General features: G+C 42.8%; 1 protein-coding gene across 7 annotated transcripts; it reads left to right on the top strand.

The window, feature by feature from the left end:
- The first annotated feature begins 47738 nt into the window (after positions 1 to 47738).
- DMRT2 (doublesex and mab-3 related transcription factor 2) lies at positions 47739 to 54813 on the top strand. 7 transcript variants are annotated; one of them, XM_065530634.2, is made up of 6 exons: positions 47739 to 47874; positions 48007 to 48162; positions 48959 to 49527; positions 51099 to 51201; positions 53011 to 53091; positions 53490 to 54813. In XM_065530634.2, the coding sequence occupies exons 3-5, from the start codon at positions 49003 to 49005 to the stop codon at positions 53064 to 53066; spliced, it is 684 nt and encodes a 227-aa protein (XP_065386706.1). In that variant the 5' UTR covers positions 47739 to 47874; positions 48007 to 48162; positions 48959 to 49002; the 3' UTR covers positions 53067 to 53091; positions 53490 to 54813. The 7 variants fall into 7 exon arrangements, with proteins under 7 accessions (XP_065386706.1, XP_065386707.1, XP_045229108.2 ...); XM_065530635.2 differs by lacking the exon at positions 48007 to 48162; XM_045373173.3 differs by lacking the exon at positions 53011 to 53091.
- The last annotated feature ends 17072 nt before the right edge of the window (positions 54814 to 71885 follow it).

Genomic DNA, 71885 nt, shown 5'->3' with positions numbered 1-71885 from the left:
GAATCGCTAAGCTACTGCTTCAGGGTTATGCAGACGCTGGTGCCCAGCTGGATTTTCCTCTCAGAGTCACATCCCAGAGCCCGTCATGGGCTGAAACGCAGGGGCTCTGACATGCCCATCCTCCAGAGTCTGCTCCTCAGGATTTCAGAGACCAGCTCATCAGGAGAGTGAAGCCTGAGTGTAAGATGAAACTGGCATTAAGTTGACCAGCTACTGTAAGTTGGCTTTAACTGGCTGTGAAATATTTTGCCCCTACAGGGAGCTTTAACTGTGTTTTGTTCTTTTTGCCGTTTAGTGGCCCACGTTCCAGTGGGTACAATTTCCAGCTCCCAGTCCCAGACTAGCACCTAATTAAAATACGATGTTTTCCCTTCAAGCTTGGTTTGAAAGTCAACTGACAATTTTTTTTGTTTTCTGTGTTAGGAAATTGTTTTTATTTTTTGAAAAGGTCAGGGATTTAAGAGCTCTAAAGTAAAAAGACATAAAAAGATTTATAGTGAAAATTCTCCCTCCTCCCAGCTACCTGAGTGCAACCAATGTTTTTTTTTTTTTTTTTGAGACGGGGTCTCGCTCTGTCACCCAGGCTGGAGTGCAGTGGCCGGATCTCAGCTCACTGCAAGCTCCGCCTCCCGGGTTCACGCCATTCTCCTGCCTCAGCCTCCCGAGTAGCTGGGACTACAGGTGCCCGCCACCTCGCCCGGCTAGTTTTTTGTATTTTTTAGTAGAGACGGGGTTTCACCGGGTTAGCCAGGATGGTCTCGATCTCCTGACCTTGTGATCCACCCGTCTCGGCCTCCCAAAGTGCTGGGATTACAGGCTTGAGCCACTGCGCCCGGCCACAACCAATGTTATTAGTGTCTTGGGCATCCTTCCAAAAATATTTTATTTTTAATTTTCTTTTTAGAAACAGGGCATTGCTCTATCACCCGAGCCAGAGTGCAGTGGTATGATCACAGCTCACTGCAGCCTCGACCTCCCCAGGCTCAAGTGATCCTCCTAATCTCAGCATCATGAGTTGCTGGGACTGTAGCCACACACCGCCATGCCCAGCTAATTTTTGTTACATATTTTATTTTATTTTTTTGTAGAGACAGCATCCTACCATGTTGTCCAGGCTGGTCTTAAACTCCTGGACTTAAGTGATCCTCCTGCTTCAACCTCCCAAAGTGTTGGGATTACAGGCATAAGCCACTGTGCCCAGCCCTTCCAGAAATGTTTTCTGCACATGCAAGCATAAGTATTCTTTTTTCATTTTCTTTAAAAATTAACTATATACACAGTTGTTTTACCTTGCCTTTTTTTCTGTCCACTTACTGTGTTTTGGAGATAGTTACATATAATTATAAAGATAGTTTCTTCATTTAAAAAATTACGTAGTATTTGGCTGTTCCATAGTGTATTTAGCAGTCCCCTTCTGATAAATATGTTAAGTGTTCAAGTCATGTACTATTAAACGATTTAGTAATAAATAACTTTAGACAAATGTGATTTGAAGTGGGAGCAAGTGTAAGATGCATAAATTCGGGGAAGAGGCGTTTCTGCAGCAAAGTGTACATGCGCCGGTAATTTTACTAGACATTGCCGATTTGTCCCCTCATAGGCCCTGCTCCAGTTTATACTCCCGCCAGTAAAGTACGAGAATGTCAGTTTTCTCACATCCCCAGTGAGTGTGTTTTCAATTGTAATTTCCCACAACTTGAAAATCTCAGTATGCTTTCATTTGCATTCTCGTCTTATGAATGGAGGTGAGCTTCTTTTCATATGTTTCAGAGCCATCTGCATCAACGAGCATCTCTTTCTTGGAGTGCTGGAAGAACACTTGCCCTCGAACAGGTCTGTGACCCAAGCTCAAAGCTGGCAGAACCCATCGCAGCTTAACCACCAGGGTTTGTAGCTAAATGCCTCACACGAGGCAGTGGTTGGTTTCTGCAGCGTGTTCTCATTAGAAATGCTTGGTCGCTGAAACCAGTCCTAACCAGGCTGATGGCGCCATCTATCTTTCTGAGATGGGTAAATGGAATGCAATGCAGTTTGACAAGGGGGACATTTGGGACCTGACACGGATGATTTCAGGGACCTGACGCTGATGATGAACTCTGCCAGGGGCTGTGGATGTGTTCCATCAAAGCTGAAAATATCATCAACTTACTGAATTGTCTTTCATCCTACCTGATGTCACTGAAGTGAGCATATCTTTTTGATTTTTAAAAAATGTTTGGCCAGGTGCAGTGGCTCATGCCTGTAATCCTAGCACTTAGGAAGGTTGAGGCAGATGGATCGCTTGCGCCTAGGAGTTCAAGACTAGTCTGGGCAACATGGAGAAAGCCTGCCTCTGCTAAACAGTAGACACAAAAAATTCGCCGGGTGTGGTGGTGAGCACCTGTAGTCTCAGCTACTTGGGAGTCTGAGGTGGGAGGATCACCTGAGCCCAGGGAGGTTGAGACTGCAGTGAGCCGTGACTACACCACTGCACTCTGGCCTGGGTGACACAGTGAGACCCTGATTCAAAAAACAAACAAAACAAAATTTTATTTTTTAAAAATAAAAGGCCCACATATATAGAGAATAGTGAAATGAACCCTAATCTACACATCACCAACATTAAGCAGTTATAAAGACTACACAACACGTGATCCGTCCATCCCATTTCCTGTTTCTTCCTTTTGGTTGAGGTAGGTAGTCTTTAAAGCAAATAATGTCATTTCACCCTTATGTACTTCAGTAAACATCTCTAAAAATGGACATATTCATATATAATTACAATGCCATGATCAGATCTGACAAAATTAAAAGTAATTCGTTGGTATCATAAGACCGAGTTCATAAAAATCTCCGAGTTGTCTCCAGCCTCGCTCCCCCTTTACTGTGGGTTTGTCTGATGGGGGTCCACATGCTGTATTTGGTTCTATGTTTCTTACGTCTCTTCATTTGCACAGTGGACTCCTGCTTTGTGAGGAAACGGAGTCCATTGCTCAGCAGAATGCTCTCCATTCTGAAACTGTGTGTTCGCTTCCTCGTGGAGTCACTTAATTTCTTCCCGTATCCCCCATGCTTCCTGTAGAGTGGAAGCAGATCTAGAGGCTTCTTTGATATGGGTGCAAATGTTTGAGGGAGGTGCACTTCCCAGGAGATGCTGGTCCACTGCCTACTGCGTCACTTCCGAAGGGACACAGAGGGTCTTTAGTCCATCAGGCAAGATCAGTGGGGGTCAGTAATGTCAGCCAGACCCCTCCATTTCAAACTCCACCTTCCATCTTTTCTCTGCAACTTTTCATTTGCTCACTATGTTGCTGGAAGCAGTTATTTCAATTAGGGATTGAAAGATGGGGATTTTCCTTTTTTTAAAAAACATTTTTTTTGAGAGGAAGTCTCCCTCTGTCACCCAGGCTGGAGTGCAGTGGCATGATCTTGGCTCACTGCAACCTCCCCTCTCCTGGTTCAAGTGATTCTCCTGCCTCAGCCTCCCGAGCGGGATTATAGATGTGCGTCACCATGCCCAGCTCATTTGTGTATTTTTAGTAGAGACGGAGTTTTGCCATGTTGACCAGGCTGGTCTCGAACTCCTGACCTCAGGTGATCCGCCCACCTTGGCCTCCCAAAGTGCTGGGATTACAGGCGTGAGCCCCTGCACCCGGTGGGAATTTTCTAATTCTACCATTCCTTCCACATTTATTAGCTGGAGTTTTTTCTTTATATAAAGAAAACTAGAGTTATTTTGTCACCTTGGAATAGTTTATCTCATTGTTAAAGTGGCCAATGACTTCCTCAGCTTTCTTGTTTTTGTAAGTAGTCTATCCTTCTCCAGTTGAGGAAAAAAAAAGAGCGTATTATGTTCAGACCATGGAATTAGCCTAGGAAAGAAATAGCCTTCTTTTTAGCTTTACTTATTATCATAGAATGTTTAGCACCAGATGTGTGTGAAATTTCATAATTACTAATGGATCCTTTTTAGTTGCAGGCCTTACCCTTTCTCCCTGACTATAGTCTTTTCCTCAGGGTCTGTCTCCCCGAATCAGCAAAAGCATTGAGCTATAAAAAATATATAGGCTGAAATATCATCACTGAAATCACATTCCTTTTGCTCCAAAGCCAAACACCGCTTATTTGGATGATATTTGGATAATATGTTGCAATGACTCTCAGTTGTGTACACTTTGCTAAGAATTAATGCAACTGGCTTGCTTTCCATTTCACAGATTAATTTACTGAGGAAAAACAAATGTGTTTGCGAGGTGATGCGGGAGAGACAGGCCTGGAAAGGAAGTTGCAAAAGGAGGGAGTTGAATCACCAGGTGCAGGGCCCTTCCTAGATGGTTGTGGAGGCAGCTGTTGTTTTTTCAGCTAGTAGAAGCAGCTGATAGCATTTCATGCTAAGAAGAGATACTAGGAAGAAGGAAGAAGAGAAATAAAGATGTCCTGGGAACTTTTAACTGCTAAGGAATGGGTTAGGTCCCCGCTTATGGGCACCTGAAATACCCATTCTTCCCCTGCCACACCGTGTCTCTGTAAGATGTTTTTGCTGCAAGTCACAGAAGACTGGACTGAGAAAGGCCGCCGTGTAGACATGCGCATTTCTGAATAAATACCGACTGGGTGGTGGTATAGCACAGTGGTTCCGTTCACAGGCTTTGGAGACACATCTAACTGGGTTCAAGTCCTGGTTTCATCTTCTGGGTAAGTGGCTTTAATCTCTTCAGCCCTCAGTTTCCCCACCTGTAAAATGAGGTAATAACAAGGCCACAGGGCTACTGTGAAGATTAAGTGGACTTGAGGCCTTTAACACATTTCCTTTCATATAAGCCTTCAATATATAATAACTTTGAAAAGGTGAAAATAAAAAATGGAAAAGATTTTTTACTTCAAAAGAGGATTCTACCAGTTGGTAGAAAAAGATTTTATTTTCACTAATCCAGTGGGTAGAAAGACTCCTCCAGGTATCCTTCTGTCATGCAAACAAGAGTGACCTGGTCAGCCACCAACAGCTGGATGCCCCTTAGACATTGCTGGGTTGTTCTGAATGTCAAAGCTTTCTGGCTTGATGCGGAGGAAAGGGAACTCTTACATACTTTGGTGGGAATGTAAATTATTAGTGCAGCCATTATGTAAAACAGTATGGAGATTTCTCAAGAAACTAAAAATAGAACTAACATATGATTCACCAATTCCACTACTGGGTATTCATCCAAAGCTTAGGAAATCAGTGCATTAAAGGGATATGTATACCCTCTTGTTTATTGCAGCGTTGTTCATAATAGCAGACATGGACTCAACCTAAATACCCATCAATGGATGAATACATAAGGAAAATATGGTACATATACACAATGTAATACTATTTGGCCATAAAAAAAAAGAGTGAAATCATGTTATTGGCAGCAACATGGGTGGAACCGAAGGTCATCATGTTAAGTGAAATAAACCAAGCACAGAAAGACAAACGTCAAATGTTCCCACTCATATGTGGGAGCTAGAAACACTGATCTCATGGAGATAGAGAGTAGAATGACAGACACTAGAAGCTGGGAAGGGTGTGTAGTGGGAGATGGGGGTAAAGAGGCTCGGTTAATGGATACAAACACACAATTAGAAGAAATAAGTTCTAATGTTTGACAGCAGAGTAGGATAACCAGAGTTGACAACAAGGTATTGTATATTTCAAAAAAGCTAGAAGAGAGGGCTTGAAGTGTTTGAAATACATATAAATGATACTTGCGGTGACAGATATGATAAAAAACCCGACTTGATCATTGCGCAGTCTATGCATGTAACAAAAGATACACGTACCTCATAAATATGTACAAATATTTGTGTGTCAGTAAAAAATAAATGTTTTAAAATGGTAAAAAAGAAAGGCTTCTGACCTGATGAAAAGCAGCTTCTAGCAGCCCTGATTTTTCACTTCCATCATTTTCATTCTACAGATCTAAGCCTTGTTCCCTAAAGCAGGGCTGAAACAAAATCCTCACCAGCACTGGGCCGACACTCTGTGTTCCTCGAGCCAATGGCGCCATCTTGTGGTGCTATTGCACTAACACAGGCTGGCCCTGGGCCCAGGTTTTGTGGCCACTCTCAGAGTTACCCTGAGTGTTCCCAAGAATAAGTTTCAGTGACGTCTTCTTGTTTTTCACACTTACTAAAGTGCAGTCAGCTGCCTGGCCTCCCATCAGCTCCTCAGAAGATGGGAACATTGCTCACTGTTCCTTTCTTTCTGGCTGTGCCTCACTCCTGTGCCTCTCACTGTGGCATGCCGGTGACATGCTGGTGATGGCATTTCTCTGTGTGGCCCCATTTATCCTTGGGAGAACTGATGACAAATGATAGGTACCTATGCAAAAATCATATGTCTGTTCTGAAGTAGGATTTAAGGGGATGTTTCTATCTTTTCTATGGCCTTCCTGGAACCCTAAGAATTTGTGAATGTCCAGTTGCTATAATTACAAGTGGCTAACTTCAGGGTCCAATGTGTGATTGGCTCTTACTCTGTGATGATCTGACCTCACTCCACACAAATGCCAAGCAATTTCCAAAAAGCGTAGTCTCTGTACATCACCTTCCATGCTTTAGACAGGACATCTGCCACGCTGAGTCTGAGGACACGGGGCACTAAGCGTACCCGAGGCCAAAGCATTAGCTGAGTTAGCTCTAAAAGTTCACTACCAAGTGTGGTCTAAGGAGTAGCAGCAGTACCATCACTGGGAGCTGGATAGAAGGCAGACTCTGGAGCCACGCCCTAGACCTACTGATTCAGAATCTAGACCCTAGATATTCAGAATCTAGACCCTAGAGATTCAGAAGCTAGACCCTAGAGATTGGCACACTCACTAACATTTGAAAAGCACTGAACTGGGGCAGTGACTCTCAACTTTGGCGTAACAGTAGAATGACCCAGAGGGCTTCTAAAGATCCTGATACCTGGCCCTCGCCCCAGACTGATTCTAGTCTCTGGGGGTGGGAAGTGGTGTGGGGGTAGGACAAACATTGAGAAAGAGGTTGATCATTTAGAACAGGGTCATTCAGTTACCCAGAGTTGGATTTTATCACAATGAGGGTACAGGAAGTTGGCCTATAGCTCCTTCCTGAAGATCTCACGAAAGGAACAAAAAGTGCCAAAACACAGCAAAAACTCTCCAGTAGTAAACAAATTAAGTTAAGGGGCACAAATTCTTGTTAGAAACTTTAAACCATGGCGGTCAAGAAAATAAACGAAGCTTCTCGTGTAGACCACACAGGTATCTACCAATCCCACCCTGCCTGCCTGGAGTGTTTCAAGAAAAGGAGGCTGGTGATGAAATTCTGAGAATTCTTACTAATATCCACCAATGTAAAGAAAAGAAAACCTGTGGAGTAAATAGGCAGCCTGTGGGAAAGGTTAAGAGTATTGTGATTTTTTTTTTTTCTGAGGCAGAGGTCTCACTCTGTCTCCCAGTCTGGAGTGCAGTGGCGTGATCATAGTTCACTGCAGCCCTGAACTCCTGGGCTCAAGTGATCCTCCCATCTCAGCTGCCCAAGTAGCTGGGACTACAGGGCAGGCTACCACACCTGGCTAATTTTTAAAACAATTTATCGTAGAGATGGGATGTTGCTATGTTGCCCAGGCTGGTTTCAAGCTCCTGGCCTCAAGTGATGCTTCTGCTTCAGTGCCCCCAAAGTGTTGTGGTCACAGGCTTGAGTCACCACACCCAACCTGAAAATGTGTGTTCTAACAAGCCCTCCTGGCAGTCCTGATGCTCACTAACGTTTGAAAACTGCCGACGTTAAACAGTCTCCAAATTGTGTTCATAGCCACTTCCGTGCTGCCACCTCTAGCTTGCTGAGCTCCAGCTGAGGAAGGTGGGTAGGGAAGGAAGTTTCTATACTGTGGTTCCTACCACGCTGACTGCCCACAAATCAACTGGGGGTAAAGCACCCAGGAAAGAGCTGGTTACAAATGCTGCTCACAAGAGTGGGCCCCATGTTGGAGGGCTAAAGAAACCTCATCGTTACAGGCCTAGCACTGTGCCACTCTATGAAATTAGATGGTGTCCGAAGTCCACTGAACTTACAGCTCAAAACTTCTTTTGCAGCGCCTGGTGAGAGAAATTGCACAGGACATCAAAACAGATCTGTGCTTCTAGAGTACAGCTATTGGTGTTTTGCAGGAGGCAAGGAGGCCTACCTGGTTGGCCCTTTTTTGTTTTTTTGAGATAGAGTCTCACTTTGTTGCCCAGGCTGCCTTATCTCAGCTCCTTGCAACCTCTGCCCCAACTTCCCCCGGGTTCCAGCGATTCTCCCACCTCAGTCTCCTGAGTAGCTGGGATTATAGGCGTGCACCATCACACCAGGCTAATTTTTTTTTTTGTATTTTTAGTAGAGACGGGGTTTCACCATATTGGCCAGGCTAGTCTTAAACTCCTGACTTCAAGTAATCTGCTCGCCTTGGCCTCCCAAAGTACTGGGATTACAGGTGTGAGCCACCACAGCTGGCCTGGTTGACCTTTTTGAAGATATCAACCTGTGTGCCATCCATGCCGGACATGTAACAGTTATGCCAAAAGGCATCCAGCTAGCACGTGGAGAACGGCTTAATAATCTACCATGATGAGAAACACGTTTCATTCTCAAGAAAATAAAAACCCTCTTCTTCCTGTTATTGGTAGTTGTGAACATTAGACATTTTTTTTTCCCCCATGGGGCCAAAGGGTACCTAAGTATATGATTGTGAGTGGAAAAATAGGAGACAGAAATCAGGTATGGGCAGTATTTCCATTTTCATCTGTGTGTGAATTGTTAATATAAATGAGATGTAAAGCATTCATGCAAGTCAAAAGTTTTGTCGAACAAGTTTCAGCAGTTCAACTTTATAGCAATTACAGATACACCTGTTAAATGTTTCTGAATGATGCCAGTATTTGAATTTTTTAAAACAAGCAAATTTCTTATTGACCACAACTAACTGGTGTTTGTAGCACTTTTATCACACAGCAGATTCCATCTGCAGACTTTTCTGAGTTGTCCTACATGCAAGTACATGTTTTTAATGTTGGCTGTCTTCTGTGCCGTTCCTGTATCAAAATACATGAAGCTATAAAAATTAAGACTCCAGGTGATTGTTGCTCTCTGAGAATGTAAATCCAGTATTGTCATGTCTTTTGATTTTGTTTTCCAAAGAGAAGCTAAAATTCTGAAATTTTATGTCTCACCTCCCAGCTTTTAAATGTTGGCAACAAATTTGCCTTTTTGAAAAAAAAAAAAGAAAAAAGAAAAAAGAAAAAAATCAGACAGACCAAAGAAAATAAAAGTTTGTTTCATGGGGTGCTAATTTTGTGCCACTGATTGTAGAGCATCTGGATGGCATTGCCCACATTAAGCATGAAAAAGATGAAAAAAAAAATGACATTGGTGGGCGTGGTGGCTCAAGTCTGTAATCCCAGCACTTTGGGTGGATGAGGCAGATCACCTGAGGTCAGGAGTTCGAGACCAGCGTGGCCAACATGGTGAAACCCCGTCTCTACTAAAAATACAAAAATTAGCCGGGCATGGTGGCAGGTGCCTGTAATCCCAGCTATTCGGGAGGCTGAGGCAGGAGAATCACTTGAACCTGGGAGGTGGCAGTTACAGTGAGTCGAGATCATGCCACTGCACTCCAGCCTGGGCGACGGAGCAAGATTCCGTCTCAAAAAAGAAAGACATGAAAATGTACAGAATATTAGAGAAGAAAAGATACCAGAGGGACAGAACACACAAAGATAGATGAACAAGCTAGTGTAGAAGAGAAAAACACCCACAGGAAAAGAGAGCTAAAAAACTGAGATGATACAACGGCAAGAAAATGGAACTATTGTACATTAGGAGACTTTGGACATATCCCTGTTTTTCACCTGCCAATAGATCAACAACGCGGCAACTAGTGAACACGCTTTTCAAACCCAACCAATCGGTGTCAGGTCTCCCTTCTGAAAGTCAGCCAGTCAGGGAGGGACTCACTTCAATTAAACAGGCCTCCAAGTGCCAACCAATCAACAATAGTGTCATCAATGACGTTTGCCCACCTACACCCCTGGAAATCCTGTCTCTAACTTCTACCTCCCCCTAAACCCTGTATGAGATTCATAGTCAGTTCTGCTGACCAGCACAGTTCTCTCTTATAAAGCAGTAACTTCAGTTTTGTCTTTTTATCTTATATGTTGAATAGTGGTCTCATCTGACAAATTCAGGAATGAAAATGTTGAAGTAAAAGAAAGAGGTGGGTGGTGAGAAGTGAATAATGTAAATTAGAATTAAGAATAAATGACCACGAGGTTTGTGATCACTGAATAGGACATAAATATGTTATAAAAGACAAGATAACAAAACTAACAGCGACAAAACAGAAATTTGGGAGAGGGAAGTGGGAAGAACTTTAAAAAGTTTAATTTTCTGATTTTTATATCTGGCATCACTCATCAATATCTAAAATTCAGACAAGGAGTTTAAAAATGATTCTGACATCTTAATGTCTTCTTTTTTTTTTTTTTTTTTTTTGAGACGGAGTCTTGCTGTGCCCCAGGCTGGAGTGCAGTGGCGCGCTCTCGGCTCACTGCAAGCTCCGCCCCGCCGGTTTCACGCCATTCTCCTGTCTCAGCCTCCCAAGTAGCTGGGACTACAGGCGCCCGCCACCTCACCCGGCTAATTTTCTTGTATTTTTAGTAGAGACGGGGTTTCACCGGATTAGCCAGGATGGTCTCGATCTCCTGACCTCGTGATCCGCCCATCTCGGCCTCCCAAAGTGCTGGGATTACAGGCTTGAGCCACCGCGCCCGGCCCTTAATGTCTTCTTAAGTTATTTTTGTTACAATAAAATGTAAATATGCATGAACATAACTAGTTATAATCTTGATAGCCTCATAGTTCTTATACAAAGTAAATACAAACAAAGCCAATAAAATTCAGATGATCAATTATTTAAAAATAGATTTTGAGTACAGCATTTATACAGAAAAGAGCGCAAGTCACTGGCTAGTCAAATGTATTTTCACAAGGTGAACACAGCCATGCAATCAGCACCTGGGCCAAAGCCTCCTCTCTTTCCTACTGCCAGCTCCTCCAGCAGAGGCAACTCTCAAGGTGGTTTCTGACACCATAGATTCATTTTGCCTTTTTTGAACTTTATAACAGTGGAATCAAAAGGTTTGTCCTCTTTCGTGACTGGCTGCTTTCATTCAGCATTATGTCTGCGGCCCATTCATCTGTATTGTTGCGTGCAGTTGCTTATTTTCATTTTTGTACAGTATTCTATTATGTGACTATACCACATTGTATCCATTCTACTGATAGTGGGCATTTGAACTATTTCTGGGTCTGGTTACTACAAAGAATGCTTCTGTGAACATTCTTACACATGTCTTTTGGTGAACATATGTACATATATCTGTTATGTATATTCGTAGAAATAGAATTACTCAGGCAGAGTATACATATGTTCAGTTTAACTACATGCTGCCAAACAGTTATCCAAAAGTTTGTAGCAATTTATACTTCCACCAGCAGTGCATGAAAGTGTCAGATGTTCTACATCCTTGCCAACAGTTGGTACTGTCAGTCTTTTACGTTTTAGCCATTTTGGTGGGTGTTTCGTGATTATCTCAGTGTAATTTTATGTGCATTTCCCTGAAAACTAGTGATGTTGAGCACTTTTTCATATGCTTATTAACCATTAGGATATTCTCTTTTATGTAGTGTAGATTCACATTTTCCCATTAAAATTGGTTTATCTGTCTTTTTCTTATTGATTTGTAGAAGTTTTTAAATATTGTGAATTCAAGTCTATTGTTGGATGTATTAATAACAGAAATTCTTAATTTTAATCAAGTCCAAGTTTATGAAGGTATTACATGTTTCCATCTAGAACTTTACTGTTTTACATTTCATATTTAGATTTGCAATCCATCTGGAAAGGATTTTTGTGTGTCGGGTGAGGTAGGGGTCAAGATTCATTTTTCTCTATATAGATTTCCAATTGGCCCAGCACCACTTATTGTGAAAACTCTTTTTCCTCCACTGCATTGCATTTCTGCCATAAATTAAGTGACTATAGGAAGGTTTGTTTTTGGACTATTTCCTTTGGTTAATTTGTCTGTCCCTCTGCCAATATCGCATTGTCTTATTGTAACTTCATAATCAGTTTTGGTATCTTGCCATATAAGCTGTTCAATTTTGTTCTTAAAGATTTTATGGACTTTTCATGGTGATTTGCATTTCCACATGTATTTTCGATTTGGACAGAAAGACCTGCTGGGGTTTTGATAGGGACTAAATCAGATCTATAGATCAATCTGGGAGGAACTGATATCTTTACACTATTGAGTCTTCTGACTCAGACTGTATCTCTCCATTTATTTAAGTCCTCCCTAATTATGGTCAATAATATTGTGTAGTTTTATGTAGCGAGATCTCACATATATTTGTTAGATTTATTCCTAGATATTTGATTTTTGATGCTATTATAAATAGTACAGGTTTTAAAGTTTCATCTTAAAATATTTTCTGGGACTGGGCATGGTGGCTCATGCCTGTAATCCCAACATTTTGAGAGGCTGAGGCAGGAAGATCACTTGAGACCAGGAGTTTGAGACCAGCCTGGGCAATGTAGTGAGACCCTGTCTCCACAAAAAATACAAAAATTAGCAGGGCATGGTGGCGCATGCCTGTAGTCCCAGCTACTCAGGAGGCTGAGGTGGGAGGGTTGCTTGAGTCCTGGAGGTCGAGACTGCAGTGAGCCGTGACTGTACCACTGCACTCCAGCCTGGGAGACAGAGTGAGCCACTGTCTCTCAAAAAAAAAAAAAAAAAAAAAAAATCCTTACTGATATATAGAAATGAAATGGACTTTTTAACCTTGCCCTTGTATCTAGTGACTTTGCTAAATTCACTGATTAATTCTAATAGTTTATCTGTTGTTGTTTTCTGAGTTTTTAACTTCCATAATCATATAATCTGATTCTTCCAGGCAGTTGAGCTGAGGGTGAATTACTTTATCCAATCTTGGATTGAGCTGGATTTCTGTATTTGTGAATGCTATTCATTATCTTTAATCCCAGAGTAGAGGCTTTCAGGGGTCTTAACACAAAACCTGAGGTGTTTCACAGGACCTTTCCTCCAAAACCCCAATTTTGTCTCCCCAGCTCCAAAAGCTCTGCTTAGTTTCTCTGCCTCTTTGTCACCAACTATATAGTGGAAAAAGCTTGAAGGGAAAAGGAGCCAAATGTCAGGTCACCTCTCTGTGCCTCTTTTCTTTCTGGGATCTTGACTGCAGATATCTCTGCTTCCTTTCATTTTTTAAAAATTTATTTTATTTTTTATTAAATTATTATTTTTGTTTTTTGAGACGGAGTCTCGCTCTGTCGCCCAGGCTGGAGTGCAGTGGCGTGATCTCAGCTCACTGCAACCTCCATCTCCTGGGTTGGAGTGATTCTTCTGCCTCAGCCTCCTGAGTAGCTGGGATTACAGGTGTGCACCACCACACCTGGCAAATTTTTGTATTTTTCGTAGAGATGGGGTTTCACCATGTTGGCCAGGCTGGTCTCGAAATCCTGACCTCAGGTGATCCTTCCACCCAAAGTGCTGGGATTACGGGTTTGAGCCACTGCGCCAGACCAATTAATTATTTTCGAGACAGAGTCTTGCTCTGTCACCCAGGCTGGAGTGCAGTGGTGCGATCTTGGCTCACTATGACCTCTGCCTCCCTGATTTAAGCAATTCTCTTGCCTCAGACTCCCAAGTAGCTGGGACTACAGGTGTGTGCCACCACGCCTGGCTAATTTTTGTATTTTTAGTAGAGACGGGGTTTCACCATAGTGGCCAGGCTGGTCTCAAACTCCTGACCTCAAGTGATCTGCCTGCCTCGGCCTCCCAAAGTGCTGGGATTATAGGCATGAGCCACTGGGCCTGGCCTATTTTTTATTTATTTAATAATTATCTTAGTGGGTATGAAGTGGCATCTCATTGTGACTGATTTTCATTTATTTAATGGTTAATGATGTTGAGCATATTTTCGTGTGTTTATTGGCCATTTGTATATATTCTCTGGAGAAATGTCTATTCAGATCCTTTGTCTATTTTTAAATTGTGTTATTGTCTTTTTATTATTGAGTTGTAAGAGTTCTTTATATAGTGTTCTATCTAGACTGGATTTTGTTACAACTCAATAATAAAATATTTTTGACCATTCTGTGGGTTGTCTTTTCGTTTTCTTAATAGTGTTGTTTGTAACACAAGTTTTTAATTTTAATGAATTCCAATTTATTTTTCTTTTATTGTTTGTTTCTTTGATGTTGCATCTAAGAAGACTTTGCCTAACCCAAGGTCACAAAGGTTTGCTCTTATGTTTTCTCCTAAGAATTTTATAATTCTAGCTCTTACACCTAGGTCTCTGATCCTTTGGAGTGAATTTTTACTTATGGTAGAAGGAAGGGATCCAACTTCATTCATTTGCACAAAGATATGCAGTTGTCTTGGTACTATGGTCCCACATCCTTTAACTAGTCCATCACGTTCTCCTCCATGACCCCAGGACCCCTCATCATGCATGACCTCGTGCTCGCCCCTGGACTGCTGATCCCTGGGACATCACCCTCATGGTGCAAGTGGTTCTTGTCCAGGCTTCTCCAGGACTTGCAGTAGATTAGAAATTACTTCACTCAAGAACTTGGTCAGGGTATGCATTGCTGTCTTCACTACTTACTGCAAAGTAAGGAGTGTAAGAGTCTAATGTGGAATATATACAATTTTGTGGAAAACTGGGGGATACGTAGTGGTCAGGCTACTATAGTACAAAGGAGACCCACCCCACAGGCCCCTGATTTTCTGTGGCAGAAGGGAATGCACGGTCTGGCAGCCAGCAGCCGGCTCCACTCCAATGCTTGCTGTTTCTATGGAAGCCCTGGCATTCATGTCTGTTCCCCCACTGGGGGTTCTGATGGGTGCTCACTCTTGCCACTATCGTCATGAAAGCAAAGTGACTTGTTTTTCCCCAAAGGGAACATTATGAACGCAACCAAATGCCTGAAGATTTCCTGCGTGTCCAATGCCCATCCACCAGGAGGCCTGGTTTTAAATATTCTTTAGAACTTTCCTTGTCACTCAGAGTGTGTCACTTCTACTTCTGTTTCTGTAAAGTGGGGAATTGTGGTCTCTATCTTTAAGCATTAAGACAAAAATACTCCTACCCTGATGAATATGGAGAGCTGTGTTCCCACAAGTGTCTTTCTTGGGCCTGTGTTTCAGCAACAATGGCTTTTCCTCTGGAAGATTCGTGAAAACTTCTGCTGATTAGGAAAGACCTCATCCACTCGCACTCCACCCTCCCCGTGTTACCAAGCAGACGGCAGAACCGGCGCTAGGAGGGAGTGTTTAGCCACCAGAGGGAAGACTTTCTGGGGAAAAGTCTGATAACCAGACTCTGATGCCCGGAGCCGCACTGGGCATGTGACCCCAGCGGTGGGGCATCTGTCTTACATTGTCAAGTGGTGGAAGATCGCAAAAGGAAACATAGCAAGAAATTTAGGTAGAGCATGTGTAACAAGTTGAGAAAACGTGACTGGACTGTACCCTTCAGTGAATTTGTCTTGAATGGCTGGTGAACCTCCACATTTATTGAGTTATTAATTCAATCAACCAATATTATTGTGCACCTACTATGTGACAGGCATGGTGCTAGTGACTTGAGATAGCAAGGAACAAAAAAGTGCAGGGATCTTGGAGCTTATAGTTCAGTGGGGGAAATTTGGAAATAAATATAAATAAAGATAAAGATAAACTACAGGGCTGGGAGCAGTGACGCAGGCCTGTAATCCCAGTACTTTGGGAGGCCGAGATGGGTGGATCACGAGATCAGGAGTTCGAGACCAACCTGGCCAACATGGTGAAACCCCATCTGTACTAAAAATACAAAAAATTAGCCGGGCATGGTGGCAAGTGTCTGTAATCCCAGGTACTCGGGAGGCTGAGGCAGGAGAATCACTTGAAGTCAGGAGGCGGGGGTTGCAGTGAGCGGAGACCGTGTCATTGCACTCCAGCAAGGTAACAATAGCCCGACTTATTGGAGGAAGACTTTCCTGAGTCTGTAACATTTAAGCACAGGCTCGAAGCAGGGAGGAGAAGGCTCTCAGAAGAGAAAACAGCAGGTGCTAAGGGCTTGGGGTCTGAAAGAGCTTGGTGTATTTGAGGAGCTGAAGAGGCCACCATGCCTAGCTGCATATGCAGAGAACAATGCATGGAGAGTAAAAGACTTACTGAGGCTGAGCTTAATGTTCTAACTTTCTATCCTAAGTGCAGTGGAAAACCATTCTAGGGTTTTCTGTTGGGGAATGATATGATCAGATTTTATATGCATGTCTTGAGTGTCTCCACGAAGACAATAAACTCTTTAAAGCAGGGCCAGGGACTTACATTTCTTTCTATGCTTCAAAGAGCTAGTATTGTGCTGTGAGTATCATAGGGGCCTGGCAGGTGTGTTCTGATGGCAATTCATGCTGGAATTCATTTTAGGCAAAGGTTTGTTTGGTTGCACAAGATAAAAGTAGCCTATCTGTGTTCCCTGTAACACAATATAGGAAAAGTAGGATTATTTTGATGTACTAAAATAATAAATGCCATTCTCTTCATACATACACATGCATACACCCACATACATATGGATGTACACACACTTGTGTGTGTGTGCGTGTGTGTGTATTTTTTCAAGTGAGACCATTTGTTACTACTGGAAATTCACAAATAATTATTTTCCTTTTCCTAACTCCTCTCTATTTAACTTTTACTTTTAGACTATGTCTTTTTTCAATTTGCCTAAAAAAATTGTTCAGCTAATAAATATTTTCAAGGCAGACAAACGGAGCTTCCACAGGTTATGAGAAAAATACTAGGCTCTGGGAAGACCTCCATGGATACAAAAACATAAATCATAGAGGGCCCTTTTGAAATGTCATTCACCTTCCTTTCTCATAGGAAATCAGGGTCCAGAGAGAAATTAACTAACGTTACAGTTCATCTGGATCTTGTTACTCAAACCAGGGTAAGAATGGTAGAGGAGGATGCACCCAGTAGAAGCCAATCCATTTGGAGTTTTATAGTTTCCCATTAAAAAAAACTACTGAGCTTCCTAGGAAGACAGATGTATTTATCCAAAACTTGGCACCTGGAAAATATTACTCACTGATGACAATCCAAAGAGTTATTTATCAGCCGGGGTTGGGATGGCAGACTATCAACGAAGAACAGAAATCACCATTTGGTTCTGAAGCAATGGAGCCCGTAGAAGACATCAGCTATCGGGGATGTTTTAACATCATGAAGCATGAGGCCTTGGCAGGTTGGGGAAGTTTGCTTTTTTTAGACAGGGTCTTGTCTGTCACCCTGGAATGCAGAGGTGTGATCTTGGCTCACTGCAGCCTCAACCTCCCAGGTTCAAGCAATCCTCCTGTCTCAGCCTCCTGAGTAGCTGGGTCCACAGGCACGCACCACCACGCCGGGCTACTTTTTGTATTTTTAGCAGAAATGGGGTTTTGCCATGTTGCCCATGTTGGTTTCGAACTCCTGGACTCAAGTGATCCACTCGACTTAGCCTCCCAAAGTGCCAGGATGACAGGCATGAGCCACCGTGCTTGGCCAAGTTTGCTTCTTAATATTACTGGTTACCATCATTAGTATTTTAAGAAAATTTGGATGCATGTATTTGTTCACTCATTTCCTTCCTCTCTGCTGTCTTCTTTTGTCAAATATATACCGGTAGCTAATGCATGGGAGATGGTGAGGTGGATACACAGACGTTTAAGCAGAGTCGTCCTTGCCTTTATGGAGTTTACATTCTAGTAGGAAATAAAAACATATATAAAACGTATGCAAGATAGAATCTGAAAAGCATCCTAAGATTGTAAAAAAGGAGTTTAGAACAGAGGACACCATCTCAGGTTGGTGTGAAGGAGGCTAAGTGCAATTAGGTAGTTGCGACTCAAGACTTTTGGGAAACTGGGACTCCCAGGAGGATCTCCTTATTTGCTTGCATTGGGAAGGTGCTGATTCTTCTTCATGAATGGCTTGTTTATGAAGATTTCTGGGGTCAGGTGATTTTGTTGGATGTCGGTAGTGATGCCTGGCACCAAAATGAACCTCCCTTGATTCCTGCCCTTAGGAATTGCCAAAGAGAAGATTTGTATATTTGTGCAAGAGTGGGCATTGAGATTTTATTGTCTCACCTTCCCACTTAATCTCTGCACAGGAAGGAGTCTCTGGTGTCATCTCTGTCCTATGGGCTCTTTTCTTTATCCTGGGGTACTTGGTAGACTCTTCCTTTCTCACTTTTTTCCCTCAAGTTTTTTTTTTCATGCCCCTTCTCGGATTAACTAGCTTGAGATCCATATGTTGGCTCAGATGTGTGTTTCCTTTACCCAGCATGCAAACTAACCTTCTTACAAACTCCAGCGCAGGCAAGGGATGGGAGGGGATTTTCAGATATTGATTCAATTCATTCTCCTGCCTCCAGAAGAATAATGACCTGTGTAAAGAGTTGCCCATTTCCTTTCAAAGATCTTCTCAGCAAGAAGAAACTCGACTTATGCTGATTGGGAAGTACCCCCTTCTGCCATTTAGAGCTATTCTGTTTTGCTTCCATTTCTAGGAGATGTTTTTAATACTAGGAAATTAAAGTCTCTGGCACCAAAATATTATCCACTCCTAGAGAGGCACCATAGCAAAGTGGTTAAGAAGGTAGATTCCTGGAGCCATACCACTTGGGTCCAGATCCTAATTCTTTCACTTTTCAGCTGAGGCACTTACTATCTGAGCATCCTCTCTGCACCTCAGTTTCCTCAACTATGAGGATAATAACAGTATGGATCTCATAGGCTTCTGAGAGGACTGAATGCCTGAAGTGTCTAAAATGGGTCCTGGCACATAATAAATATTATATAAGTTTTCTCTATTGTTATTTCACTTTGGTTAATAGGGAAAATCTATTTATAGACTACATTCTCATTAGTAACTTTTTTATCTTTGTAACTTTGTAGGAAGTGTTTTGAAAAGGAATATCTATACATATATTCTAAGCAAAAGAAATATGTGTACTGAGAATCACCAACTTTCTTATGCTCCTTCCTATTCAATCTCCCGCCACCCCAGTCCTATGCAACCCCTGTCACTGTACATTAGAGTAGTCTTTCTAGAGTATCATATACATAGAAGAACACAGTATGTAGTCTTTTGTGTCTCATTTATTTTACTCAGCATAATTTTTTTTTTCAGATGGAGTCTTTCTCTGTTGCCCAGGCTGGCATGCAGTGGCATGATCTCAGCTCACTGCAACCTCTGCCTCCTGGGTTCAAGCAATTCTCCTGCCTCAGCCTCTGGAGTAGCTGGGATTGCAGGCACCTGCCACCACACCTGGCTAATTTTTGTATTTTTAGTAGAGGTGGGGTTTCATCATGTTGGCCAGGCTAGTCTCGAACTCCTGACCTCAAGTGATCCACTTGCCTCAGCCTCTCAAAGTACTGGGATTACAGGTGAGCCACTATGCCTGGCCAGCATAATGTTTTTAAGATTCAACTATGTTATTGTATATATTAGTTCATTCATTTTTTTTTTTTGCTGAGTAGTATTCCATAGCAGGGGCATAGCCATATCACAATTTGTTTATCCATTCACCCGTTGATGGACATTTGTTTTATTTCCAGTTTGGGACTATTTTGAATAAAGTTGCTATGAGCATTCACGTAGAAGTCCTTATGTAGACATATTTTATTTCTCTTGAGTAAGTACCCATGAGTGGGATTGCTAGGTTATCAGATCAGTGTATGTCTTACATTATAGGCAACTTCCAAAATGTTTTCCAAAGTAGTGGTGCCGTTTTCCATTCTCACCAACAATGTATGAGAGTTCCAGTTGTTCCACATCATCACCAACACTTGATATTGTCAATTTAAAAAAAATCAGCCATTTGAATAAATGTATAGTATTATCTCATTATTGTTTTAATTTGCATTTCACACATCTTTTTAGGAACTTATTAGCAATTTGTATATCTTCTTTGACAAAATGTCTATTAAAATATTTTCTCCATTTTTCTTTAAATTGAGTTGCTTCACTCTTTATTACTGAATTACAAAAGTTCTTTGTATAATCTGATTAAAAGTCCTTTCCCAGATATGAGTATTTTGATTATTTCCTTCCAGGCTGACTAGTCTGGTTTTAAAACTTCGCTCCTTCCAAACTATATGGGGGTGTTGATCAAGAGTTAATTTACCATCAAGTGGTCCCAAACTGGGGGATCCTTTAAGGAAACACCATGTAATTGCTTGCTCCTGCAATCTAGTATTTCTTCCATTCTTGGCACTAAATATTTACATTTGGAGTTGAAAAGATACCCTGTGTGAGCATAGACACAGCATTCCATCTAATGCTGTCAGAAAAAAACAGCTCCAGACCCAGCATTACCAAATCTGCAAGATGGAACAAACAGATGGCTTGTCCATCACAGGATGGGGCCCATCCCATTTCTGAAACGTTTCTTCCTTTTGCAGCACCTTGGCTTTTATTAACCAGCTGTTTGCCCAGACGGACCCTCCCTGGCCTTCCAATTCTCTTTCAGGAGAGTAAAGTTATCTAATAACCACAAGGTGGGGCTTGCCTGTTACTATAGGCTTAGAGAATGGACTGAATTCTGGAGGTTACTCTGGCTTCGCAGGAGTCGAAACCCAGAGACATTTATCAGACAGGGAAAATAAACCTCAAAACCAAAAGCAGCTGAAGAAGAAAGTGGTGCTTTAGGCATCCAGGAAATTTCTGATTTCCTTCATTCTCTAACAGGTAGTAAAATCATAAAAATGCTATTTAATGTTAATTGAGCACTTACTAGTTCATACACATCTTTTTATTGAAACCTCATAACTCAGTGAGGAAGATACTTTATTATTTTTCATATTCAGATAAAGAAATGAAGGCTAGGGAAATACTAAAACCAATAATGGCAGAGCTGGACATTAAGCCACGTCTGTCATCAAAGCTGTGCTTTGAGACACTACAGACACCTTTCCCCCATAGACAAACACGTCCTTGTATCTTTCCTTGAATTGAGGAGTCAGTCATTGTTGTTAACTTACATTTTCTTTTCTCTTTCTGACTGTGTTTCTTGGCTGATACCACAAGTTCCCAGAGGAAGGGATGAAGCCCATTGCTTGTCTAACTCCTTTGCTTAGGACAGAAATCCTGATTTGGGGGATTCCTGATTTGGAGACCCTATGTCATCTAAATCCTGACCTACTGACTGATCCATGCAGGTTGTACTGTCAACACAGCTCACAGAACCAAGTACTTTATCCCCACCCACACTTAAGGATACAATTCCTGGTGTCTTTATGACAGTGAAAGAGAAAAGGGCTGACTCATGGCATTATGGAGATATATTCCAAGACCTTCACGAGAGCCTCAGATGCCTAAATGACTCTCCCTTCTTTTGGTAAATGTATTCTATGTTTCCAGTAGAGAGCCCCAATGCTGGGCTGAGATGCACATGCTAGGTGCTCAACTAGGTTCGCTCACTCTAATTAAGGGACTCATTTGCATGCCAGCCACGCGGTGAGTCTGATTCAAGTTTGTGTCCCAGAAAATCGCCAATGTCCACTTGTCCTGGATCTTCAAGGTCACACAGGGAAGCTGGAATCGTGAATGTTGAAACTGGGAACGCCAAGAGTCCACAACTACCTGATCCATGATACCCCTTGATTTCTTGGCCAAATCTCTTTTTCACATCCTGGGATATTAAATTAAAGAGGGAGTTAAGAAAGTCCTTTTCAGGCTGGGCATGGTGGCTCATGCCTGTAATCCCAGCACTTTGGGAAGCCGAGGTAGGCAGATCACCTGAAATCAGGAGTTCGAGACCAGCCTGGCCAACATCGTGAAACCCTGTTTCTAATAAAAATATAAAAATTAGCCAGGCATGGTGGTGTGCACCTGTAATCCCAGCTACTCAGGAGGCTTAGGCAGGAGAATCGCTTGAACCCAGGAGGTGGAGGTTGCAGTAAGCTGAGATTATGCCACTGTAATCTAGCCTGGGTGATGGAGTTAAGACTCTGTCTCAAAAAAAAAAAAAAAAAAAAAAAAAAAAAGGGCCTTTTCAAAAGTAACATTGGTAATTCTCAATCCATATGGGAGCAGGGGCTCAGGAAGGCCTCACCTGTGTCCGTAGACACCTTCCAGCAGAACCTCAGAGGAAGGAGTGCTTCTCAGCAGTGAGCATTGTGGAGGAGGCAGCAGGGAAACAGACTGGAGAGGAGGGTATGTGTGTGCGTGCAGGCAAGCTCATGCACGAGTGTGTCTGTTGGGTGGGAGGTGGAATGTGCTTGTGCCTGTCCATGCGTGAGGTGCATGGGAGGTGGTGTGAGTGGGGCAGCTGCAGATGGCAAGCCAGTCCTAGCTGTGCTCTGTTCCCTAGCCCGGCCCCTGGAATGACTGACAATGCTAACTTGAGAAAATCCTCTTTAGGGGCACTGCTCCATAGCCTGGAAGCATGGGAATCTGCTAAGCCCCTGGGTAGCCCAGCTTGAGGCTTTTGATCGAAGCCCACAGCAAAACTGTTAACGTGTTTCTTGACCACAACGAAACAGTGGGTAGAAGTTTTGGTTTGGTTTAGATTAGCTAGTGGTTCTATGGCTTTTGGGGAGAATAAAAGCCCAATTACTTCCTTAAAAAATAAGTGAGTAACTAGATTATTACCTCTTATTTCTGATTGTGAAGAAGAGGAGGTAGGTGTAAGACGTTTGTGTCTGGGAAAGACTGGGGTATCCAGACCTCATAGAGGCAAAACCATGAGTTCATCAAAATGTGTTGCCTGGGCCCTAACTCTAACCACCACCTCCATGTCCCTCATCTTTCAGGCATTAGTGTCTCCCCTCTCCCAAAACTATTCACAGAAGTAGTTGGCACAGAAGAGTTGGTTCTGTATATCAACCATTTACCCATAATGTAAATTATAGTAAAATGTATCTCCTCTCCTCTCCTCTCCTTTCCCCCTCTCTGTCTTTCTCTCTGTCTCTCTCTTTGAGACAGAGTCTTTCTCTGTCACCCAGACTGGAGTGCAGTGGCATGAACATGGCTCACTACAGCCTCAACCTCCCAGGCTCAACTGATCCTCCCACCTCAGCCTCCCAAGTAGCTGGGACTACAGGTGTGTCACCATGCCCAGCTAATTAGATTTTTTTTTTCCATAGAGTTGGGGGTCTCACTGTGTTGCCCAGGCTGGTTTCAAGCTCCTAAGCTCAAGCAATCCTCCTACCTCAGCCTCCCAAAGTGCTGGGACTACGACATGAGCCACCATGCCTGGCTAGTTACTCTCTTCCTAAAGAGGTAAGCCTGAGTACAAATCCCATACAAAAGAATGTACTTACTTAGCTATTTTTTACTTATTGTTCTTTATAGGTTGCTTCCAACTTTCTCCTATGTTAAATAATGTCACCACAAATATACTTGTATATGTATATTTTCACTCTTTTTGGTTAATTTATTCCCAGAAGTGAGATTACTGGGTCAAAAGGTCCTTCTGCTAGTGTGTAACCCGGGCCGGCTGCTCAATACCTCTATGCTTCAGTTTCTCATGTATAAAATGGGAATTATAATAATAGTGCTTTATTCATAGGTTTGTTGTGAGAATTAAATGAATTGATGTATGTAATGCACTTAGAATAATACCTGCACAAAGCTAGTACTATGCTTAATATTTAACATGTTATATTTGTTATTTTTATATCACCATGGGAGGTTGATTTGGAGACATTTCTAATTATGAAATGAAGAGTTATTTCCGATTGAAAAAAGTCTTTGGAAAAGCAGGAAAGTGGCTCCTTTAGAGGGCGGCATCTTAGCCAATATCCTGATTTGCAGCCTGGAGGCAGGTGTCCATGCCTAACTTCAGTGCCCGGGGCAGCCTACTCTTCCTGCAAGATAGATGCTGCTCTCAGAGGCAGGTGGCGCGGCCGCAAGGGCTCCCTTTGGCAAGGCACACTCAAGCAGCTGATGGTCCTAAGAGGCCATTTTCCTTGACTGTGCGCTGGCTGCCCCTCCTCCCATGCCCAGTGCTCCCTGACTCTGCTCCTGGACAGTCAGTGGGGCCTCCTGAGAGTCAGAGGTACAGTGCTGAGCACACAGGAAGGCTCAGGGAACATGTTTTGAGGAGTGGAGCCACGTTGGGGAGCAAAGCTCTGTTCCGTCACCTGCTTCTGCCTATCACCTCCACTCCCTCCAGAAATCAGGCATCAAGTACATATTGACAGGGCTCTTTAAAGGCAACTGGTTGCTCAGCCTCAGGGGATCCAATACTTTTTTTTTTTTTCTTGAGACGGAGTCTCACTCTATTGCCCCAGCTGGAGTGCAGTGGTGCCATCTTGGCTCTCTGCAACCTAGGTTCAAGCGATTCTCCTGCCTCAACCTCCTGAGCAGCTAGGATTACAGGCACCTGTCACCATGCCCAGCTAATTTTTTTGTATTTTTAGTAGAGATAGGGTTTTACCATGTTGGCCAGGCTGGTCTCAAACTCCTGGGCTCAAGTGATCCGCCGACCTTAACCTCCCAAAGTGCTGGGATTACAGGCATGAGCCACTACACTCGGCCCCAATACATTTAATTTCAAGTGTCTTAAAGTAGTGGGCTGTGAATTCAGGGCTACTTGGAGCCCTTAGCATAGCCATCTGCCACGATTTTCCCAACGCTTTTGTCCAGAGCCCTTAAATAGTTAAGTAGGACTCAAGGCCAATTGCCATCAATTTCCTTAATATTTACATTGGGTGTTTTATTCTCTGATGCCTTGGGAGTGATACATATGCCAGTGTCCCACTGAAGGCTGACACTTCTTCATTTAAAGGGAAAATCTGTAAATGTGTACTGTCTTACCTGCCTGCTACTACTGATTACCTTTAGGAGGAGTGACTGGCGCATGGAGGGTGATGGTTAAATGTTGAATAAATGAAGGCATGAATGTACAACAGTTTTTTTTTAGCTGTTCCCTATTGTGGAGCTTTTATGTTGCTTCAGTTTTTAAAAAATTATAAATGTTACCTTCAACATATTTGTGTGTATAGCTTCCTTCTTTTGGGTTATTTCCTTTTCCAGAAGTAGAATTTCTGTGTCAAAGGGTAGAAACGATTTATGGCATTTGATTTGTATTTTTAAACTGCTTTGCCCAAGTATTATACCAAGTTTTACTGCTCCCAGCAGTGTTTGAGTGCCAGTTTTACAGTAAGCTTTCTGGCTTTGGCTGTGAACAGAAAATTCTTTTTTGCTACTTTATTAGGTTAATACTGATATCTGAATAACTTAATTTTTCATTTTTTTTTAAAATTTCTAGTGAGGCTATCTTTCTGTGTTTGATTACTACTTATATTTATTATTTTGTGAATTTTCTTCAGTGCTGTTTTCTATTATCAACTGAACAATACTTACCTAATTAAGGTATTCACCTGCAAATGTTGCTAGTCTGTTATTTTTCTTTTCCTTTTTCTTTTCCTTCCCTCTCTCTTTCCTTTCCTTCCCCCTTCACTTCCTTCCTTCCCTTTTCCTTCTATTGTTTTAATGTTCATATTGTCACCTCTGTTAATATTTTCCTCTGACTTTGATTTACAAGCCACAAGAATGTGACTACCGTAACAGAGGGAAAGATGGACGCTTAAAACACAAGGGAAAATTTCTCTTGTTTTAGTTTGCTGGCTAGTTTCCACCTCACTCTGTATTGACTTTAGGAATTTTCTAGTAGTATGATATGTTCATTGTGTGAAGGGTATGATAGAGCGCCAACATTTTTGGCATGGTGTCTTTGTTCTGTGGGATTCGTGAACAAACAGGCCGAAGGCTAACTTTTCCTCTGCCTCCCCACTTACTTGTAACCCTTGTGGAAACTTTGAAGATGGCAGGAAAGGTGAAAGGCAGCTGGCTTGAGTGTTGCAGGAAGGAAGAGGATTATCATCTTGAAATGTTTTTGGAGGAACCAGCTACCTTCTAAATGAAAAATATGGAAAGGGGGAAGGATGGAGCAGTATATCTTGGCTGTGGTACAGCTGGTCTAACAGGGTTGAGTTGGGGGGTCTGTGTACAAGGGAAATGTTTGTGCTGGCACCAGCATGGAACTGTATTGCAGGAAAGGGAAGAAATTTAGCCATTAAAGTGAGATGGAAACGTTAGGCCAGTCCTTTTCTGGGTATATCTGAAAATCAGAATAGTGAGCCTTTCAAGGGCTAAGGTCCATGAAGGGTCTGAAGGGCCTCCCCAGGGATTCCCATCTGGGTTTTCAATACTCTACTGTGTCTCCTGTAGTTTCCTGTGGTTGCCGTGTGCAGGGAAGCGATGGTGTTCATTGTTTCACGATCAAGCAGAGCATGGGTCCCAACTCCCCAGCTGCCGGGAACCACTGTCTAGGCGGTTCTCGTGGGAATGAGTGGGGCATAAAAATTCTGTTTCTCAGTTGGTGAGCCCTGCTTTCCCTTGTGTTATTTTAAGCTGCCATTACCATATGGCCTGATCCCAGGGTGTGGCTTCTGTGACTTATTTTAGCAAAAAATAATTACTAGTAGCATTGTTGACCTAAAAAGCCATTAAGATTTAACCATTCCTACCTTCCCTCTTGGTTTTGCAGCAAATGCAGTAGGCTTGGGGGCAATTAGTAATTGTAATGAAAAGCGAATATATGAAGTTACACACTTTTGAGTTATTGACATGTGGTGTGAAACACAAAATGAGGGGTATGGAAAGGATATGTGATGCCGAATATAAATTAATCCATGTGCTTCTCTCAAGATTGAGTCATATCTGAGGCTTAGAGTAGACCCTATCACCTCCTGCTGTCACCAGTAAGTGTCTGTGCTGCCCAGGCATACATATGATCAACTGCTGAAAACAAACAGCCAAGCAAACTTGAATGCCTGATGTGAGTGCAGGTGCCCTTAGGGAATCTCTCCTTTGGGCTAGTGTCCTCTGAACTCAGCCCTTTTCGATCTGTCTCTTTAAGGTGTGTGCCTTTTAACCCTACCTGATCTTTACCTTTTGTAGAGTTGGCACACATGGTGGACACTCAGTTGGCGTTGAATTGTTGACTGACCAATGGAGAGAACAGCAAGGAAAGAGTGGCAGCTCTCTCTGCTATTCCTTGTTTGACGGCAGTGGAAGTTTTCACAGATCCAGAGGAGCCTTCTGGGACAGGACCTTCACTTAGGGAAGGCCTGGAGTCTTTGTGGCATGGTCTTTATTTAGAGGCAACGGCTCTGACATCTTGGAATTGATGATCATAAAACCAAGACTTAATAAATTCTAGGCACCCTACGGAACCCTTTAGGTTAATAGTTCTCCAAGTGTGAGCTCTGGACAGCCATGTCATTTCCTGGGAACGTGTTAGAAATGCAATGTCTCAGGCCCCAACCCAGACCTGCTGAATCAGAAACTCTGGGGTGAGGCTCAGCAAGCTGTGCTTTAGCAAGCAGACCAGGTGATCTCGATGTACACTGAAGTTTGAGTATCACTGTTTTATGGTATGTTAAGTAAGTAATCTGTTCAACACCCGTATAGTCAAATCTATTTAAAAATTTTCAGCTTTATTTAGGTTATAATTGACAAATACAATTATATATATTTAAAGTACACAATCTGATAATTTGATATGTGTAGACATTGTGAAATGATTATCACAATTGAGTTAATTGACACACTTGTCACCTCACATAGTTACCTTTTGTGGGTGAGAGAATGCCCAGGATCTACTCTCCAAAAAAATTCCAGGTATGTAATGCAGTACTGTTAACTATAGACACCAGGCTGTACATTAGATTCCCAGAGCTTCTTCATCTTAGAATTCAGAGTTTGTACCCTTTGGTCAACATCTCCCCATTCTCTTGCTCCCTCTGCCCCTTAACCCCTGATAACTATTCCTCTACTCTCTGTAAAAACAGCCTATCGTTAAAAGTATCAAATGTTGTTGGTGAAGAAAGAGACAAGGGGATACACCCAAGGCTTCACACCAGTGGAACTGGGATTTGAACCCAGATATACTGATTTAGGGCCTGAGATTAGAAGGGAGAGAAGGAAGGGCCAGGTACAGTGGCTCACACCTGAAATCTCAGCACTTTGGGAGGCCAAGGTGGGCAGATCATATGAGGTCAGGAGTTCAACACCAGCCTGGCCAACATGGTAAAACCCCGTCTTTACCAAAAATACAAAAATTAGCCAGGCGTGGTAGTGCACTCCTGTAATCCCAGCTACTCACGGGGGGCTGAGGCAGGAGAATCGCTTGACCCCAGGAGGAGGAGGTTGCAGTGAGCCGAGATTGAGCCACGGCGCTCTAGCCACCTTGTCTCAAAAAAGAAAAAAAAAAAAAAAAAAAAGAAAAAGAAAAAAAAGAAGAAGAAGGGAAAGAAGGAAGACAGACTTTGCAGATAACAGGACAACAATTCACAGGGAAAATTTTCAATCCCAATTTATTTATTGAATTTGTAGTGGTGTGCTGGACTTGCTTCTACCAGCTTGCAAGGGCTAATGGTAAACATCTCTTCTCAACTTTGTGTTCAGTGATGTCAGCTTGAAATTGGCCCTGTGGCGGGGATGGTCATTTATACCTCAGAAACTCCATCACTGCCTAAATGAATGCACCATATAAAGCTGGACATCGTGTGTTCTTGATAGGCATTGCATACATGTTAGCCTAGAGAATATAAAGCAAGCACCATTCATGGATCCATAAATGTTTTAGCTGCACCTGTATTTTCTCATGTCTTCAGAATTGCCCCTTTTGACGACATTAAAACTCTAGAACCTTAGGGTCAGAAGGGAGCAGCGAGCTTATCTTCTCTAAAGCCCTCTGAATGAACACAAAATTAAACCGTTTTAATTATTTCTAATTTTTAATTAAAAATAGATCAGTAATAATCGCCTGCCTCTGTGGAGTTCCGGGATTTCAGACATCCCTTCATGGGCCCTCTCGGTACCCTTTGTGATGCGGTGGGGGTAGATACGGCTGGTCCAGGACTGAGAGGCAGCAGCTGCTGGAAAATTTGGTGAGAAGGATGGCAGAGTAGGAATTCCCTTCTCTGTGGCCTGGCACGGGTGTGGGAGAGGGTTCCTTGCTTCTGGAATGGGGTAATGAATTGAAATGTCAACACAGAGCCTTCTCTGAACTTCTGTCTCAGAGGGATTCATATAGGAACAACTGAGGATTTGAGATTTCAGGGTTCCCAGGCTGGAGGCCTGGGTTTTCTGTAGTTTCCCGCCAGCTTCTAATTCCATCTCCGTCTTGGATCACGGGTTACACTACCCACTGGTGGAGGGGTGTCCCTCTCCCCAGACGGTATCAGGAATGAATTAGCATGTTTCCCTCCTGTAAGTGATCCTCTTTTTGGGTAAACATCCCCTGGGTTTCTGTGATGTGTAACTAATGGAGTGCTAAACTCTCAGGGCTGGTTTAAGACTCAGAGCGCACACGTGTTGCCAATCCATCATGCTCCTAATACTAATTAACATAGCAGGGACACAATAAAGCCACAGATCCTACACACATTACCTGGCTCGGGTTTCACTCTCATAACAATCCCACTATTGACCTGAGGAGAGCACACGTTGGGAAAGGGAGCTCCAGCCCCTTCTCCCTGGCTCGACCTGCCCCACCAAATAAAAAATGCCACTGAGCATCAGGATATCGGCGGCGTCCACTGTCCACTTGTTGTTTCTGCTTTGGGACAGTGCCCGAGTTCACAGAACAGTGGGGTGGGGTGGGGTGGCCTGAAAGCGAGGCTCCCCAGCATCCTGAGTGGCAGTTGGGGCATTTCTGTCACACCCTGGGCTACTGTTACCGTCGGGATTTCAGGCCCTGCCTGGTTCACAGCTCTTAAGTGAACCTCTCAGGAAGACTTGCTGTTCAAATGAGAACTGGCTTACCTACCTGCACCCTGCAAAAAGCATTTATCCCTCATCCCAAAGTCGGCCAAGCAGAAATATATGCATCTAGATCTTGACTGGGTTGTTGGTTATGGGGGATAAAATGCATTTATAAAAAATTACTGAATTGTGGTCAGCCATGGTGGCTCATGTATGTAATCTCAGTCCTTTGGGGAGCTGAGGCAGGAAGATTGTTTGAGCCCAAGAGTGTGAGACTAGCCTAGGCAACATGGTGAGACCCTGTGTCCACAAAAACAAAAATAAAATTATCCAGGTATGGTGGCTCACACCCGTGAGCTACTCAGGAGGCCGAGGTAGAAGGATCGCTTGAGTTGGGGAGGTTGAGGCTGCAGTGAGCCGTGATTCACGTCACTGCACTCCAGTTTGGGAGACACAGATTCTGTCTGTAAAAAAAAAAAAAAAAAAAAAAGAAAGAAAAAAAATTATTGAATTGCACACTTAATATCTGTGTTTCCACGGTCTATAAATTTTTCCTCAATAAAATAGTTTGAAAAGTTACCTTTTGCAGCAACCAGTAGTTTTTGGATGTCTTATAATCAAAACAAGATATAGAAATGGTGCTGGGGCTACTACGACACCCATAACCCTGCATGCCAAATCGTATGGTCTTTATTCTCTAATGACATTATTCTTATTGATGTAAATGGCTATGGATGTAAACTTATAATACAGGTTATCTTTTAAAAAAGGAAGTGCGTGTTCAAAGCCCATTCACAGAGGGGCCATCTGAGGGAAACATGATCAAACGCTCCTGGTCTGGTGTTGAAATGCTCAGCAAAACATTATGCAGGATTCAGATCCTGTGTAAGACAGCATCCAACTAAGCTTCATTTCCCTAAATCAGCTCCATGATTTAGGGACCACTGCCCTGGGCTGGCCTGGGGGAAGCAGAGAAGTGGAGCAGCTCAGAGTCGCTCCTCCTGTTTCAATCAGGGTGGCTCAGAATTTACCTGTTTCACATGGGGGCCTTCTGTGATGCTTTCCTTTGTGGAAAAGGTTCTTGAGCTAAGATACGTTTGAAAATCCCTTGAGCGAATGATCTCTAATGGGAGTCCCTCCCAGCTGTCGATTGTATGCATCTATTATTTTGTAACATCACTAGGAGATGTTTGCATGAGTATACATTATCATGTGAGATGTTCGTTATCTTTCCAGAGTCACCTATCTTTTTATGTTGAAGTGTGCCTAATATGTAATGTAGAAAAAAATCATAGTTATGTATAAAATGATATTCCAATATTTTAAAAAAGTATGCTAAAAATTACATGAAATAAGAAATAATAACCATTCATAATCTAGGATATTACAATATTTAAAAAATTATTTGTGACAAATAGTTCCATAAACATCGGAGAAAAAAATAAAAATAGATTCGAGAGTTGTATTGCGAGGCAAGAGAAGGATGACCTAAAATTGTTTGTGTCCTCCTCTGCCTAAATATTTTTAAAGATCAGGAGGATAGATGATAATGGTTTGCTTTTCACATATTCTCAGCCTAAGAGTTTGTTTATTTAGCTGTCTCACAAGTAGGCACATCAAAAGAATATTAAAACAAACCAACAACAAGCTTTGGGAACAAAGACAAAAAAAAAAAAAACCCCACAAACAATATCACACTGCCAGGCTCAAAAAAACATCAGAGGAAGAAGCTAAAAGCCCATAATAGGGTAGCCAGAAGTTAAACAAACAACCCGTTAGATACAAAATAACAGTGTCAGCACATGGACAATTTGATGATTAGCTAAGTGTTGTTGGCCTTGATCCAGCTGCTTCAGGATTACCCTAAAACATAGTTTCATTCACCACAATACGCTTGATAAACCATAGGATAATTAAATTTACCCTTCCTCTTCAATATTAACATTATTAAGTAAGTTAACAAGTAATATTGTAAAGACTGGGCTTTCTATTGAAATCTCAATCTGCTCCTAATGGTTGAATAGATAATAGACGGATTTTCACCTACTAAGTATAAATTTTGTCTTGCAATTTAATTTCTTTTTCCTTTTTTTTTTTTTTTTTTGAGACAGTGTCTTTCTCTGTCACCCAGGCTGGAGTGCAGTGGCATGGTCACTGCTCACTGCAGCCTCAACTTCCCCAGGCTCAAGTGATCCTCCTACCTCAGCCTCCTGAGTAGCTGGGACTACAGGTGTGTGCCACCACTCCTGCATAATTTTTGCATTCTTTATAGAGACAGGATTTCACTATGCTGCCCAGGCTGGTCTGAACTCCTGAGCTCAAGCAATCTGCCTGCCTTGGCCGCCCAGAGTGCTGAGATTACAGGCGTGGGCCACTGCGCTAGACCTAATTTCTTTTTTCAATAAGGTAGGATGCCTTTCTCTAACGTGACGTTTTCCCACTTAATACTCATGTAAAGTGTGTTTCATTTGCACATCCATGGCAGACACTGCTAATCAATCACTCTGTCTTTCCTGCCCAGCCTCAGAATCCTTTTCAAGGCACAGTGCCTGCACCCACAAACTGTCAAGCTAAGTTGGGACTGGAACTGAAGCCATTTGCCATTCTGCCTGTGGCCATCACTGCTTCCTGATTCAATGGTCCAGTTGACCAGGGGGTCCCTGTCTTTGCAAAGACAATACTTCCTGCCTTTTTGCTTATGAGAGTACCTATCAATGTCTCTCCTTTTTTAATATATCTAGACTCAAATACTGAGTTTAGATGCTTACCCAATTGATGCAATGTTTTATGATTCTAAAAAGAAAAAAGAAAAAAGAATTTGTTGGATATATATTTACCTAGTGAGCCTTTCAGTTATGTCAGAGCTTGACAAATCCCCTGGATAGAATGGCACTAACAGACTTGACCCACTAGGTCCATGATTTTTAAACTTTGATGGGCATCAAAGTGCTTGGTTCCCACTTCAGATCTGCTGATTCAAGTCTGCACGACAGAGCGAGACCCTGTCTCAAATAAACAAAAAACAAACCCCAGACCTGCTGATTTAGCACCTGTATGGGTGCTAGGCTAGGCACATGTTTTGCAGGGGCAAAGGGGACCAAAATTTCATATATGGCTTCCATGTTTTCCAGAAGTTGAGAAACTCTGTCCTGGAGGGATAGGTGCAGTACGTGATCCTTTGGATATTGAGTTTTTTTTTAGTTTGTTGTTGTTGTTGTTGTTGTTGCTTGTTTGTTTTTTGATAGAGTCTCACTCTGTCATCCACGCTGGAGTGGAGTGGCATGATCACAACTTACTGAGGCCTCGATCTCCCCCAGCTCAGGTGATCCTCCCACCTCAGCCTCCTGAGTTGCTGGGACTACAGATGCGAGCCACCATACCTGGCTAGTTTTTGTATTTTTTGTAAAGATGGGGTTTCACCATGTTGCCCAGACTGGTTTCAAACTCCTGACCTCAAGCCATCTGGCCTCCCAAAGTGCTGGGATTACAGGAGTGAGCCACCACACTCAACCCTTGGGTGCTGTTGAGGCTAATGGAGAGGCGGTAGTAACAAGACGCTGTATCTTGGATGCTCAGAGGTTGTATACTCTCAGGCCTCCATACAATGTAGTTGTATTGAACTAGAGTATTGCTAGAAATAAGTTAATGGCAGCTAACTTACCACTTATCTATGTAGTGCCACTTGCCAACAATCTATACCTAGATTTTCAAATGTTAGCAATATTAAAGGGTGCAGTTATACAGATGATATTGACTCTTTCATATACAAATCATCTGTATGCAATTGTATATATTCAAATATAATGTATGTTGGAGATTTCTGCCATTTCCATGAACAGTGATTAAGAGAATGGGCTCTGGAGTTAGATCTACTTGGTTTTTGGGTTCTAGGCCCACCACTAAATGATCAGCTGGGTGACCTTTGGTGCGTTTCTTTACCTCTGTAAGTCTATTCATTCAACTACAAAAGAGACAAGATGCTTGACTGAGAGCATGGTTTTGAGGAATGAATTAGATAATTTACTCATGCATCTGGCTTAGGTGAGTGTTCTATAAATATAGTAGTGTTTTTACACTCGATCTTAGCCAAAAGGCCGAGAAGCGATAGTAGTGTTTTTATTTTACACAAATAGCTTGAGTGCTGGTTGGAGCTTAGACACTGACTGATATGAATGATACAAACTGCTTTAATGCTTTACACTTTGGTTTACTTATTCGTATGTCACCTCCTCTAATCCCCTAAAGGGTCCCCATTTCCCTGAGAGTGTCTGCCCAAGTCCTCTAGGCTCTATACGATTTTTCCCTGTCCACCCCAAGCACCCACGGATCAGCACTGCCTCCCTTGTACACTCTGACCCAGCTGCACTTGCCCCTTCTCGTTCCTTAAACACACCAGGCACATTCCTAACTCAGGGCCACTGCATTTGCTGTTTTCTCTGGCTGGAATATTCTTACATCAGATATCAACATCTCCTTTAGGTCTCTTATCAGTGAGGCCACACCCTCCTTTTAAAATGGGCTTGCACAGGGCGAAGAGTTGGGTCCAGAGCTTTTATAAACATTAAAAAAATTATAGATATTAACTTTCATATTGTATAAAATTATATTTTATATCTGTGCAAGATATAAAATGTATATCTGTGCAGTAAATTGCTTTGGCTGTCTTACTGCGGTGCTCATAAGTATGTTTTGCTTAGAAATTGCTCCACTGGCAAGGCATAACAATGAAGTTAAACAAATGTTTTGCTGGTCTCTGAGGCCCAGTCAGGTCAATGGACTACTGCTTATGTTTGTAAGAATTTTCTCTTCATGTCTATTTGGAGACATGGCCTGCTGCCCAGTTCCCCAAGCCCAAGTGATAAAGCAGTTTGAGTCTTTGAGTTACTTAGCTTATTGCCTCAGTTGCCTTCTGGGTGTTCTTCTGGTAACAGCCTATATTTGATGGGTGTGAATTTAATTTCTCAAACACATTAGAATGATTTAGTTATGACTTGGAATATTGGAATGCCATCAAATATGGCCTTTAAAAATTTAAGTAATTTAGTCCACAGTTGAATTAGAAAAAAAAAAAAAAAACTCACCTCATTTCATACAAAGAAAAAAAGCTCCTTCAATATTTTTCACTATTAAGTAGATTGAGGTGATAAGAACACAAAAGTGAAAACAAATGCATTCATAGAAATACCTCTGAAAGCGCCTTAGGATCTGTTTTCAGAGAGAAAATGAATGGTAGAGTATTATGTGTAGCTTTCCCCTCCATTCTGGTTTTTCTGTAAGCAGCTGCCCAAAATTTCAACATGACTACTGAGACTTAGTAGGCCTGAGTTGAATCGAGATTAATTACTTCTTGGTTGGATGAGATGCCCAATAAAGGTGGGACTGGGATCAGGGTCTGTGAGAATGAATATTAAATAACACAGTAGCATAAAGCAAGCAGCATCACGTGGAATAGCCCTTGCTTGTTACTCCTGAGTAATCCAGTGCATGTGATAAATTACACTCTCGAAATCCTTTGTTAGGATGTTATAATTACTGACTAATTAAAAAATAGTCTAGTTTGGTTGTCTTCATTAAAAATTTTGCAAACAATTAATAAGAAATAGAAATCAAATGGTTGGTACTACTGAGCTATCTCCTTCCCCAAACAAGGCACCACAGCCTTAGTCTTTTTCATATCAATTTAATTGGTTTTATTCATTTCGGGAAACTAATTTTACAACAGAAGGAAAGCTTTTAAATACAATTTCTGATATATATCAAGTACGAGAAATTTGGCTAACCAAACTTTAATGCTTCATAAACATGTAAGCAAAATCAAATGTGAGATCAATCTCATTAGGATGTAAATTTATCAATATTTCTAGACAAAATTCCACAGTTAAGAATCACTATCTTCCCGGTAAATGCCATTTACACACAATGTGGATTTTTAGCTGAATATTCTAAAATTTCTAGATTCTTATTTTGTATTTCTGCACATAATACAGGATAATCAGAGTTTCTTTTATTTCTCTGTGCTTTCTTTTCTTTTCTTTTTTTTTTTTTTTAAATAGACGAGTTGTTTAAAAAACAACACCAGCAACATAAGCAGCACAAACTTTTCCTGTGGCTGTGATAAAAACATTGCATTTATCTGAGCCTACCAAATACATATGCCCCTGTAGCAATGAATGCTTATTATAATTATTGAATCTCAGGGAAATGGAAATACTCCTGTCATCCTAAATATTTCATAAATGTTGTAGAATCTATAAAGTGATTTAAAATGACTTTCACTTTTTACTATTTGTAACTTTCAAAGCTTCAAAAGTCTTTCTCATTGCAGGCTTAGTTTCCTCTTTCAATTTTTAATTATTAACACACAGGAATCTAGGTTTTAAAACCAGTGTATGTTAGCTTCCTCAAATAACTTAAGAATTAATTTACTCAAGGTTTCCTTAAAGAAAATGAAATTGCTGGAGAGCTGAGTTTCTGTGTGAATAATTTTGCCCAGAAAGATAGTATTTTTGGAAAGAAGTGAAAACAGAAGCTTTGAATGGAAGTGTGTGTGTAACTGTAAATGGAGGGCAAAAGGTTGTAACTGACAGGTCCCTTCTGTGGTGCAAACGTCACCATTACAGGAACGTTAAGCTACCCAATTATGCAGTTACTCTACTTGGGTAGAGTAACTACCCAAGTAGTTGGGTCTTGAAAAACATTTGGAATTCAGGAACCAGGATCTTGTAGCTAGAAAAGAAAATTAAAACATGTGTTAAGTGAGGAAGTTTATCGACTTTTAAATATTTTATCTTCAGCCAGGAAAAGATAGAAAGATTTTTTAAAAAATGTTTTAAAACACCAACAATCTGCAGGGACAAATAAAAAAAAAAAGAAAAAATATTATAATGAAACGCTGCATCTGGTTGACATTTAAATAAAGCTGCCAGAGTATAAACTACTTTTAAGACAACTCTAGTGACATATTTTTAAAAGAGAGTGCAGGAAAAAACTTTTGGCTGAGCAAATCTTAACACCACATGTATGGGAGCCATTAATATTCATTACCCTATAGATTTGCCAAACAGCACAGAGTGTCTGGGAACATTACAAGAGAATGCCATGATTGGAGACTTGATTGTGTGCTTTCGTATATTGAACTGTATACTGAGGTCAGATCTAGTTCTTTTGGAAAAGATAAGCCAAATCTATTGACTTTGTGACTCTTAAGTGGATGAAAGTTAAGTGTGCAGATGTCTGCATGAATTGTGCAAACCAGGGTGAAGAAAAACTGTAGAAAACAAAACTAAACAACCATCAAAACTGTTCTTTGAGATTCTGTTAGTTGTCTGTTAACATGAATTTGATGGAGTTGAAGAGGTCTTAGGCTGGGCTCAAGAGGTGTTTCTACTCCTGGGCAAAGAGTAAAAGTCTCTAAGTGGAGAGGAATACAACAGATTTGTAGTTTTAAAGCCAGGGCTGAGATAAAGTCTCTGCTAAAGGAATGAATTCTAGACCCTTAACAGCGTAAGAATCCTGAACCCTTTGAGGGAGTAATTATTGTGTGCTATGGAAGAAATTACCCAAATTGGTTAGAAAAGTTGCACAGAATTCAGTTTCTAGACTCTAGAATCTGGGGTCATGACTCACCTCTGCTACTTATATCTTTGTCCCTAGTCTACTGGCATCAAGCTGGGTTCTCAATGAGAATCTTGCCCAAATGATTTATCACAAGACTGTGAATTCTAGAAAATATCAGATCTGAGGTTCCAGAAATTCCATTCAATTGGTTTAATTAAATCTTACCAGCTCAACCAATGGGACTGCAGGGTTTTTGCTTTTTTTTTTTTTTTTTTTTTTTTTTTTTTGGACACTGGAGTCTTGCTCTGTCACTCAGGCTGGAGTTTAGCAGTGGCATGATCATGGCTCACTGCAGCCTCAACCTCTTGGGCTCAAGTGATCCTCTCACCTCAGTCTCCCAAGTAGATGGGATTATAGGTATGCACCACCATGCCTAGCTAACTTTTGCATTTTTCGTAGAGATGAGGTTTTGCCATGTTGCCCAGGCTGGTCTCAGACTGCTGGGCTTAAACTGTCTGCCCACCTCAGCCTCCCAAGTGCTGGGATTACAGGCATGAGCCCCTGCTTCTGGCCAGCTGCAGGTTTTAATAGACAGAAATGTAGTGGACTTTCTGAAGGATTTTTCTGAGCAGGGATGGGCAGAAAGATGGGTCCATTATAACTGTTGAATCTGGTTAATAGATACATAGACATTACATATCCATATGGATATACAGGTATGGGTGTTACTCTACTGGGTTATAGTAATGGATCTTGTATTATTGGCCTACTTTTGTATATTGTTAAAATTTCCATATTTAAAAGTATAAGTAATATAAAAGAAAACAACCCAGCTTACAGTGCCAGCTGGAAACCAGCCTTAGCTGAGTGAGGTAAGAGTTGAAGCTGGACTCATCCTTTCTTGCACAATAAGAGTTTCCTTTGAAGAGAAATGAAAAACATTTAATCAACCTGCTTATTTAGAAAGGGTTTATTACCTTGCTGCATCCCTCCTCCTCTTCAAAGTGAGAATGACATTTCCTTTCCAGTGCTTCCACAGGGACATGGAAATCTATGTAAACATTCCAGAGCTTTGTTCCTCACTGGCCACAAGGGAGGTTAGGCACTGGATTTCTTATATGGCTGATGAAGGAACATAATGGCAGCGTCATTTTAGAGAAGGGCATTGCTTGAACAGTAATTAATAAACCAGCACCCATATTTCCCTCTGTGGCCTTTCCCAGACTTGTCCTATTTGATCTTACCAACTTGTTACTCAAGGAGTGAGGTTCCTGATTAGAAAGCAAACTAAGTAAGACAAGAAGTCTCATTCATACCTTCTGCTTTAAATGCTTTCTAATTTTCAAAGAATTCTAATTGCTTTTTTTTTTCATTGGAAATTAGGAAGTCATTGACAAAAATATATATATTTATTATGTGCATTTTGCAAATGAGGAGACTGAGGTTTAGAGAGGTTAAATGAATTTTCCAAAACTTCACAAGGGCTCCAGGAATGATTTGGGGTCTTTTATGTTTTCAGAGCCCAGGTTTCCTGTGTTCTATGCAGTGTATAGATTTGTCTTTGGGTGATTTCCTATACCAAACTTTAGTCTTTCGCACTGGATACAAAGAGAAATTCTAAAATTCTGTTCCCCATGGAAAAATATCCTTCGCTCTTCAGGGCAGATTCTGCAGGGAGAGAATTGCAAATTTGAAGGAGTGGAAGGTGTGATCGGAGAAAATACCAAGGATTGAAGGATGAAGGGGTATGGGATGGATTGGAGGCAGCTCTGAGATGAGAGCCTGCTGAATTTGTGTTCAGGGAGATCAAGTTGGTTTCTTCTGGAAAAAAACCTGTAAGCTTGGGAAGGCTGGGATTGGCTTTCTTCGCAAGCAGCTGGGATCTAAGTTCATTTTCATCAGGGCCGCTCTAGCTCAGTGCTGCTGGGAACCGTACCGGAATGGGTGTGGGACGGCTTCGAATTCAGATCTCGGTTCTGTTTTTTCTAGGCAGTCTCTTGGAGCCTGCTTCCTTGACTATAAAATGAAGAGTTGTGAAGAGTCAATAATGCCAAGTTGGAAGGGTCTGACACAGAATCTGACAAAGGATGGACCCTCAATAATTGTGATTTCTTCTCCCCCTTTTCCTTCTTGGTGAAATCATCCCATGAATCTACGCAAGTAGGGCCCTTCGTCATTCTTCGGAGTAACCGCTTGAGGGCTAGAAGGAGCAGTGATCGAAACCCCAGAGAAGCGGAGACTCTCCAAATTCGAGCTCGATCACTGTCCTCCCCCGACCGCCGACCCCGCTGGAGAAGAAGGCGCGACTGGGCGATGATTTAACGCGGAGGGAGCGCGGAGGCCGCGGAACCCGGGGATGCTGGGTCTCACCACCGGCTGCTGAGCGCGGGTCGGTGCGTCCTCCCCACAGAGCCCCCGCGCGGCCTCCTCCCGCTGCGCCCGCGGCGGGTAGCCCTGGCGTTTGGCCACGCAATCGGCTGGGGACCACTAGACGCTGGGGGAGGATCAAAGCATTCTTATGGGGCCCAAAGCGCCTGGGGTTGCAGTTTTGTTAGCCTGGCCTCACCTCGTCAATAAATTTTCGGCGAAAGTAGGGAGCAGGAGTGGAGGGTTGGGGCGGGGGTTGGTGGGGCGCGGGGGTTGGCCGGAGGGAGGGACGGGGATTTCTTGCACCTGCGCTCCTGCTGCGTTAAGTCAGTGGGAAGCAAGTGACATTTCACTTTCGTCCGCCCCCTTGGAACTTGCTCATCTCCCTCCTTTAGAACACCGCCTGCTTTCCGAGGTCAGCATTATCAAAAAGAAGATTTCTTCCAGGCCCTTAAAATTTATGTGGCGCCTTGTTACAAGGAGCGCGCTGGAAGCTGGCTTTGGTCTCTCCTTGTCCCCTCTTTCTCCTACCCCGCCCCCACGTCCCGGTGGAGAAACCCTCGAGCGGGCCTTTTCCATTTTCTCACCCCACTTAGAACTACAAAAAATATATGGGAAGATGATTTGGTTTCACTTCAACTTCTTCATTTTGCAGAAGCCTAAAGTGGTGATGGTGAGAAAAGTGGCCCAAGGTCGAGGGTTACTTCAGTTGGCAAAACCAGGAGTAGAACAGGAGACTCCCTAGAGTCTTACTATGTATTTTTTGCTACTTCTTTCTTTCTTTCTTTCTTTCTTTCTTTCTTTCTTTCTTTCTTTCTTTCTTTCTTTCTTTCTTTCTTTCTTTCTTTCTTTCTTTCTCTCTCTCTCTCTCTTTCTCTCTCTCTCTCTTTCTTTCTTTCTTTCTTTCTTTCTTTCTTTCTTTCTTTCTTTCTTTCTTTTTTTTGAGACGGAGTCTCGCTCTGTCACCCAGGCTGGAGTGCAGTGGCGCGATCTCGGCTCACTACAAGCTCTGCCTCCCAGGTTTACGCCATTCTCCTGCCTCAGCCTCCCGAGTAGCTGGGACTACAGGCGCCCGCCACCTCGCCCGGCTAGTTTTTTTTGTATTTTTTTAGTAGAGACGGGGTTTAACGTGTTAGCCAGGATGGTCTCGATCTCCTGACCTCGTGATCCGCCCGCCTGGGCCTCCCAAAGTGCTGGGATTACAGGCTTGAGCCACCGCGCCCGGCCGCTACTTATTTCATGGACAAAAATAATCCTTCTCTTAGGCAGGTCAAGTACTCTTTAAAGGTGTCTGTGCTTTTGCCAGTTGGCTGCAAAACATAGGATCACACTTCAGTCACCTGGACATCATGGGGAGTCGCTGGCTATCCAACGACAGAGCCGAGTATAGTCTGATCCCTCCTCTGAGATACTCCTTCATCACTCCCACTCCATCCCGAAAAACACTATGGAGCATGTGTTCTGGGCAAGTCTTCTCCCAGGCTTGGGTAAAATTTGAGCATAGGGATTCTTCTGGCAGAGTTGGGGGGAATCCCTCCTCCAGCAAGAACACTTTTCAGAGGGCCCTCCTGAGGCTGACAGGGAAGGAAATATTTCAGCCCTCCACACAGCTGAAACTCAGACCTCAGAGTCAGCTTCGCACAGGACAGGGCTAAAGAAGCCTGATAATTTTTGGCTTAAAGTCTGGTCAGAATGAACCTGACCTGGAAGCCACAGGATCATGGAACCTTCGTGAATTGTGGCAACCTTCTTTGTCACTTGGACGAATCCTCTTGGATCTGGGCTCTAGGAAACTGAATCTTTTGTGAAACTACTCCATGTCCCATTGTTTTGCTAGTTGATAGATTCCACCCACAATTTTAACTAGGTAAGATTAATAGCAGTAGCATAGAGGAGCAAAAATATTACCAAAATGTCAAAACCAATGCCAAAGGTTGTTTCTAATTCCCCACACACCACCTTCTTTTCCTTCTCCTCTCCTCTTGTCCAGCTTGGGCTTTCTTCATACCCTTGATCTTGCTGCCTGAGCAAGCAGTCCATCAGATGGGAGCTAAGATTTGTTATAGTCTTTGACGTTTGAGACAAAACCTAGAAATCAATGAACTTCCCTCCTTCACTTTACAGTCAAGGAAGCCCAGGCCCAGGAGGGTGAAAAGACTTGCTGAGGGGTTCATACACATGGAAGAAATTAACTTTTCATCATAGCACCTGCCCTACCAACACTTGGTATCCCCCCAACCCTTGATTCCTCTCTACCTGGTTGTTAGACTGTTGGGAAAATATGGAGAGTGATTTCAGTGTGGATAAAGTCTGCCCCCTTGAAATGTAAAACCCCAAAATAGAATGGGAGTAGGGAGTGGAAAGTTCTCAGAGTTAAGGGTTTACTGTGTCAGTTAGTCGCGAGGCCCGCTCAGGGCTGAAAGGAGGCTCTGGGAGCTGGAGAGCTGTGTGTCTCCTGATATGGCAGTCAGCCACATGCCTTCTCAGGGCTGCCTTCCACAGCAAGGCCACAGCTCCAAGGGTGGAACCCAGGCCCCAGTACAGCCCACAGTATCTGCCTCCCCTGAGGATCATTTGGAATGAATACTGAGAAGTCAAGAAAGTCTGCAGTTGCCTCATCTCCTGGCTGCTACTAGCCCCCCAAGTGAATTGAGCCATGTTTCCCAGCATGGAGGATGGAAGCTGCCGGGGATTGGGACAGGCAGGCTGGCAGATCCTCTAGATAGATATGTTAGAAGGGACGATTACTTCATAGTCTGACTCCCTATCCCGCTGCAAAGAGTACATTTAAAAAGACTGTATGAAGGCATGGAGCTGGAGTTACTCTTTGACCCCGCACAGCTACTGTTCTAGCTGTATGTTCCTTAGAAACTCCCATGAACTTCTCTGAGCTTCAGTTTTCCTTTCCTTTGTAAATCGAGGGAGTGGACTCAGCGCGTCTCATTCGGCCTTATGCGTCTATGATTTAAATCCTACTTTCCGCGGAGGAGAGATGAGAGTCTAGATTGCACCGTCCTTTTTGTTCAGCTTTTTGACGAGCGGAGCAGGGAAAGGGAGAATTCTAACAGCCTGGTGGAGAGCAATTATCTCCCGCAATCTCCCCTCTTCCACCCCCATGACTTGTGACAGGTCGTATATTTGATTACGCAAAGTAAATTGGGAAATCATATCTCCGCAATCCCATCTGGGATTATTTATTTCCCCGCGTCCACAGCCGGTCAAAGTCGTGAGACGGTACAACGTTGAGTAGCTTTCCACAGAAAGAGGTGCCTTCGAGGTCAGCTCTGGAGAAACCACAGCCCAGCCGGCCACAGCAAAGCACTTCTATTGGGATGCTTAAACGTTTTCAAATGTCAGTCGCCACCCTGGGCGCTCGCGGCAGGTTGATTTAACAAGGCGACTTAGGCCGAAGGTGGAGGGAGAGGGTTCCCGCCGATCCCCAGCCTCCTCTGGAGGACTCCAAAACTGGAAAGTTGGGTGGAATAGGGAGGAAATCGGGCTTCGGATTTCCCCCAGCCTCGGGCTCTCTGCAGCCTAGCTAATGGAGTTAAAATAACCACAAAAATAGCACAAATTACTCCCAAGTACTGAATGTTCAGTATGGGCGGGTCACCGTGCTAGGGCATCTACACGAGTCGCCTCCTTTTAGGTGAACCCCATTTTGCAGTTGAGGATAGTGAGGCACAGAGGAAGGTTAAGGGACCTTCTCACTATCCCTAGCCAGAAAGGGGCAGATCCGCATTCTAACACGCCTCTGTCAGGCTCCGAGACCCCGGTGCTCGGCCTCTAAGCTGGGCTGTCCGCGCAGACAGAGTCTGGGCGGAGGTGGGGGATGTGTAGGGGGAGCGCTCAGGGCAGGACCAACTCCCGCGATTAGCTCTGTGAGCGGAGTGGAGGTGGCAGGGCCAGGCTGCAGAAGCCAGGACCCTCGAAAGGGATCCAAGTCTATGTGGCTGCGCGAGAGGGAAGCCACATGAGCTGCTTGGCTCCGGGGCCAACTGGGTGGGATGGGATTCGCAAAAGGAACTTGATGGGTGAGCGGGAACCAATTTGAAACTCACTTTCCTCTTTTGTTTATTTTATTTTAAAATTTGTGGCAGGGTGTTTGAATAAAAAAGGAAAACCACCCTCATCCAGGAAAAAACAACAACGAAGAGTTTCTCTCTCTCTCTCTCTCTCTCTCTCTCTCTCTCTCTCTCTCTCTCTCAACAGAGTCTCACTCCTGTCGCCTAAGGCTACAGTGCAGTGGCGCGATCTCGGCTCTCTTGCAGCCTCGACTTCTCAGACTCAAGCGATCCTCCCACCTCAGCCTCCTGAATAGCTGGGACTACAGGCGCATGCCGCCACGCCCGGCTAATTTTTTGTATTTTAAGTAGAGACGGGGCTTCGTCCTGTGGCCGAGGTTGGTTTCGAACTCCTGGACTCAAGCAATCCACCCGCCTTGGCCTCCCAAAGTGCTGGGCCTCCTTCTATTTTTGTTCAGGTTTCATTGCGTGACTCGCCCTAAGAGAGATTCGGTGGGTCCAAGCTGCGCCAGAAAGGGAAGGGATACAGGGCGAGAGAGATTTGGGGTAAAGGGAGAGGGAGGCAGAGGGGGAAGGGGGCCCCACGCCGGTCAGTTCCAAGAGGCAAACCCCGCCAGCCTAGCTCCCTGGGCTGAGTCAACAGCCGCCCAGTTGCTTTGTAATTTACAGGAGGGACTCCGAATTGTACTTTGTAATTTGGTGTCGGTTTACAAGGCAAAGGACTTCTGTTTCCTCACCTCACCAGGTCCTCAGTCACGGCCTGACCCCTTTTAAGAGAGGGACCTCGAGAGGGGAGCTGAATTCCTTGAGCACTTGCCTTTCAATCAAGTTTTCAAGGCACGCTTTGGCCAGGCCTTCCCGGACTGCCTGTGCTGCCACCTCGGGAATCAACGTCTGTACCGAACTCCTAACCTGTGAAGACGTGCTATCCTCATAATTGCGGAGTCGGGCCAAGGCAGGCTACTCTTTCCCCTTTGCAGATGAGGCAACTGAGCCGCAGAAAAATAAGTGACCAAGATCACCTAGCTAGTGGAACAAACAGCTCCAGCCCAGGCTCTCTGGCTCCTATTCCCTCTGAATATTTAATTTACTAAACAGTTCGAGCAGCAGTAGATTCCTTTCACAATCTGGTAAAAACTATGACAATTACTCCTCCCCTTCCCCCAAATGTACTTATTTTCCCATTCAATATCGGAGCTTCTCGGACTTCCTGAAGTTCGTCCCAGGATGAAGACCCTCCTTTCTCCTCCTCCTCGCCCCGCCCCACGACCTCGTTTCCCAGTAATTGCTGGGATCCTGATTCTCTGGAGGCATTCCGGGCGGAGGGATTGAGTGTAATTCAAGTGAGTTATGATTACAGCTGCTTGTTCCCCTGTGCCGCAGACTGGTGTGTAGGGAGGGTGGGACTGGCGGGGCACGTGGAGATGGGCAAAATGTCTGGAGAGAGCAGTGGCGCGTTTTCGCTAGAGGTGAGCTAAGAGCTAGGGGAGGGAACAATCTTAAGCCCACCGCGCTGGGACCCACGGCCTGAGGTCCTCCAGGAAGCACTGGGGCTCAGCTTTCCCTATGTCAGTACAGATGGAGCACACGCAAGAGGAAGGCTGGTGGCTCTGCCGGAACATTCTGAGGGCCTTGTTCTCTGCATACGCTGGGACCTGCAGTCCCATCTCCCATTTGGCCTCAGCCAGCGTGGTTTATTGTACACAAATCCCGCTTGTTTCCTCCTTATGCAGCAGTTTTAAAATTTCGAACTAGTTCAAGAGCTGCTGGCTGCTCGTTTACTTTCAGTTTTGGAAACAGAGGCTTACACCTTTCTCCTCCTGTTTCTTCTCCGGTCCCCCTTCCCCTCAATCTAGTTTTCCAAAGTTAGCAAACCTACTTTCTTGATTTTGTTTCTTAACATTTAGAACAACTGGTGAAGGGCTAATGATTTCATCTCCTTACCACCACCCCTAACCTTAAAAGCAATAAATAAAATAAAAGCCCAGCCTGCCAACCGCATGCACATACAGCCAGCGGTGGTGGGGGTTTGTAGTTTGCATACACGTCCTGGGGCAGAAGCACTGAAATGCCTGTTTGTGAAGGCAGAAATGTAGCTAGCAGGGGAACACGGTGAAAAAACAGAATGATTTGATAAAAACGTGCTCGGTCCTGTTACAGGAGGGCTGCTGGTAGTAATACCAGGTACTAAAATCAGAAGGGGTGCAGGAGAATACAATTTAAAAAAGCAAACCCACAGCGAGTCTTTCTTGCTGGGAGTGAGGGACTCTGCAAAGTTTCTGGGACTTCAGAACAGACATCAACAGGTCCATTGCTCTTCCCGAGACTACTGGGTGATCCAGGGCTCCTCTCTGAACCTCAGTTTCGTCGATGGAAAAAATTGGGATAGGAACATATTTCTGCTGCTGTCGAGAATTTAAACGCTCCAGTGCAGGTGAAGGAAATGTGCTTTGATGAGTGGGTATTAAAAATGTGCAAAAAGAACCTGGTGTTACAAGGTGGTGTCAAGGGAGAGGAAGTAACAGTCTGTGTGACCCCCTGTCCCTTGTCGGAGCGCGCACCGCTCCCAAGTCACCCTCTGAGTCTCCAGAGCTACGGAAAAGCCGAAGAGAATAAGCAGGACTGTTTCTCTACTTCCTTCATTGGGCTTCGCAAGAGGCTCTGGGAAGAAGCACTCGTACAAATGGGAATCCCAGTGCCTGGTCACCGGGGAGGAACTTTCCAACATCGCTAAAGGCTTGAGAATGGTGCTTCTGGCAGGTCGCGTTCCACGGTAGTTCCTAAGCTGCCTTTGTTTCCACCTCTCGGAGCCAGGTTAACTTTTAACATTCTGACAGACTCGGAGAAAAGTAAGGTTTGAATTACGTCAGGAATTTCCACCTTTCAACAAGTATTTGTTGCAGGCCTACTATGTGCTCAGTGCGATGACACTCAATTTTGTAAAGTCTCCTAAACAGATCATACTTGAGAGGTCTTGATTATTTACAGATGCAGTTAGAAAAGCGTCCATATTACTTTAAATGGAGTTCAAGAAATGTAAAGCAGAGTTTAATTTGAACACTAATTCCTTCTTTTAATATGTTGGAATTTTTTTTATTGCTAAACATTTTGTAAAGGATTTTTTGAGGGAGTCATTAGAAAGTCTATAAATACAACTATGCACACTAAAAAGCAGTCTTTTTTTTTTAAAAAAGAGGTTTGTTTAATGCATGCTTAGGGTGAATGGATTCACCTAAATCTCTTAATAGCATGCATTTCTGATCTTCCTCAAATTAACCGTAATAGCAACTGATACAGCAGAAAAATGTAAGTGACTTGTAGTTGACTTGGCCACCTGCCACACGGGCTCGGTGAAGGTTAATGAGGAACTATTTGGCACTTCGATAATACTTGGCATTAGACACAGAAATATCAACAGGCCATTTGTATGCTAACTAGGAGCTTCGGTGCCAGGTAACCACTGATGCACTCTTGCAGGAGAAAGAAGGATGTCGCTGTACGCCCCGATAGATAGAGAGGCATCATTTTTAGGCCCAGTTTAGATTAATTATTGATTGAGTCGCCGAAATACTTGTGATGCTGATAGAGACCAATACTGGTCCTTCTGATCTCTTTCTTGTCGTTTATTACCTTCTCTTACATTCCTCAGAGTGTATCTCTGCTTGTTTCCCAGTCTGCGAGATAAATGGCGACTTCTCTCTTGCAGGCACCGTCATACGTCGGGTTTAAATTCTGGACAGGCGACCCGGCTGCACCGAAGGCCCGGCGGGCGGATTCTGGCGGAGCGCTTCAGGGAGGAGAGTGTACACCGCGAGAGGCGGAGGGCGCCCAGCCGGCGTGCCTTGGCCAATCAGTGTACACACCGCCTGACAACCGGCCAATCAGAGGACGTAAAGCTCTGGGGCCCGAGCGGATAATACTAGGAAGGGGAGCGCACTTTGGCGACAGAAGCCAGTGGCGCTGCGCTGAGAGCAGCTGCGCTCGCCCGCTCGGTGAGCTCGCGATCTGAGCCAGGCGGGGGCGGCCCGACCTTTCCCGCCCAGCTTGGGTCAGAGGAAGCCGAAAGCGGCCTCAGCAAGGTGAGGCGCCCGAGGCTGCAGAAGACCGAGCAGAACTTTGCAGAGTTCGGGATGTGCTGGGCTAGGTCGCTGAGGACTTGACTGGCTTCCTCTCTCCTTCCCTCCACCTTCTCCCTCCTCTCCACCATCCAGTGGGTTCTTTCCGGGCCTCCAGCTATCAGCTCCCGATTTCGTGGTTGAGGGTAGCGACCCCGATTTCTGTTTGCATGCACAGCCAGCAGCCCTAGCGCCAGATCCTAAAGCTGGATATCTTTTGACTGGGCTACCAGCCCGGGCCTCAAAGTTTTGGTGAGTGCTGTGATGCCGCTCGGGGTGTCAGGGAGGGCAAAGGGCGTGAATCATCCTTCACCTTTTCTGTTTGACTTGAATGCCTTGCCTTAAAGATGTAAACCAAGCCCTAAGTACAGAGAGCCCACACAGCTCAGCCCTGTGGCGCCCCAAGTACTATTAAGGCTGGACGGGCATCTGTAGCTTTGTGCTCTTTGCCCCTATGGGAGTCTAATGACAACAAAATTTTGGTTTTCAGTTGATTATTTTGGGGAGGGGGGTGAGAGGACCTCTTCAAGCCCAAGGAGGGGTCCTTGTGGTGATGTAGGCTGATGAGAGGCATTTGGGAAGCATGGAGTGGTACTTCAGTGGGTCTGAAGGGCCACTTGTAATGGAAGGAAAACAGTTCTTCCACGGATAGTTTCATATGCATCATGGCCTTACTACTTGAGTATGGGGAAATCTGACAAGTGGCCTGGGCCAGCCTAGTTGGATACAATATTTTGTGTGTGTGATAAGTGAGTTACCCAGGGACTTGTCCGGAAAGCCTGTGTAAAGCCAGAGAGGGCTACGGTTAAAGGTCAGGTACTTACAGAGCACTTAGAATTAATAAAATAAAACCTTTCTTGGGTTGTAGATCCCTGGGGGCCCTAGAGATACAAGAAAGGCACGTGTGGCCTGGAAGTGAGGGACATGTAATGAGAACAGGATAACTCAAGGGGCCGGAGGCGGGCAGACCAGGAGCTTTGGGCCAGAGGCTCAGGGATGGTCCCTGACGGTGGTCGGTGGGTCTTTGGATTTCTTTGTGTTTCCCCAGAGTGAGGGCCGCCGAGCTCAGGCCCCAGCGAAGCTCCGAGCGCCATGGCTGACCCGCAGGCTGGCTTGGCAGCCGGGGACTGGGAGATCGATGTGGAGAGCCTGGAGCTAGAAGAGGACGGCTGCGGGGCGCAGCGGTCAACGCCCCCAGAGCCCAGCCCGCCGCCGGCCGACGGGGACGGTGAGGACGACGAGGATGACGACGAGGTGGACGAAGACGCGGAAGAAGAGGGCGACGGCGAAGAGGCAGGCGCGTCCCCCGGGATGCCTGGCCAGCCGGAGCAGCAGGGGGGACTGCAGCCGAGGCCGCTGCTCGCGCCTCAGGCCTCACCCGCCGGCACCGGTCCCCCAGAGCGCTGCACTCCTGCGGGCGGCGGCGCGGAGCCGCGCAAGCTGAGCCGCACGCCCAAGTGCGCGCGCTGCCGCAACCACGGCGTGGTGTCCTGCCTGAAGGGCCACAAGCGCTTCTGTCGCTGGCGCGACTGCCAGTGCGCCAACTGCCTGCTGGTGGTGGAGCGACAGCGCGTCATGGCCGCCCAGGTGGCGCTCCGGAGGCAGCAGGCCACCGAGGTGAGTACCCGCCCGGCCCGGGACGCGCCCCCCTGGGGCATCCCAGGCCACAATGGAGGTGGGAGAGTTGGAGGGGAACGGGGCAGCTATCCACACCCCCGCGCCCAGGGTCTTGCGGCGCCTGTCTCTCACTAGGAAGGGTGGTAAGAACGCTTTTCTGCCTACACTGGCAAGCAGGGTCGGGAGGGAGAAAGTAGGCATCTCTGGGGAACTTGGGAAATGTTTTTTCTTAAAAAGCAGGTAGAGAGGCCTTGAAAGTGATTAGGCCCATTTGGAACATCGTGAGAAAATCAATTTGTTTTTATTTTTTTACATTTAAAAGTGTATTTTCGTGGTGTTGAGGGAGGGGTTGGGGGGAGAGTGGTTGATCCACAGCGCGGCGTGCAGCTCCAGACTCGTCACTGCTGTACTAGTGATGATGGAGAAAAAGAACCACGCAGCACGCATGCACTCGGTGCTTCCGCGGTCACCTGGACGTTTGAGATATCCAGAACACTCATTTTACAGATGAGACACAAAGTGTATGAGAAATTAGATGCCTGCAACCCAAGGTCATCAATCCGAAGCTACCGTCCCTGCAGACTACCTAAGAGCAAGTGGAGGGTCTCTGCTGCTTCCCATCGGAGGACTCCAGCTGCGAGGAGAGCCAGGGTTTTCTTTCTGAGAGAGGCTCTTGAACCTCGGTTGTTGTATTTGTTTCCATATGCGCCTGGACAGGGAGAGCTCAGCAAACGAGGCTTCACAGGGCCTCCTCCCAGACTCAGGACCAGGGAAGATTTTCAATTTTACTTTTTGGCGGAGAGGAGCTGGGGAGTGGATCGCCAGGCATACTGAAGGTCGCAACCCCACTGGAACGCCTCTCCAGGGCCCGGGAGAGCGCGCTGGACGCCATGGGCACCTGGTCCTGGGTTTGGCCTCCTCCCGCGTCCCGCATGGGTCATCGCCGGCCCTGCGTTCCCACGCGTTCTCTGTAGCATATGCTGGATAGGGCGCGGGCGTGGGAGGCCTCAGAATCCCACCAGCTGGCGGTGACTGCGGAGGCGAGGGCGGGCGTCTGTAAAGCGCAAATTTGGAGTTCGCAGCTGGACCCAGGAGACCCTTATCTCTTCATTACCCTGTCACTCCATCGTGCCCGCCCTGCCGCAGGGAGAAATCCGCCTGGCCTCACTGCTTAACAGCAGACCTTGGGCACCTTCTACCCGACAGGTGGGCTCCCAGGACCCAGCCTGGCTGCAACCATCTCTTGAGGTCGGGCGCCCCCCTGAAAGGGATTTCACTTTTTCACTTCCCTCCGGGATGTCCCCTCACTTCTGGCCATAGGTCTGAAGTCTAGAGTGACTGTGCTGGACAAAGCAGGGGGCCCAGCTCACCAGTGGAGATTCCAGCTCTTTGCCCTAGGATTATTGGGTGCTGATAGTAATTCGTTTGTAATTATTTTTCACACGGAATGGGAAATTTCAATACATTTAGAAGGGGGTGAGTTTCTAGAAGACTTACTGACATCCCGTCCTTCCCCTTCTCGCCCCCGTTTTCTTTCAGGGCATTATTGATGATGTTTCTTGTGTTTACAGGACAAGAAGGGGCTTTCTGGGAAACAGAATAATTTCGAGCGCAAAACTGTATACCAGAGGCAAGTCAGAGCCCCTAGTTTGCTGGCCAAAAGCATTTTAGAAGGTAAAGCAACAAAATTATCCTTCAGCCTTTTAAACCGAGTTGAATGACTCTCATCAATCAGGCACAAAGTGTATTTATTAATCAGTTAAAGTGCTATCTAAAGGGAAATACTTTTTATTAGAAAGGTTTTGTTTAGGCATTCTCTGAGCCCATATACTAAAACTGAACCCATGGGGAGAAGATTAGCATGGTCCCGGAGCCAGAAAGTTTTCTTCTAGGAAGGAAACCGCCACCTGGGAAAATGAATCTCACATACCTGCTGAGGTTTTTGTCACCACCAGTTTAAGAATTCCTATTATTTGGTTGTCTGCTTAGTGGTTAATGGGTTAATGTGGAGTGCATGTGAAATTTACTCCGTCTGAGGGATGTACAAAGATATACTGCCAAGTGACCCTGAAGCAGATGTCTTGGAAGGAAATAAATAACCTAAACAAAGCAAAACAAAACAACACGACCACCTCCACTTTTCTTAGTTGTGGGAGCTGAATAGATGAAGTCAAATGAGGAGTTTAACATCTGCCCAACCAATAAAGACCTTTAGTCTGGGTGTTCAACCTCAGATTCAACTCTTTTTCATTGTACTTTTTTTTTTTTTTAATTACTTGGGTAATTCCTGTTATTCCAAACTTCATTTTACCATTTTTGACAATCAAGGTTATAGAATCTGAAAAAAGTTTTGAATCCAGAAAGTGAAGTGGAGGTTGAATGCGAACAGTGCGAAATCTCTAACTTTCTCTCTCCATGTTCTCACTTTCATGAAAGCCTGGGGATACGTTATTTTTTCTTAAAATATTACCGATTTTTAAAAGCATCTCTATTTGGGTATGGAATTTATTTATTGACCTTTTCAATAATATATTGATTATTTTTAACCGTTTTTCTTTAAATTTTAAAAAATTTAAATAAGGGAAAGTTAACGTTTGCTTTAATCACTGCCACTTCATGAAATTCAGGCTGAAAGTAAACAAAATTTTTTAAGTAGACATTTAGATTCTGCTTTTTTCTTGTGTAGCTTCTGAATTTTGTTGGTTCTGGACAGGTTTTGAAGTTTGTGTGTGTCCTATCATGTGTTGCATACTTCTGACCATAGAGTGGTTTCTTATGAATTAAAAATGAATTTGGTTACAAACTGGATAAACAGATTTATAATAATAGGGCCACATTGATAAACTGAGATTGTGCCAAAGCAACTTGTGAAGTCTGAGGACTAAATGGAATAGTAAATTCAACTGAATAACTTCCTGGCAAAAACTTACCGTAGAAATGGAAACATTAATTTTCAAATTTTATTCTATTTGTAAATGAGTATGGTGGGTTTGTCACTATGTAAACACAAATATAACAATGGATCCTCCAAACAAATTTGGTAGAGGTGAGTGCTTGGGGGTGATGAAATACTTCAAGTATTTTATGCCCCCAGGAATTCTATTTATGTTACACTAATCTTTGTTTTTGAGTTTGTTCCTATTCCTGTGATGACTTAGCCTGTGTTCTAATGATTGCTTGTTCAACCGTTTTGGTATCCGGACAAAATGATTAGAGCTTGGGAAAAATGTTTTAGAACAGTTATTTTCAATAGAGCAGGGAATACTCCCCACCGTTTTTCGGTTTTGTTTTATTTTGCTTTGTTTTTTTTGTACTGGTAGTCAGGGGAAGGGGCCTGGTTAAATTGTTCACTGTAGAGTGTGTTTGACTAGTTAACAGCTCTTTTCAATTTTCTATGCTTCTCTATTTTCTTAAGCCTTTTTTTTTCTTTTTCTACTCACGAATCTCCTTTAACTTTCTTTCTTTCTTTCTCTTTTTTCCTAGTTCTCCTTGGATTATTCTACAGCTATTACAGTGTGTACATAATGAACCATCTTTAGAAAATAAAAGTGACATCAGCTCTAGGTATAGATATATTTTTTAATAATGAAAAAAGATGACATGGATAATAATAAAACATTGATTGATACAAGATGAATAGCCTTGTCTCTTAATGCATAGGGGGCCTGGGAAGAATATTAAAATTTTTAATCAATAAAGTATGCCTGTTGAAGCAAGCAAGCAAACAAATCCATAACAACAACAACAGCAACAACAACAAGTTGCAATATGGATATCTTTCACCCTCCCAGGAAACTATTTTAAACCTAACCCGTACTTTTGCATCTGTATAAAAATATTAGTGAGATAGAACTGAAAATAACTGTTCTGCTGACTTGCAGTGTTGCTGTTACCTTCTGGGTGTCCAGATTTTTCTTCTGTAGATGTTAATCTCTTTCATGTGCAATCTTTGCTTCTTTTAGGCTATCGCCCCATTCCAGCGGAGACTTATGTAGGAGGGACCTTCCCTCTACCTCCCCCAGTTAGTGACAGGATGAGGAAAAGAAGAGCCTTTGCTGATAAAGAGTTGGAGAACATTATGCTGGAGAGAGAATATAAAGAAAGGGAGATGTTGGAAACTTCTCAAGCTGCTGCTCTGTTTCTGCCCAACCGCATAGTGCCTGGACCTGACTATAACTCCTACAAAAGTGCCTACAGCCCCAGCCCAGTGGAACCACAGAGCAAGGACTTCTGTAATTTTTTGCCCACCTGCCTTGATTTAACCATGCAGTATTCAGGGTCTGGGAATATGGAACTAATTTCTTCTAATGTCAGCGTGGCCACGACTTATAGACAGTATCCCGTGTCCTCAAGATTTTTAGTTTGGCCCAAGTGTGGCCCCATTAGCGACACCCTCCTCTACCAGCAATGCCTGCTAAATGCCACCACCTCAGTTCAAGCCCTGAAGCCTGGGGCCAGCTGGGACTTGAAGGGAGCACGAGTCCAGGATGGGCTCAGTGCAGAGCATGACATGATGCCATCGAAATTGGAAGGCTCCCTGGTGCTGCCTCACACTCCTGAGATCCAGACCACGAGAAGTGACCTTCAGGGTCATCAGGCTGTCCCAGAGAGGTCCGCATTCTCCCCACCCCGACGGAATTTCTCTCCTGTTGTTGACATGGACTCCCTGGCAGCTCAAGGGCATGTCTTAACGAAGATCAGCAAAGAAAACACCAGGCACCCTCTGCCACTTAGACATAATCCATTCCACTCATTATTCCAGCAAACGCTTAATGACAAATCGGGTCCTGAGTTGAAAACACCATTTGTCAAAGAGGCCTTTGAAGAGACCCCTAAGAAACACAGAGAGTGTTTAGTTAAGGAGAACCAGAAGTACACATTTACAATAGATAGGTGCGCAAAAGACCTTTTTGTAGCCAAACAAGTTGGAACAAAACTCTCGGTGAATGAACCACTGTCATTTTCTGTTGAGTCTATTCTTAAGAGGCCTTCATCTGCCATCACTCGTGTCTCTCAGTGAAAGCCTGCTTAAACAGAAAGCTGGATTTCTGCAATCTTAGGGTGTTCTTGCCACTTGCTACTTTTTTTTCAGGTTGTTTGTGTGAAGAAATTTCTAATGTAAAGATGATGATTTTGAAAAGTTTTATATATCCATAATATGCATGTACTTTTTCTTATCACATATATTTAAACTTACAGATGGAAATTGCCCAATGTGCAAATTGTTAAGTACCATGCTTTACACAGCATTTCAAAAAGCAATAAAATTGACACCGTCTTCTAAAAGACCCAGTATTTGCTGAAGCAAATAGTTGTCTCTGTCTAGATGAAGAAGCTATTTTTCTATGATTCTGTATATTTTGAAGTACTCTTAATGGTCACTGGGGGCCACAGGAAAACCTTTATAATACTTTAGTTTTGCATTTTGGAGGGCACGTAAATTTAATTATTCAAGACTGTTTGAGGCAAAAATAACTTTAAGGGGCACATAGGGCCATTTGCATGTTTACAGTATCTTCATTTCACATGATTGGACAAAGCTGAATTAATTTGAAGGGAAATCAAGCGTAATGTCTCTTTTACATGATGATTTGGGTTCTTGGAATAGATTTCTTCTGACTCCCTGGGTCCCAGTTTCTTTCCCTGGTGAGGATGTTTATGTGGGGCCCCAAGCTTCCTTTCTAGAAACATTTCTAGTTTCTTTGAACAGTCTATGATTTTAGGTTGCTAGGAGCCACAGATCAGGTTTCCTTGTATGATGTGGTCAGTACTTCCCATGATGGGGCCCAAACCTCCTCGCAGCTCTTGAGTGGTGAGTCCACTGTTTCTGAACCACTGGTGACAGCAGGCATTTGGATGCAGGCCCAGTCACAACTCTCATTATGTCCCCAAGTATCAGCTTTATGCCTCCCACATTTGCACCACTGTCAAAAGCCTTCAGTGTAGCTCTCTTCTGACACAAAACATTTACTATTCAAATTGCTTCAGCTGACAGTTGCTAAAGCTTGCAGATATTTATCACAGCATGAGGGTGGCTTCTTAATTCTTATACCTTTTCTTCCCCCACACCCCCCCTTTTTTTTTGAAACAAGGCCTCACTCTGTTGGCCAGGCTGGAGTGCAGTGGTGTGATCATGGCTCACTCTACCTCCCAGGCTCAAGTGCATGCGTGTAGTCCTAGCTACTCAAGGGGCCCCACCTCCCAGGCTCCACCTCAGCCTCTTGAGTAGCTTGGACTAGAGGCATGCACCACCATGCCTGGCCAATTTTTAAATTTATTACTATTTTTGGAATATGTGGAGGGGTAAGTTTTTAAAATTTTTGGTAGAAACAGGGTCTCCCTATGCTTCTCAGGCTTGTCTTGAACACCTGGGCTCAAATGATCCTCACGCCTTGGCCTTCCATAGTGCTGGGATTACAAGCATGAGCCACCTCACCTGTCCTTTCTCCCATTTTTAAGTTCTTGTTAATCTCTTGTTCTGCTCAGTAAAATGTTAGCTGTTGTTCCATATAATTGATAAAATAAAAGTAAGACCTTTATGAGAGTACTAAGTTCATCTCTGAAGACCTCACCCGTAGACCCCAAGTTAAGTTTTAAGATGTCATAGTCATTCCAATACAAAAAATCAAGAGTCACGTATCTTGCTTTTAATACCGCCACAGAGGGAGGTTTTACTTCAAACTCTGCTGCTGTCTTCTGGGTAACAAGAACATGAGGTGGGTATGTGAAGGTGCCAAGTGATTCAGCAGTGTAAAGAGCTTCTTTCTGGCTCTTGAAAACACTTTGCATTACTTAAAAATGCTTTTGCTACTAATGAGCTCATATAAACCTCCAGGGATTCTCTGAATCGTTGCTTAAAATTAGCATCAATTTCAAAAAACAACAAGCCAAACCTTGGATTGACTTTCGGTTTGTACTTGTAAAATAATACTTGTTTTTACTGAGTCAAATTTAGTTATTTTTACTATTGCAAAAGTCAGAGTGAATGGACGTTTGCCAGAGGCAAAGGATATGAAAGCAGGCAGAGATTCCAATAGCTTTTAAAGATTATCCTTAAGTGGAAAAAATGTTTTCCAGCCAAGTATGCCCTGATGTCAGAGACAGAATCTAACTCCAGTTTTCCCTCTCAGTCATCTCTACTTTGTCTATAATCACTAATTTTTGTCTTTCTATTGGAAATTTATTTTTTTTGTTTCAAGTGTTAAATGTATCCTTAGCATTGAATTAAACTGCTTCAAAGGTAATGAGGGGGAACGTATTAGAATAAAAGCACATAAAAAATCTCAGTGAGAGGCCTTCTTAATCTAAACATGAATTTTATCTCTTACTTGCTAACACTTTTGTGTTTTGAATACATATATTTGTTAAGTTGTTTCTCTTTTGTGTTCAGTGAACACATGGGGACTTCTTTTCGGTCCTCTCACTCTGTGTCATTTTAATCCCATTAAGTGAATCCAGTTGGCTGTGGGTATTAGTGGTTTTTCTCACATTACCAGTGACCAGAATTTTATTGTTCTTGAACATTTATGAGGGTCAGTACTTCCCCTGGCAAACTTATTATTACACTATGCTTAGTTCTGCTGTAATAATGAGTTCTTTGAATTTTAAAGCTACCAAATCTACCATCAGTCACTTATTAAGAGCTCTGTGCTTGGCTCTTTGCTTTTGAAAATCATTTCACTTCCATGAAAGTGTCATGTAGAATCTTCAGAAAATACTGTCATTGACATTAAATAAAAATTGTGGTTCAATTTAAGCATTTTCTATATTGAAGGCAATAAATGGATACAGTTTTAATAATTTTTGAGAATGTAAAGACTAGTAAAACATGGACTTTTTTTTCAATTTAACTCACAATACAATAATACAGCTGTAATGACATGTTGTCCTTCCATCTCAACCGATCAAGCGTGATTGTTAGCTGAATTTGCAGTTCTTGAAAGTTTACAACAGTGCTTCTCAAACTAATGGACAACTGAACCACCTGAGAATCCTGATGCTGCTGGGCTTCAGGCCACACTTTGAGTAACAAATGCTTACAGCATTTCTGGTATTTCAATGCACATTTAATATTATCTGCTGTGGATTTTGAGTTGTAATGCAATAATCATAATACTACTAGCATGAATAAGTTAATATACAGAAATAGTTAAATTTTTTTTCTTTCTTTTCTTTCTCTCTTTCTTTTTCTTTTTCTTTTTTTGACGGAGTATTGCTATGTTGCCCAGGCTGGAGTGCAGTGAGGTGATCTCAGCTCACTGCGACCTCCGCCTCCTGGATTCAAGCGATTCTCCTGACTCAGCCTCCGGAGTAGCTGGGATTACAGGTGCCCACCACCACGCCCGGCTAATTTTTGTATTTTTAGTACTGACGGGGTTTCACCATTTTGGTCAGGCTGGTCTCAAACTCCTGACCTCAAGTAATCCACCTGCCTCAGCCTCCCAAAGTGCTGGGATTACTGGCGTGAGCCACCACGCCCGGCCACCATTTTCCTTTTTACTAAGCCTAGGCCAAGACCTAGGCAAGTTATACAGCAGACAGTACGTGCTCCCCACGGTCTCTTTTTTTTCCTCACAAACCTAGAAGTTGTTTTAATTTGGTTAAAAATATAATATGCATCTTGTATTTTTAATTGTGGGAAAACATAAAATTTGCCATCTTAACTATTTTTATGCATACAGTGGCATTAAGTACATTCACACTGTTGTGCAATCATTACCACCATCCATCCACATAACCCTTTTCATCATGCAAAACTGAAACTCTATACCCTCAATAACTCTCTCCCCTCCCAGCTCTTGGCAACCACCATTCTACTTTCTGCTTCTGTGAATTTGACTACTCTAAGTACCTGGTAAAGGGCAATCATACAGTATTGTCTTTTTTCAGTACCTCATACAAGTAAAATCAGACAGTATATGTCTTTTTGTGACTGGCTTGTTTCACTTAGCATAATGTGCTCAAGGTTCATTATGTTCTAGCATGTATCAGAATTTTTTTCCTGCTTAAGACTGAACAGTATTCCATTGTGTTTTTGTGTGTATGTGTATGTGTATGTGTGTGTGTTTAAGCTGCTTCAAAGGTAATGAGGGGCAACCTATTAGAATAAAATGACATAAAAACATCTCAGTGAGAGACCTTCTTAATCTAAACATGAATTTTATCTCTTACTTGCTCCATTTTTGTATTTTGAATACTAATAGTTGTTAAGATGTTTCTCTTTTGTATTCAATGAACATATGGGGATTTCTTTTCTGTCCTCTCTCTCTCTATCATTTTAATCCCATTAAGTGAATCCAGTTGGCTTATTTCACTTATATTAGGTATTTTCCTTATGTAAGGTACTTTTCCTATCCCAAACTCATCAATTAGGTAGGTTATATACACACACTGTATATATATGTTATATATATATACACACACTGTATATATTATATATATATTTACACACAGACACACATATGTACAAACACAGTGGAATACTGTATATATGAGTGTAAATGGTGTATATGTAGACATATATACACACATACACATGTGTTTATATGTGTATATACACATATACATACATACACATACAGTGCATACACACACACATACATTTTTGTTTATCTAGTCATCTGTCGATAGACACTTGGGTTGAATCCAGCTTTCAGATATTTTAAATAATACTGCCATGAACAAGGATGTCCAAATATTTCTTTGAAACCCTGCTTTCAGCTCTTTTTGGTATAGATGCCCCCTTCTCTTCACCCTGTTCTCACTTCCTAGTTTTTCCTGCTTCATGTCCTTAGGAACTAAGTTATCTTAGGTATACATTCCTCCCACACTATCCCCTCTCCTGAAGTGTGTGGACCATTTCCACTCAACACTGCTATTGCCCAGAAAGGCTCCGGTATCAGTTGTGTACATTTACATATAAATTTAAATGAGATCTTCACTTAAAAGCTTAATTCCAATTGTGTAAATAAAGACCGTAAGTTGTATTAAGAAACTTTCTGGAATTCCTTCTGCAAAGCCTCGCAAGTGCTAAACTGTGAGAAAATGGCTGAAGGTCAGGATGAAGAAATAAGGAGAATCCACGCTTCCTTGTAGAATAATAGATAAGACTTAGTGTTGAGGCTGAGGTGGTTTTTTTTTTTTTTTTTTTTTTTTTTGAGACGGAGTCTCGCTCTGTCACCCAGGCTGGAGTGCAGTGGCACGATCTCGGCTCACTGCAAGCTCCACTTCTCGGGTTCACGCCATTCTCCTGCCTCAGCCTCCTGAGTAGCTGGGACTACAGGCACCCGCCACCGTGCCCGGCTAATTTTTTGTATTTTTAATAGAGACGGGGTTTCACTGTGGTCTGGATCTCCTGACCTTGTGATCCGCCCGCCTCGGCCTCCCAAAGTGCTGGGATTACAGGCGTGAGCCACCGCGCCCGGCGAGGCTGAGTTTTCAACTGGGACTAGAATTCTTACTGGCTCACCTGATTTCATTAATTTTGGATTAATTTTAATATTCCTATTCTAGGTCTATAAACTTGGGCTTATTTCCATGGGTAGGGTCCAGTTTGTACGGCTGATAGTTCATGAAATGGCTGGACCTTGCATTATATAAACTTGGTCCTGTGGCATCCTCTTAGATTTATTTTAATAATTATACAAAGCTTTATCACATTCCACCCCTTTAGTTCTTTTAGTTTGTAACTTGTGATGTCTAAATACATTTAGGGCACGCTGGACAACTGCACACCTAGAAATAGGCTGGCATTTGTTGTAATGGTAAATGTGAAATAGCAACATATGTTTACAGCCTGGCAATTTTCAGAGCACATTGACATTTATTATTTTTTATATTCCTCACATAAATTCTATAGAAATTTGATAAACGGCCATATGAAGAGTTGAATCTATATCACTGTGGATATGTTTACAAATTTGGGGATTCTTTCCAATATATAACATGACTTGATAGGCATAATACAACATTAAACTTTTGTATATAAATGTTAAGTGCATGTAATGCTTAAATGTAATATATGTTATACATTACATAAGTATAATTTTACTTGTATGATTACATCTATCTCTATTACATTTGCATATTCATTCTACCTTCAGTAAGCTGTACACATGCACACACCAGTCTCAAGGGGTTGTGAGACCATTGAGATAAGGAGTGTGAAAGAGAAACACTAAGGTCACATTTTCTCTGGGTTGTTTCCTGCACATGACTGAGTGGAGCAGGGTTGCTGGAGAGGAACCATTTTTGCCCTGTCATAGGATTCCTCTATCAGGCATCTTTAGTGGGGAAACTCTTCATTCAAGTGTATTGTTATAGATGTTTGATGAGTTCCCAAACCAGCACCTCTGCTCCATGCCTGGAGTTCTGAGCCAATCAAGAAATAAGAGAAAGGAGTTGGCACTTGGAGGTTAGAATCTTCTTACCTACCTTTATAACTGATTATGATTACACTGGAGAATATGACTTATATCCAGGATCTAGGGACTTCATAATACTAAACTCCAGGATGATACAGACTACCTACCTAGAAACAGTCAGCAGTGGCCCAGCACACCTCCCCTGCATTTGGGTAGTGATTGAGTGTCTGTATTCTCTGCATGCAAGTTAGCTCTTGAAAGGAAGGCAAGAAGAACGGGAGGAGCAACCCATGCTCCTTTTCCTATCCCAAACTCATCAATCAGGTAAGTTATTCTCCCTGCATCTTTTCATTAACATAATTTTGTTATTATTTTCTTTGTTTTGAATTGAGATCAATCCAAAGACCATATACACTTGGATTTGATGACTGCAATCAAATTTAAGTCCTTGATAAAGATATAAGCTGGAAGGCAGGAAATGGTGTTATTACTTCATATGTGCTTACTAGACTAAAGACTATGTACATTTTTGTTTTAGAAGAAAAAATAAAACTGGAGAAATAGCTTCATTTACCCCAGATGGAACTGAGACATTTGGTACAGCATGCTGGCAAGCAGTGAAGAATTGGTTTTCTGATGAGTACATCATTTAATGTCATTAAGTAGCATGGCCTAAGGGGAGTGTTCTGCTTCTATCCATCACCACCAAATTATTTTCATGGAATGTCACCATAAAAAGTTATCAAAAGAAGGTATCTGAGATGTGAAACTGTGAGGCCAAACTGATATTGTTTCCTCTTTCAATAACGTTACTATAGAGGTATTAGGGGAAGGCCACATACAAGTTATGTCTCAATTTGTCAAGGAATTCAAGAAAGCCTTTCATGACAGGGAATTTTAGGATGGATAACAGTGAAGTCAGGGAAATTTGTAGCTGCTTGAACTATCTTCACCAGACAGAGTAATAAATCAATGTCGATTTCAAGGAAAGTCTTTAGTCTCATGGCCAATGAGACCTCTTGTTTTGCGTGATAGCCTGGCTGGCAAATGAAGGCGTAAAAAGTGTACTTATCCAATCTATACATGACATTAAGTTGGGAGGTCTGGCCACTATTGTTGGTGGTAGAGTTGGGTGAGACTAGGACTATAGCTCAAAGGTCAAATCTAATATTTGGATTTTAAAAGCAACTGTCATCCAATTATGAAACTTTATGTTGAGGGAGAGTTAACTTGATGTTAGTTTATGTGAAAATGATCTGGCAGTCATAGAAGGCTACAGAGCTTAAAAGGAACCATAAGGAACCATAGCTGTAAGAAGTTGCTAATACTAACCTGGATTCCATTAACAGAGCCTCCAGATGAAGAGAAATGCTAACTACAGTGCCTTTCCTCCCCTTTCTCCTGACAGATCAAATCTAGTAACTTGTGCCCAGCTCTGAGCACTGCATTTTTAGTGGAGACACTGAGAGACTTGGCCACGAAGATGGTGAAAGGACTGACAATTTTGCCTACCTATAGACAGTTGAGGGCCTTGGGGATGTGACCTGGAAAACAGGTATCTTAAGGGAAAGGACTTGATTTGTGTTTTTATATATTTGAAATATTGTCATTTTGGAGAGGGAATTAAGGTCCCTTGGTAGTCTCTAGAAGAAACAGTCAGTGCTAAGAGGATGCTAGAGGGGATCAAATATAGCACAATAAAAGGAAGATCATCTTTCAGTTTGGCTTGTTCATACGTGGACTGGTCGGCCTTGTGAAAGAATGCATTTGGAGATCTTCATGTGAAACAAAGAAAGAAACCTTGCAAGGGGCATGAGAATGAATTAGCAAGCAGAGACTGCTTCATTTATCTTCATCCGCTAGGTCCTAGCATACATTTGGTGTCAAGAGATGTTTGCTGAATGAGGAGAATCTTCCTCAACTCTGATAATTCTTGATTTTATGAAAAATTACCTGTGAGAAGGATCAGATGAAGTTTTTTTTTCCTCCTAGCCAAATTATCTAGAAAATCATATCACCAATTAGTTCTTTGGAATTTTAACTTTTACTTAAACACTTTTATCTATTTAAGATTTACAGCATGAATTTTTTTTTTTTTTGAGGTGGAGTTTCGCTCTTGTTGCCCAGGCTGGAGTGCAATGGCGTGATCTCAGCTCACCGCAACATCTGCCTCCCAGGTTCAAGCAGTTCTCCTGCCTCAGCCTCCCTAGTAGCTGGGATTATAGGCATGTGCCACCATGCCTGGCTAATTTTTTATTTTTAGTAGAGATGGGGTTTCTCCATGTTGGTCAGGCAGGTCTCGAACTCCTGACTGCAGGTGATCCGCCCGCCTCGGCCTCCCAGAGTGCTGAAATTTTAAGTGTGAGCCACCGTACCTGGCCAGCATGATTTTTTTTTTATTAGACAGGGTCTCATTCAGTTGCCCAGGCTGGAGTACAGTGGTGTGATGAAAGCTCACTATAACCTCTGACTCCTGGGCTCAAGAGTAGCTACGACTACAGGTGCGCACCACCACATCCAGCTATTTCTTTATTTGTATTTGTATTTTATTTTTAAATTATACTTTAAGTTCTGGCATACATGTGCAGAATGCACAGGTTCGTTACGTAGCTATATATGTACCATGGTGGTTTGCTGCACCCATCAACCCATTGTCTACATTAGGTATTTCTTCTAATGCTATCCCTCCCCTACCCCCCACCCCCAGTAGGTCCTGGCATATGATGTTCCCCTCCTTGTGTCCATGTGTTTGCATTGTTTAACTCCCACTTATGAGTGAGAACATGAATTGTTTGCTTTTCTGTTCCTGTGTTAGTTTGCTGAGAATGATGGTTTCCAGCTTCATTCATGTCACTGCAAAAACATGAATTCATCCTTTTTTATGGCTGCATAGTATTCCATGGTGTATATGTGCCATATTTTCTTTATCCAGTCTATCATTGATGGGCATTTGCGTGAGTTCCAAGTCTTTGCTATTGTGAATAGTGCTGCAATAAACATATGTGTGCATTGCCTTTATAGTAGAATGATTTATAATCCTTTGGGTATATACCCAGTAATGGGATTTATTGCTGGGTCAAATGGTATTTCTAGTTCTAGATCCTTGAGGAATCACCACAATGTCTTCCACAATAGTTGAACTGATTTACACTCCCACCAACAGTGTAAAAGCGTTCCTATGTCTCCACATCCTCTCCAACATCTGTTGCTTCCTGACTTTTTAATGATCGCCATTCTAACTGGCATGAGATGATATTTCATTGTAGTTTTGATTTGCATTTATCTAATGACCAGTGATGATAAGCTTTTTTTTTCATACGTTTGTTGGCTGCATAAATGTCTTCTTTTGAGAAGTGTTTGTTCCTATCCTTTGCCCACTTTTTGATGGGGTTGTTTTTTTCTTGTAAATTTGTTAAGTTCCTTGTAGATTCTGGATATTATCCATTTGTCAGATGGATAGATTGTAAACAGTTTGTCCCATTCTGTAGGTTGCCTGTTCACTCTGATGATAGATTCTTTGGCTGTGCAGAATCTCTTTAGTTTAATGAGATTGCATTTGTCAATTTTGGCTTTTGTTGCCATTGCTTTTGGTGTTTTAGTCATGAACTCTTTGCCCATGCCTGTGTTCTGAATGGTATTGCCTAGGTTTTCTTCTAGGTTTTTTTTATGGTTTTAGGTCTAACATTTAAGTCTTTAATCCATCTTGAGTAAATTTTTGTATATGGTGTAAGGAAGGGGTCCAGTTTCAGTTTTCTTTATATGGCTAGCCAGTTTTGCCAGCACCATTTATTAAATAGGGAATTTTTTCCCCATTGTTTGTTTTTGTCAGGTTTGTCAAAGATCAGATGGTTGTAGATGTGTGGTATTATTTCTGAGGCCTCTATTCTGTTCCATTGGTCTATATATCTGTTTTGGTACCAGTACCATGCTGTTTTGGTTACTGTAGCCTTGTAGTATAGTTTGAAGTCAGGTAGCATGATGCCTCCAGCTTTGTTCTTCTTGCTTAGGATTATCTTGGCTATATGGGCTCTTTTTTGGTTCCATATTAAATTTATAGTTTTTTCTAATTCTGCGAAGAAAGTCAATGGTAGCTTGATGGGAATAGCCTTGAATCTATAAATTACTTTGGGCAGTATGGCCATTTTCACAATATTGATTCTTCCTATCCATGAGGATGGCATGTTTTTCCATTTGTTTGTGTCCTCTCTGATTTCCTTGAGCAGTGGTTTCTAGTTCTCCTTGAAGAGGTCCTTCACATCCCTTGTAAGTTGTATTCCTAGGTATTTTATTCTCTTTGTAGCTATTGGGAATGGGAGTTCACTCACGATTTGGCTCTCTGTTTGTCTATTATTGGTGTATAGGAAGGCTTTTGATTTTTGCACACAGATTTTGTATCCTGAGACTTTGCTGAAGTTGCTTATCAGCTTAAGGAGATTTTGAGTTGAGACAATGGGATTTTCTAAATATACAATCATGCCATCTGCAAACAGAGACAATTTGACTTTCTCTCTTCCTATTTGAATATCTTTCATTTCTTTCTCTCGCCTAATTGCCCTTACCAGAACTTCCAATACCGTAGTATTGAATAGGAGTGGTGAGAGAGGGCATCCTTGTCTTGTGCTGGTTTTCAAAGGGAATGCATCCAGCTTTTGCCCATGCGGTATGATATTGGCTGTGGGTTTGTCATAAATGGCTCTTATTATTTTGAGACACATTTCAACGATACCCAGTTTATTGAGAGTTTTTAGCATGAAGCGTTATTGAATTTTACTGAAGGCTTTTTCTACATCTATTGAGATAATCATGTGGTTTTTGTCATTTGTTCTGTTTATGTGATGGATTACATTTATTGGTTTGCATATGTTGAACCAGCCTTGCATCCCAGGGATGAAGCCGAGTTGACTGTGGTGGATAAGCTTTTTGATGTGCCGCTGGATTTGGTTTGCCAGTATTTTATTGAGGATTTTTACATCGATGTTCATCAGGGATATTGGCCTGAAATTTTCTTTTTTTATTGTGTCTCTGCCAGATTTTGGTATCAGGATGATGCTGGTCTCATAAAATGAGTTAAGGAGGAGTCCCTCTTTTTCTGTTGTTTGGAATAGTTTCAGAAGGAATGGTACCAGCTCCTCTTTGTACCTCTGGTAGAATTCGGCTATGAATCCGTCTGGTCCTGGACATTTTTTTGGTTGGTAGGCTATTAATTACTGCCTCAATTTCAGAACTTGTTATTAGTCTATTAAGGGATTCGACTTCTTCTTGGTTTAGTCTTGGGAGGGTGTATGTGTCCAGGAATTTATCAATTTCTTCTAGATTTTCTAGTTTATTTGCATAGAGGTGTTTATAGTATTCTCTGATGGTAGTTTGTATTTCTGTGGGATCAGTGGTGATATCCCCTTTATTATTTTTTATTGTGCATTTGATCCTCCTCCTCCTCCTCCTCCTCCTCCTCCTCCTCCTCCTCCTCCTCCTCCTCCTCCTCCTCCTTCTTCTTCTTCTTCTTCTTCTTCTTCTTCTTCTTCTTCTTCTTCTTCTTCTTCTTCTTCTTCTTCTTCTCCGACAGATCCTCTGTCTGTTGCCAGGCTGGAGTGCAGTGGCATGATCTCGGCTCACTGCAACCTCTGCCACCTGGGTTCAGGTGATTCTCTTGCCTCAGCCTCCCGAGTAACTGGGACTAGAGGTGTATGCCATCATGCCCAGCTACTTTTTGTATTTGTAGTAGAGGCAGGGTTTTGGCATGTTGGCCAGGATGGTCTTGATCTCTTGACCTCGTGATTCACCTGCCTCGGTTTCCCAAAGTGCTGGGATTACAGACATGAGCCACCACACCTGCTATCTCTTTTCTTTTTATTAGTCTGGCTCATGGTCTATTTTGTTAATCTTTAAAAAATAACCAGCTCCTGAGTTCACTGATTTTTTTGAAGAGTTTTTTGTGTCTCTATCTCCTTCAGTTCTGTTCTGATCTTAGTTATTTCTTGTCTTCTGCTAGCTTTTGAATGCCCAGCTATTCTTAAAATTTTTTGTAGAGACAGGGTTTTACTATGTTGCCCAAGCTGGCTTTAAACTCCTGCCCTCAAGTTATCCTCCTGCCTTGGCGTCCTAAAGTGCTGGGATTACAGGTGCTGCAAGCTATGTCACCTGGTCCTCTTACAGCTTTTGACTCACCCAAAATTGAACTACTGATAGCCTATTAATGACTGGAAACTTTACCAATAACATAAACCGTCAATTAACACATAATCTATATCTTGTATGTATTATATACTGTATTTTTACAATCAAGTATGTCAGAGAAAAGAAAATGTTATTAAGCAAATCATAAGGAAGAGATTACTGTTCATTAGGTGGAAGTGGATTATCGTAAGGGTCTTCATCCTAGTTACCTTCACATTGAGTAGGCTTAGGAGGAGGAGGAAGAGGAGAGACTGGTCTGGCTGCTTAAGGGTGGCAACGCTGAAAGAAAATCCTCTAACCTTAGCAGTTTAAACCCATGTTGTTCAAGGGTCAACTCTAAAATTAAACCTGTATATTAATTCTTGGGATTTATTGTCTATATCAGCGGTCCCAACCCTTTCTGGCACCAGGAACCGGTTTCATGGAAGATAATATTTCGATGGACAGGTGGGGAGTGGAGAGGAATTCAGGATGAAACTGTCCCACCTCAGATCATCAGGCATTAGATTCTGGTTAGGAGCATGCAACCTAGATCCCTTGCACGTGCAGTTCACAATAGGGTTCAGGCTCCTATAAGAATCTCGTGCCACTCCTGATCTGACCGGAGGTGGAGCTCAGGCAGTAATGTTTGCTCGCCTGCTGCTCACCTCCTGCTGTGCGGCCCGCAGACTGGTACTGGTCCATAGCCTGGGGGTTGGGGACCCCGGTCTAGATGATGATAAATAGTAAATCTGGAAAATGGCTTCTGTGGTTTAGCCATCTTAATAGCTAGTCAATTTTGATTTAAAATAATATTTCATATGGCTAAAAAACCCAAAATAGATTTAATTGAGATTATTAATTTAGATAAAGTCTGATTCTATTCAAAAGTAGTGAAGTTGAACTGCAATTCTATTTGAAGTTGTTAGGTAAATCTGTAAATCTGATTCTTTAGATTTGAATTACTGTTTTTATTTAATTCAACAAGCATGTATTAGTCACTTACTGCGAGCTGAGCAATGGTGACCTCTGAGAGGCAGTGTCAACTAAGATACGATCTTCAGAAATTTATCATCTGGAAGGCTACTATAGATTACATTAATCATTTTTCTCTCCATGTACTTTGTGAATTTGCAGGCAGCCCTTCTGCTTCCCAGCTTCCTTAGTCTCTGGCTTGGAGACAGTCCACAGTTATTTCCTGTCGTTCTGGGGATGGATTGTTTGGATGCGACTCTCTTCTCTTTTACTCTTCCTCTCTCCATGTTTTGCTGTGATCAGAGATTTGAAATAAAATTTGTAGATTCAAGAGTTTCCTGTAGGAAAGTAGTGGGTTTAGCCCCAGTTTCCCAGTTTGCTATAAAACTCAAGGTTGGTAACAGTGCCTATGAAATCAACAAAGGAGAGTTTTATTCCTTAGAACACACATTAAAGCAATTAGGAACCCAGTGTGACCCACTAGCCAGAAAGCACTTAAATGCTTGCTCTTAATGATGATATTGCAGAAAACAGCTGCAAAGTCCCAGTGAAAGCCAAACCACCAAAACCCAGCACCTTCTTCTGAGATAATGAATCTAAAGACTCAAGGCAGGCAGAGGGTAGGTGAGTAAGTTATAGGGCTGTGTGACTGTTCATGAAATTCAGTTCACTTAAATGAACATTGATTGAAAACCTTCCTATGTGCCAGATGCATGCCTGTAACTGGGCCTATCTGTTATTTAGGGCTTTTTTTGAAGTTAAAAAAAAAAAAAAAAACAATCCACTAGTCTTGACAACATAAGCAATACTCTGTCTCTACAAAAAATAAAAAAAAAAATTAGCGAGATGTGGTGTCATGCATTTCTGGTCCCAGCTACTTGGGAGGCTGAGGTGGGAGGACTGCTTGAGCCCAGGAGGTTGAGACTGCAGTGAGCCACGATTAGGCCACTGCACTCCAGCCTGGGCAACACAGTGACACCCTGTCTCAAAACACAAAACCAAACCAGAGGCCCACTTTAGTTATTTTTTTAAAAAATAAGGGTTAATTCAAAGAGAGAGAAGGAAATCAGGAATATGAGAATCTCAGCTCTTAGCAGGTCTTTCAAATACTACAACATGGTCTAAGCACTAAAAGGTAGCTTCACCCAGATCTGGCAGTCTCATTTCTTTGTTGTTCCCTTGGCAGTTTGACCAAGGGAGAATACCAGAAACTGCTAGTTGCCTCTTCAATATCCATTCTTCCCTTCTTTAGTAACAGAGCCCTGGTTTTATTTGGACTGGCGATGTGCCCAGGTAAAAGGCTACATTTCCCAGCCTAGTTTGCATCTAGGTGTGGCCGTGGAGATGCAGGTGGCCAACCATGGGTGAGCCTTCAGAAAATCTCTCTAAAGGGAACTGAAACTACAGCGAAGAGTTTCTTCTTCTTTTTTCTTCTTTCACCTTCTTTCTTCTCGGAATTTGGACTTCTTTTAGCCTGCTATAACCTTGAGGTTGGCAGCCATGTTCAAAGAAGGTTAGGGCAGAGAAATCAAAGGAGCTGGATGCTAGTTCTCTTTGAGGATCTGCCATACCAGCCCTGGATCGCTTATCCTCTGCTCGTTCGTGTTTTATAGGAGAGAAGAACTCTTTATGTGCATAAGCCATTGTAAACCAGAAAGTATCTGACACAGGTTTCAATCAGTTCAAAAGTTTGTTTTTCCAAGGTTAAAGACGTGCCCAGGAGACAGGTCTGTGGCTTTCTCCAAAGATGATTTTGAGGTCTTCAATATTTAAAGGGGAAAGAGGAAGAAAGTTTAAAAAGGTGTGGGTAGATAAGAGGCATGAGTCTGCCTTCTTTTGAGTCTTTAATCAGCCATTCACCTGTGAGTAGGGGCAGAGGAATCGTTACTTATGCAGTCATCTAGCTGAATGAATCTACATTTTTACATAAGATAAAATAAACATAGGGCAGAAGAAGCAATCAGATATGCAGTCCCGTACCTGTGAAGATAGCTATCAATTTACGTTGTGGGGGTGAAATTCTACAGAACTGTTTTAGGATAAACATCTTGGGGTCCACAAGGAATTTCCCAGTGGGAAAATTGTGAGGGAGGTATGTAGATTTATTATTATTATTATTATTGTTATTTAAATTGTAGCTCTCTTATTTAGGAACAAAATGGGAAGCAGGTTTGCATGACACAATTCCCAGCTTGACTTTTCCCTTTGGTTTAGTGATTTTGGGGGTCCCGAGATATATTTTTCTTTCACACCATCATCACTAGGTCTCAGTTACAAACAGCTGAATGTAATTCCTTCTGATAAAGAAGGACTCCTCCACTCTGACGGGGAATCTGCTGACTGTGTTTGCTTTTCCTATGGTTCCTGATGACTCCTCCCTATTTTCCTTCCCCTTATAGCTTCTCTTTCCTATTTTCTGTGTATCTTTTTGGCTTCTGTCTCTACCACCTACTGTCCCCTTGTACTGTAAGTCCTTCATGCAAATCTAAGAGTGGGATCTGAGGAGTTCAGTTAATTCCTGCTGCTGCTTTTGTTTTGCCTTACAGGTAAGGTGCCTACAGTGGTCTTTGTGGGGAGTCATGTGTTAGAAGCCATGGCAAGCTCCCATATGCAACCTCTCACTGGAAGCCTGGATGTATCAGGCTTTCGGAATATAATAAATTCCTCTCCCAAACTAGTTTCAAAGATGAATAAGACATGGTCTTTGCATTCTAAGAGTTCAGAGACTACCGAAGAAGAAACATCCATATGTTTAAGATTTTTGCAAAATCCATTTTCAATCGTAAGTCAGAGATTATTAAGAATAATAGTTAATATTCATTGTGCTCTTTATTTTTTTGGTCTGAACTTTGTATGCCTTATTTCATTTACTCCACATACAATTTAACTTGTGAAGTAGGTATGCCTGTTATCCTTGTTTTACATATAAGGACACAGTCTTAGAGATATGAAGCAACTTGCCCAGTATTGTATATCTGGGAAGTGATTGAGTAGAGAAGAATCCTAGGTAATTGGGATTTCAGAGTTCATACTTTTCATCAGTGTCCTACACTGTCTCTAAGAGATGAAAAATGGTTCATTTTTACAGCAGCATCTTGGTGTAGGACGAAGGGCACAAGATGGGAGAGGTGAGGGATCTGAGTTCCAACCCAGTGCTTCCTCTCTCTGCCCTTTTGCTTAGAGATTTTTTTCTATTTGTAAAACAACTGAAGTAGGTGAATGGGCATTAAAGACTCGGCTGTTGAAATGCCTGACTTTGAATCCTAATGGGACACATACTTCTCACGTGGCAGGAAGACGCAGCAGAACTGAGTTGTGGTTGCTCTGGCCAATCTATTCAGATTATGATCCACCTGTAGCATTAATCCTATTGGAAAAGACTTTAAAAAAGTCACTTTGCATACAATAAAGAAAAATTGTCCAGGGGGACATCTGAGGGTTGAACTGGAGGGTATGTTTTAGGAAGCTTACTCTGATGAGAAAAAGCCTGCAAAGGAAACAAGCGTGGCTCCTAGTAACTAAGTCAGCTCTCATCTGCCTTTCACCTGCCATTTTCTCTTTTCCCTACTTGCTTAAATAAACACTATTCCTAATTTTAAATAAACACTATTCCTAATTCTTTTTGTTTTGGAAACAGAATCTTGCTGGTTGCCCAGGATAGAGTGTAGTGGTGTGATCTCGGCTCATTGCAACTTCCGCCTCCTGGGTTCAAGTGATTCTTCTGCCTTAGCCTCCCTAGTAGCTGAGACTACAGGCATGCACCACCACGTCCAGCCAATTTTTGTATTTTTTGTAGAGACGGGGTTTCGCCATGTTGGCCAGGCTGGTCTTGAACTTCTGGCCTCAAGTGATCCGCCTGCCTCGGCC

The sequence above is a fragment of the Macaca fascicularis genome, chromosome 15, assembly GCF_037993035.2.
Source record: "Macaca fascicularis isolate 582-1 chromosome 15, T2T-MFA8v1.1".
NCBI classification, from domain to species: domain Eukaryota; kingdom Metazoa; phylum Chordata; class Mammalia; order Primates; family Cercopithecidae; genus Macaca; species Macaca fascicularis.
Note: the sequence above shows the minus strand (reverse complement) of the source record. Positions and strands in the feature narration are given on the sequence as shown.

Coding starts and splice junctions, on each gene's coding strand:
- DMRT2 (XM_065530633.2), top strand. CDS start 49,003: ATGGCTGACCCGCAGGCTGGCTTGGCAGCCGGGGACTGGGAGATCGAT. Junction 49,528..51,098: donor GGAGGCAGCAGGCCACCGAG/GTGAGTACCCGC, acceptor TTGTGTTTACAG/GACAAGAAGGGGCTTTCTGG. Junction 51,202..53,489: donor GGCCAAAAGCATTTTAGAAG/GTAAAGCAACAA, acceptor TGCTTCTTTTAG/GCTATCGCCCCATTCCAGCG.